This window comes from Lolium perenne, chromosome 7 (genome assembly GCF_019359855.2).
Source record: "Lolium perenne isolate Kyuss_39 chromosome 7, Kyuss_2.0, whole genome shotgun sequence".
In the NCBI taxonomy this organism is placed as follows: Eukaryota; Viridiplantae; Streptophyta; class Magnoliopsida; order Poales; family Poaceae; genus Lolium; species Lolium perenne.
Window position 1 is genome coordinate 190,305,682 of NC_067250.2, and position 72,089 is coordinate 190,377,770.

General features: G+C 43.3%; 2 protein-coding genes, 2 long non-coding RNA genes and 1 pseudogene across 14 annotated transcripts; 3 read left to right on the forward strand and 2 right to left on the reverse strand.

Moving 5' to 3' along the window:
* Nucleotides 1-16,226: 16,226 nt before the first annotated feature.
* On the forward strand, nucleotides 16,227-20,379 carry LOC127326215 (G-type lectin S-receptor-like serine/threonine-protein kinase B120). Its single transcript, XM_051353080.1, has 7 exons — nucleotides 16,227-17,622; nucleotides 18,532-18,633; nucleotides 18,749-18,930; nucleotides 19,007-19,214; nucleotides 19,308-19,545; nucleotides 19,644-19,794; nucleotides 19,876-20,379. Exons 1-7 carry the CDS (start codon nucleotides 16,308-16,310, stop codon nucleotides 20,176-20,178), a joined length of 2,499 nt encoding a protein of 832 aa, XP_051209040.1. The 5' UTR covers nucleotides 16,227-16,307; the 3' UTR covers nucleotides 20,179-20,379.
* Nucleotides 20,380-23,431: 3,052 nt separating this feature from the next.
* On the reverse strand, nucleotides 23,432-25,681 carry LOC139833794 (uncharacterized; annotated as a pseudogene).
* Nucleotides 25,682-28,742: 3,061 nt separating this feature from the next.
* LOC127326211 (uncharacterized) lies at nucleotides 28,743-31,316 on the forward strand. 6 transcript variants are annotated; one of them, XR_011748560.1, is made up of 5 exons: nucleotides 28,743-29,059; nucleotides 29,858-29,915; nucleotides 30,236-30,265; nucleotides 30,399-30,483; nucleotides 30,934-31,316. It is a non-coding gene; the product is annotated as an uncharacterized lncRNA (long non-coding RNA). The 6 variants fall into 6 exon arrangements; XR_007867688.2 differs by lacking the exon at nucleotides 29,858-29,915 and having other exon boundaries at nucleotides 30,236-30,325; nucleotides 30,407-30,483; XR_011748559.1 differs by lacking the exon at nucleotides 29,858-29,915 and having other exon boundaries at nucleotides 30,236-30,325; nucleotides 30,420-30,483.
* A 62-nt stretch (nucleotides 31,317-31,378) lies between these two features.
* On the reverse strand, nucleotides 31,379-33,302 carry LOC127326212 (uncharacterized). Of its 6 annotated transcripts, none has more exons than XR_007867695.2 (4): nucleotides 32,966-33,302; nucleotides 32,616-32,820; nucleotides 31,956-32,537; nucleotides 31,379-31,741 (listed from the first exon to the last, which is right to left on the reverse strand). It is a non-coding gene; the product is annotated as an uncharacterized lncRNA (long non-coding RNA). The 6 variants fall into 6 exon arrangements; XR_007867694.2 differs by having other exon boundaries at nucleotides 31,956-32,374; nucleotides 32,455-32,820; XR_011748558.1 differs by having other exon boundaries at nucleotides 31,956-32,086; nucleotides 32,247-32,820.
* A 34,758-nt stretch (nucleotides 33,303-68,060) lies between these two features.
* Nucleotides 68,061-68,411, forward strand: LOC139833795 (uncharacterized). The gene has a single exon (XM_071824141.1). The coding sequence runs from the start codon at nucleotides 68,061-68,063 to the stop codon at nucleotides 68,409-68,411; it is 351 nt and encodes a 116-aa protein (XP_071680242.1).
* Nucleotides 68,412-72,089: the final 3,678 nt, after the last annotated feature.

A 72,089-nucleotide genomic window follows, 5' to 3' on the forward strand; every position in this document is an offset into this window, starting at 1 on the left:
CTCATACTTTCCGGATACTTAATCCCACCTTTATAGCCACCCATTTACGCAGTGGTGTTTGGTGTAATCAAAGTACCTTTCCGGTATAAGTGATTTACATGATCTCGTGGTCATAAGGACTAGGTAACTATGTATCGAAAGCTTATAGCAAATAACTTAATGACGAGATCTTATGCTACGCTTAATTGGGTGTGTCCATTATATCATTCACACAATGACATAACCTTGTTATTAATAACATCCAATGTTCATGATTATGAAACTAATCATCCATTAATCAACAAGCTAGTTTAAGAGGCATACTAGGGACTTCTTGTTTGTCTACATATCACACATGTACTAATGTTTCGGTTAATACAATTCTAGCATGATATATAAACATTTATCATAAACATAAAGATATAAATAATAACCACTTTATTATTGCCTCTAGGGCATATCTCCTTCAGTACTGTTACCTATTCAAAGTCGAGTTCTGGCGGACTGTCAATTTGCCCTTTGATGAAAGCTTCCGGTGTTTCCACTTGAATAATATCAACATCAACATTATAGGAATCACCTGAGATATAATGCTTGAGTCTTTGTCCATTCACCACTTGCGTAGCATTGTCTTGGAGAGAGCTAATTTTGATTGCTCCTGAACGATACACCTCCTCGACAACATACGGTCCTTCCCATTTCGAGAGTAATTTCCCTGCAAAGAATCTGAGACGAGACCGATACAATAGGACTTTATCCCCAATATTAAATTCTCTTTTTATAATCCTTCTATCATGCCATTTTTTAACTTTCTCTTTAAAGAGTTTAGCATTTTCATAAGCTTCACTTCTCCATTCATCTAGAGAACTCAATTGCAACAACCTCTTATCACCGGCAAGTTTAGGATCTTTATTTAATTCTCTAACAGCCCAATAAGCTTTGTGCTCTAGTTCTAAAGGTAAATGACAAGCTTTCCCATAAACCATTTTATAAGGTGACATTCCCATGGGATTTTTGTAAGCAGTTCAATAAGCCCAAAGTGCATCCTTCAATTTACTAGCCCAATTCTTTCTAGTTTTATTAACGGTCTTTCCCAAAATAGATTTAATCTCTCTATTTGATAGTTCTACTTGACCACTAGTTTGAGGATGATAAGCGGAAGCAATTCTATGATTAATACCATACTTAGCAAGAGTTTTTCTAAAACCTCCATGAATAAAGTGAGAACCTCCATCAGTCATAATATATCTAGGCACTCCAAATCTAGGAAAAATAATATCTAAAAGCATTCTTAAAGAGGTCTCACCATCAGCACTTTTTGTAGGTATAGCTTCCACCCATTTAGTAACATAATCAACAGCAACAAGTATATGAGTGTTACCTTCTGAAGACGGAAAAGGTCCCATGAAGTCAAATCCCCAACAATCAAACGGTTCAATAACAAGAGTATAATTCATGGGCATTTCATTGCGTCTGGAGATATTACCAACCCTTTGGCATTCATCACAAGATAAAATAAACTTTCTCGCATCCTTGAAGAGAGTTGGCCAATAAAAACCTGATTGTAGAACCTTTTGCGCGGTTCTTTCTCCGGCGTGATGTCCTCCATAAGCACTACCATGACATTTACTCAATATCTCTTGTTGTTCATGTTCGGGAACACATCTTCGCATAATACCATCCACTCCTTCTTTATATAAGTGTGGATCATCCCAGAAATAATGCCTCAAGTCATAAAAGAATTTCCTCCTTTGCTGAGCTGAAAAGGTTGGAGGCAAGTACTTGGAAACAATAAAGTTAGCATAATCAGCATACCAAGGACTGTCTCGTGAGCTCACCTTTATTACAGCCAATTGTTCATTTGGAAAACTATCATTAACAGGAACAGGATCATAAGCAATATTTTCCAATCTAGACAAATTATCAGCAACAGGATTATCAGCACCTTTCCTATCTACAATATGTAAATCAAATTCTTGCAAAAGAAGTACCCATCTAATAAGCCTCGGCTTAGCATCTTTCTTTGTCATTAGGTATCTAATTGCAGCATGATCAGTATGAATAGTAACTTTTGAATCAACAATATAAGATCTAAATTTATCACAAGCAAAGACTACAGCTAATAATTCTTTTTCAGTTGTAGCATAATTTCTTTGAGCAGCATCAAGAGTTTTACTAGCATAATGAATAACATTCAGTTTTTTATCTACTCGCTGTCCAAGAACAAACGCCTACAGCAAAATCACTAGCATCACACATAATTTCAAATGGTAAGTTCCAATCAGGAGGTTCAACTATAGGAGCAGTTGTTAAGGCTTTCTTAAGAGTTTCAAAAGCTTCCTTACAATCATCATCAAAAACAAATGGTACATCTTTTTTAAGAAGATTAGTAAGAGGTTTTGAAATCTTGGAGAAATCTTCAATAAACCTCCTATAAAACCCAGCATGACCAAGAACACTACGAATACCTTTAACGTCCCTCGGATAGGGCATCTTCTCAATTGCTTCAACTTTAGCTCTATCAACTTCAATACCTCTCTCAGAAATTTTATGCCCCAATACAATTCCTTCATTAACCATAAAGTGGCATTTCTCCCAATTAAGAACAAGGTTAGTTTCTTCACATCTCTGCAAAACTTTATCAAGGTTTCGCAAGCAACTATCAAAAGAATTCCCATAGACGGAAAAATCATCCATGAATACCTCTACAATACTTTCACAAAAACCATGAAAAATAGCAGACATGCATCTTTGAAAAGTAGCAGGAGCATTACATAAACCAAAAGGCATACGTCTATAAGCATAAGTTCCATAGGGACAAGTAAAAGTGGTTTTCTCTTGATCTTTAGCTTTAACAGCAATTTGTGAAAACCTTAATAACCATCAAGAAAGCAAAAATGAGTATTTTTAGACAATCTTTCTAGCATTTGATCAATAAATGGTAAAGGGTAATGATCTTTCTTAGTAACTTTGTTAACTTTTCGAAAATCAATGCACATTCTATACCCTACAACTACTCTTTGAGGAATGAGCTCATCATTATCATTAGGCACAACAGTCATACCTCCTTTCTTGGGAACGCAATGCACAGGACTAACCCATCTACTATCAGCAATAGGATATATAATACCAGCTTCAAGAAGTCGTAATACCTCATTCCTTACCACTTCCTTCATCTTTGGAATTAGACGACGCTGATGCTCAACAACAGGCTTTGCATCATCTTCCATATTAATAGCATGTTGGCAAATAGAAGGAGAAATCCCTTTCAAATCATCAAGAGTGTAGCCAATAGCTCCTCGGTGCTTCTTCAATATTTCCAATAACCTTTCTTCCTCAATCCCTGAAAGCTTAGAACTAATAATAACAGGATATATTTTCTTATCATCAATATGAGCATATTTAAGATTATCAGGCAAAGGCCTTAAATCAAAAACAGGATCTTCCTTAGGTGGCGGTGTTGTACCCAAATCTTCCACCGGTAAATCATGCTTGAGAATAGGTTGGCGAAGAAAAATTTCCTCAAGCTCATCTCTTTCTTTCCTAAAAATTTCACTCTCGCTATCCTCCAAATGTTGCTGCAAAGGATTATTAGGAACAAGAACAATAAATGCACATTGCTCCATTTTAAAATCATTACTAGGCAAATCAGCTTTATAAGGAGTTTTGGTAAATTTAGAGAAGTTAAACTCATAAGATTCACCAGCAAATTTAGTCAAAATTTTCTCTTTCTTACAATCTATAATAGCTCCACAAGTATTTAGAAAAGGTCTACCAAAAATAATAGGACAATAATCACTAGCAGAACCAAGTACCAAAAAGTCAGCAGGATATTTAATCTTACCGCATAAAACTTCCACATCTCGAACAATACCAATTGGAGAAATAGTTTCTCTATTAGCCAGCTGAATAACCACATCAATATCTTCAAGTTCACAAGAATCAATTTCGTGCATAATCTCCGTGTAAAGCTCATACGGAATAGCACTAACACTTGCACCAATATCACATAATCCATAATAGCAATGATCACCAATTCTAACAGATAGCATAGGAACACTAGCTTGTTTGGGTTTATTAGGATGTGAAACAATATTAGAAGCATCTTCACAGAAAATAATATGACCATCCTCCACATTTTCAGTCACAAGATCTTTAATTATTGCAACAGCAGGTTCAACTTTTATTTGTTCTTCAGGTTCTACAGGTTTCTTTTCACTTTTATGAACCGCACTATTTATAACAGAGTACTCCTTCATTTTAGCAGGGAAAGGAGTTTTTTCAATATAAGCTTCAGGAATAACATGATCAGCAGTTTCAACTACAACGCATTTATTAATAGATGAATCAATTTTATCTTTATACGGTTCATGATACTTATCAAAATTCTTCTTAGGAAATTCATAATGAGAGGCAAAAGCTTTATAAAGATTTACAGCAACTTGAGAATCAAGACCATATGTAGCACTCATATTACGAAATTTATCAGTATCCATAAAAGCTTCAATGCATTTATAATCATAAATTATACCTGATTCTCTATCCTTGTCGTTCTCCCAACCTTCTATTTTCTTGGATCCGATCAAGAAGGTCCCTTTTAAACTCTTCTTTGTTGCGTGTAAATGATCCAGAACAAGAAGTATCCAGCAAGGTCTTGTCTTGAAAAGAAAGTCTTGCATAGAAATTATCAATAATAACATTACCAGGAAGCTCATGAATGGGGCATTTGAGCATTAAAGACTTCAATCTCCCCCAAGCTTGGGCAATACTCTCTCCATCATGAGGCCAAAAATTATATATGCGATTCCGATCCTTGTGAATTTCACTTGGAGGATAGAACTTAGAATAAAACCGGGGCACAATATCATTCTATTCAAGAGAATCCCCATTATCCAGTAATTTATACCAATGCGCCGCCTTACCGGACAGCGATAAAGAGAATAGTTTCTTCCTCACTTCATCCATAGCAATACCTGCACATTTGAATAACCCGCATAATTCATGCAAAAACAGTAAATGATCACCGGGGTGGACAGTTCCATCCCCTTCATAGCGGTTATCCATAACACGTTCAATAATTTTCATAGGTATTTTATATGGTATTACTTCCTCACCTGGCGCCTCATCCACTACCGTTGCAGTAGTAGTAGATTTCCCAAATAAAAATTGAAGAGAAGATCTCTCCATAATGACTTATAGCAGCAGTGTAAATAAAATCAGCACAACAGTAAAGGTTTTCCTTACCAATTCCACTTACCAATAGCGCTTCACTCCCCGGCAACGGCGCCAGAAAATAGTCTTGATGACCCACAAGTATAGGGGGTGTATCGTAGTATCTTCGATAAGTAAGAATGTCGATCCCAAGGAGGAGCAGAAGGTGTTGACAAGCAGTTTCGATGAAGGATTCACTGTAAATGCTCACAGACAAGTATTCAGGGGGTTTTGATGTAGCAGTTGAATAAAGTACGAGTAAGTAAAGTGCGAGAGTAACAATTGCAGCGAGTGGCCCAATCCTTTTTAGCACAAAGGACAAGCCGGTTTGTTTACTTATAATTACCAAACGTTCTCGAGGACACACGGGATTTTAGTCTAGTGCTTTCGCTACATACGGCTAAATAATCTTCATTGTTATGATAAGTGTTGTGTGGGTGAACCTATGCTAATGTACCGCCCTTCCTAGGACTAATACATACTTGTGATTATACCCCTTGCAAGCATCCGCAACTACAAGAAAGTAATTAAGAATAAATCTAACCACAGCCTTAAACTCTGAGATCCTGCGATCCCTCCTGCATCGATATACCAACGGGGGTTTAGGTTTCTGTCACTCCGGCAACCCCGCAATTAGCAAACGAATACAAGATGCATTCCCCTAGGCCCATAAATGGTGAAGTGTCATGTAGTCGACGTTCACATGACACCACTAGAAGAATAACACCACAACTTAAATATCACACCATTGAATATTACTCAACCATAGTTCACTACTAACATTTAGACTTCACCCATGTCCTCAAGAACTAAACGAACTACTCACGAGACATCATATGGAGCATGATCAGAGGTGATATGATGATAAATAACAATCTGAACATAAACTTGGTTCAATGGTTTCACTCAATAGCATCAACAACAAGTAGAGATCGATACCGGGAGAGTTTCCCCTATCAAACAATCAAGATCAAACCCAAATTGCTACGGCGGTGACGGTGTCCAGCGGTGATGACGGCGGTGATGATGGTGGAGATGATGATGATGGTGATGGCGATGATGTCCAGCTCGATGACGGTGACGATGGCGTCGATTTCCCCTCCCGGAGGGAATTTCCCCGGCGGATTCCTGCCCGCCGGAGAGCTCTTTTCTCTCTGGTGTTCTCCGCCCCGCAGAGGCGGCTGTAACTCTTCGCGAGGTACCCTCTGTGGCTTAGGTTTTCAAGACGAAGGATTTCGCGAAGAAAAGGAGGCGAAAGGGGTCGTGGGCCCCCCAGACCACATGGCGGCGCGGCCAGGGCATGGGCCGCGCCGCCCTAGGGTGTGGGCCCACCCTGGGTCCTCCTGGCCCCTCCTTCTGGCTTCCTTCGTCATCTTGAAAAATAGGATTTTTGGTATAATTTCCTCCCACAGTTGATCTTCCGAAATATTGCGTTCTGACGGTGCTTTTTCCAGCAGAATCCTGGCTCCGGTGCTTGATCCTCCAATAATGATGAAACATGCAAAATAGATGAAATAACATAAGTATTGTGTCCCAATATGAAATATATCAATGAATAACAGCAAGTTATGATATAAAATAGTGATGCAAATTGGACGTATCAGCTGCCCAGTGTATTATGGAGCATACGAACAACACCAAACACAGCAACACAGGAAACTCCGTTCTTCTTAGTTCATGGAGCAGAAGCAGTACTACCAATCGAGATAGAGCATAACTCTCCAAGAGTCGCAAAATATGATGAAGAGGTGTCGAGAAAAGTGCTAGAAGATGACGTCGATGCACTTGATGAAGCTAGAGATGAAGTATTGTCTCGGGTAACCAAATACCAACAGGACTTGAAGAATTACCACAGTCGACGTTTGCGGCCAAGATCCTTTCAGGTGGGAGACCTAGTTCTTCGGCTGACGCAAAAAAGTCATGAAAAACTTGAGTCACCATGGCTAGGCCCCTACATCGTCACGGAAGTAATCGGAGGAGGAGCATACAGGATAAAGGACAAGAAGACAGGGGTGGAGGAGCAAAACCCCTGGAACGTGGCGCAACTCAGGCGGTTCTACGCCTAGAGTCGAAATATAGTCCTTGTAAAAACTTCAATGTACTGAAACGCCCGCGAGTTTTCAGACGCACTCTTTTCCTTTTTCGGGGCACCGAGTGGGGCCGGGAAAGGTTTTTAATGAGGCGGGCTCGCGGTGCTGCAATATAATAAAGATAGTGTCAATATAAATTTTCTTTATCGACATGCTCAACGTCTTTGACCCGACGAATTTCAATATAGTTCCTCGAAAAAGAAAAGCTTTGCCTTGGTACTAAAATACCTCGCGAGTCAATAAAAATACAAAATAGTACTCAATAAAGAAGCTCGGGGGCTGATATTCGCCATAAATACATAAATGCCTTGGTTCAAAACCTCGCAATATACAAATACAGTAAATAGCCACCGAAACACTCGGGGGCTAGACAAATATAGAAATATGATGACTGTTTCACAATATAATCACAATCATGGGTTACAAAGAAGAGTTATCTACCAAAGGAAAATAATTAGTCATGATTCAGTATGTCATCAAGGGTAATTCTGTTTTCTTCAGGAGCAGCGCCAAGAAAATCAGCATAATGACCATCTGCAAAAAAGTCGGCATCCATCCGAAGAAGGTCTTCAATCATTTCTTCGGCTATAGGCGAAACCTTCGTGTTGATTCGGTCGACACCAACTCTTCGGCGCTTTACCTTCTCATGAACTTTCGCAACAACTTGGGTCAGGTCAAGATTTGAGTGGCAGATTTGAATCATGATAAGAGCAAATCTGGCGCCAGCTACCAGTTGAGCTCTGACAAAATCATGGATCCTGTGGGCATCCTTGAATTTCTCCATTAACTCGGGAAGAGTTTTTGGTTGAACGTTTCGAGGAAACATGGAGTTATAAACCATCGACAGGGTCCTGGTACAGAAGTCAAGGAAATCGTGAGTTTGAGAGGTGCGATCCTGAAATCTGACAATCTGGCGGGTCCTCTCCGGGGTAGCCCAAAACAGAGAACCATGATCAAGAGAAAGGTTAACAAGGAGATTCGTACTAGTATTTACCCTCTCTTCTTCGGCAACAGCATCAGTAAAGGAACCTATTAAAAGCAACGGAGTAGAAAACTTTAAGAGATGAAGCATGAAGACGAAAGATATTGAGGATGAAACAAGCATACCCGACATATCCGCACTGACTTCATTCATCAACTCGAGCATGAAATTTTCTCGAGTAGTCGCCTTTTCAGCCTCGGAAGCAGCGATCTCCTTAGCAGCCATGGCCTCGCGAGCTTGCTGAAGTGCAACTTTTTCGGCTTCAGATGACTTACGAGATTTTTCCATCATCACAAGTGTTTGCTTCTTTGCATACTGCAGTTGCTGTCGAAGTTCATCCAATTCTCGTGGCAAGGAATCTTCGACAGGTGTAGCATCAGCAAGAGTTCTCCTTGAGCGAGAAGAAGAAGGCGAAACATTGGAAGGAGCGGAAGATGGAGTATAGTTATCAAATACCAACTGAAATTTGATAAAACAACATCAATCAACAAGCAAAAGATAGAGTTTTCATTAATCTTTCGGGATAATTACAAAGGCCTTACAGTGGAGCTAATAAAGTACGTGTCGCCAAATAACTACTTTGGCGACAAGAGCAAAAGAAACAGAGAAAGAAAAACAAAGAGGCATGCAACTAGACCTCCGGCCTTGATGAGCTAGGAGTCGAAGCTGGTTTGATCCCGAGATAAGCCAAGATTTTCTTCGTGTTGGGCTTGGCTGCCTTAATCAGGGACCTCCATCTTGATTGCTCTATCTGCTCGGTGTCGCCAACTTTTGTCCAATCAACAGTCTGTTGGCTGTCAGCAACCAGAGCAACAGTGCTTTCGACAGCAATCTTCATGTTTTCCTGACGCATCTTTAGTCCAAGGTCTTCTGGTGAATTGAAAATCTTGGCAAGGGCAAGGAAAGTCGGGGGCTCCTCTTTCTTCGGGAAGAAGTAGGGGAACAGTGCCGACAATCCTGCATTCGCATTTGCCACGCCTTCACGAATTTCGGACCCATGAAGCTCCAGATAAGAAAGTGCGTCAAGGAGAGGGTCATTGACGGGATTCTCCAGATCAAAATCTTGGCCTGTTTGGGCTGCCACAGGAAACAAAACGTTGGTCAAGAAACAAGAAACAGCGGTTCTCATAAAAATAGAAGGGATCAATGGTATTACTGTGAGTGCGTCGACTTTGTGATTTCAGGCGCTTGAGGATCCCCTGTTCACGAGAAGCTTGTGCAGCTTTGTGCTCGTTTAAGGCAGATTCAGCATCCTCAAGTCTTTTCTGCAGTTCCTCGACACTAGCAGCTTTTGCTTTGGCTTCATCAGCCTCGGCTTTAGCTTCGCTAGCAACAAGTTCGGCTTTCTTGCGAGCCGCCTCACTTTGCTCAAGTTTTTGAGCAAGTGCGTCGGCACGTTTGTTGGCCTCTGCAAGTTTTTCTGTCGAGATATAAAAAAAAAAAGAAGAAAGATCAAAAATCGCGACAAGCAACAGGAGCAAAAAGTCAAGAAAAAACGGCCAGTATAAAAGTTGTTACCTTCGGCTCTGCTAGCATATTCACGGTACCCAATAAATTGGGATCCGATGCGGAGAAGCTCTTTGATCATGGGCTGTTAAAGAAGAACACAGCAAGAGAAACATCGGCATGAAAAAGAGAGTGAAGGCGTGAAAAAGCAAAATAGGGGAAATATAGATATCGACAAACTTACATCATCTAAGAGCAGAGTCGACGAGCTGCCCAATTGAGGGGCAGGTTCAACAATCGTTTCAATCCTTGTCCTTTTTGGTGAAGGAGCAAGGGGGCTTGTCAAGCGGAGTTGTGGTGACGACGTTTTGTTGAGGAGGCGAGGATTCTTCTCCTTCAACTAGCGTGTCTGAGGCAAGTACAGTATGTGACGTGCTTGTCCGAGGAGCCACGTCAACAGTTGGTACTTCTTCCTCGTCATCACTGTTAATCAAAAATCGGCAGCATAAAAAGCAAGACAAGATAAATATTTCGAGTACAAAAATAGGGAGAAATAAAGATGACTTACGAGCTGACGAGGGATTCAATATAAGGATCATAAGCTGCCTTCGGATGAGAAGGAACAACTTTTTCAGCCTTAGAAGTGCCAGAATCCTCGGCATCATTCCTTTTCCTTTTGTTCCTTGGGGAAACAGCGGGGAGGAAGGGATTGCGTCGACTCACGGCTTCGTATTCAATTTCTTTTTCATGGGAAGCCGCAGATTTGTGAGAACCTGCGACTTCACTTTCAGGAATAGAAGAACCTTGGGTGTCTTCGGCAACGATAGCCTGTTCTTCGACTTCTCCATCCTCAGGAAGAGGAGGAAGGGAAGCCATAGTAGGATGGTTCTGCAAGAAAATAGCGACAAAAGAAAAATTAGAGAGATACCAATACAATGAGATGCAGGGAAAGTTCGGAACAAGACAGAAACTCGAGAAGACAAAATACCTCGGGGAGAGGATTGGCGGAGCTGTATGGTTCCACGCGACAAGAGGAGGGAATAGGATCCTTCTTGGCCAGGCGGGAAACTCTTCGAATCAACTTCTCCAAGTCCTTTGCAGAAAGATCACTGGAGATTCTATTGGCGTCGTTTTCACCAGAATACGTCCAAAGGGGATTTTTGCGAGCCTGAAGAGGCTGCACTCTAATCCTAAGGAAGTAGGCAGTGATTTGAACACCAGACAGTTCTTTGCCTCGAGTATTTTGAAGCTGATGAATACGAGACATAAGTGCTTCTGTCGCCTTTTTCTCTTCTTCGGAAGCTTCGGCGTCCCAGGAACGGCGGCGCTGAATTTTGGCACTTCCGTCGAAAGGGACTATGTTGTGTTCCACAGAGTTGGCACTTTCTTCGTGTATGTAGAGCCACCTTTTGCGCCACCCTTGGACAGAATCAGGAAATTTGACGTCGAAATAATCAACGTCAGTTCGGACACAGATAACAACGCCGCCTATGTTATAAGTGGCGTTGTGAGAGCCATTGCGGCGGAGGCAGAAAATGCGTTTCCACAGAGCCCAGTTAGGAGGGATTCCAAGGAAGCATTCGCACAACGTGATAAAAATGGAAATGTGGAGGATGGAATTGGGGGTCAACTGATGCAGTTGAATCCCGTAAACAAAAAGAAGGCCGCGGAGGAAATCGTGAATTGGGGCAGAAAGGCCGCGGATGAGGTGATCAACGAAACTAACCCGGTACTCCATTGGAGGGTTTGGGTAGCTTTCTTCGCTGGGAAAGCGGATGGCGTCCTCTTTCTTCATCAGGCCAAGCCTCTTCAGCGTGTTGACGTCCTGGTTGGAGATTTTAGATCTCTCCCACTCAAGATCTTCGGCGGCCATCTTGGACTCTGGAGTGCTGTGGCGAGTGAGTCGCGTGCACGGTGGCATCAATGGCATTGGAAAAAGCAATGTTCGTGAGCGCGGAAGATCAGAGAGAGTTGGGCGCAGGGGAAGTTTTTGCAAAGAGGAACAGATGTGCGGCGCAAGCGAAGGAGTGAACGGAGGTTGAAGAAAGGTTTATATAAGAATCGGGCGAAGCAATGCACCGTTGGATGAAGAAATCGTGTGGTGAAAAAAGATCTTCTAGATAAAAGGGTAAAAATGTATTTTTACTGAGATAGGCGTTACCGTACGTGCGCCAGGAAAAGCGGAGGACGTGTGTCCCCCACTTGCACGACGTGTCAGCGTGGTGGAAACAATGGACCCATAAGGCAGAAAAATCACGACTATTAACAGAGATGAAGCAATTTTGATTAAGGGAAGCATGCCGACAAGAAAAATAAAAGAAGATTGGCGACAGGAGAAGTTATTAAATACTTCGGGAGCCTTTGATCAAATACAAGTTTTTGCCCAAATGCTCGGGGGCTACTTCGATAGAAAATAAGATTTCGAGTATGGCAGTATAGAAATTGCGGGAGCCTACAACCAAGCACAAGTCCTTGGCTGTAGCCTCGGGGGCTACTCCCATCGGGAGCGCTGTTCGCGCACCCGAGAGAAAAAAAAAAGAGAGATCATATTGGGAAATAATGACAATATAGCGACAAGGTGGACTAAAATGTTGAGCCTACAACCAAGCACAAGTTCTTGGCTGTAGCCTCGGGGGCTACTCCCATCGGGAACGCTGTTCGCGTGCCCGATGAAATTAAAAAAGAAAAGATAGAAAAGCAAGAGAGTATATTTCGAGTTATAATTAACTCTACATATACTCCCATCGGGAGAGCAATATAAGTCATATTTGACTCGATAAAATGTGCCATTCCAACAGCCGGAAAAGCACTCGACAATATATTCTCAGAACGCCAAAGTTGCGATCAATTTCTGAATGCCGCAAATTTGCGAAGGTAAGACCCCAGATCCGTTCTGCTGGGCGTGGCATCGCCGAAGACTGCGCTCATATTTTTATCCGTATCAACAGATACGAAGAAAAATCCTAACGGACGCGTTAGATACTCGATAAATTTGACTGGGACTCGACAGAATGGTAAGACCTTAAGCGGCACCTGTCGAAGTTTACACCAGTATCCCGAGATCATGTCCAGGGACGTGGTCTTGAAGTAGGTTTTTGCGGATTGCCACTAGAGCAGTTAACTAGTACCTGATCCGTCAGATGAACTAGCCCCAACTACCAGTATCCCTGTACAATATAGAATTTTATGTGAAGAAATATAAAAAAGTTAAAGCTCTCGAATAAAAATAAACAGTGGAGATTTTCCCTGACTCTACGATTCAAGCAAAATCTCGGGGGCTACTGACATAGGCATCCCAAATGGGCCTGCCGAAGATAGTACCCGGGGTTTACTGAAGGCCCAATACCCGAAGAATAAGAAGATTCGGGAGCCCAAGATATATTAAGAAAAGTTAAGAGTTGTAATAGGAAGTGTTATTTGTAAATCTGGCGGGATGAGTTAGAAACCATCCCGGACTCTGTAACTTGTACAAAACGAAACCCTCGGCTCCGCCTCCTATATAAAGGGGGAGTCGAGGGACGAAGAGGTAATCGAATCATTGTTACAAACCCTAATTCTCATAATCGTCGAGTACTTTTCGGCTGAAACCTTCGAGATCTACTTGCCCTCTACTTCCAACTAAACCCTAGCCTACAATCCATAGGCATTGACAAGTTGATACCTTGTCAATCACCTTGCTAAAATTAGTATTGTACGGACTATGCATATATATATAGTCGAGAAAATAGTTGCTAACCTTTTAGGATCAAAAAGAGGAGAAATCTTATCAAATAAAACCAAGTGGCATCCCTCTCATAAGCATTCCATCAAACACCTCTTGTGCACATGTAGAAAAAATGAGCTAGCATACACCTCCACCTTCACCACCAAGGAAAAAATGAGGTGGGGGGTGGCTGGCTGCTTCTATATATAGGCATGGCCCTTTTGTCGCGGGCCGTATTACGACCCGCGACAAAAGAGGTTACGGCCCGCGACAAAAGGGCGCGACAAAAGGCCCTGCCCGCTCCACATGGTTTCGGGGCGACGTGGCCAGGCCATTTGTCGCGGGTGCAGGCGCGCCCGCGACAAAAGGCTCCCACGGAAGCCCTGTTTTCCACTAGTGGCCCCCATGAAGTGCAAGTTCTTCATGTGGCTGGTTGTCCATAGGCGATGCCTCACTGCAGACAATCTCGAGCGCAGAAGTTGGCCACATAAGAGCAGGTCTAACAGACCCCTTAAAACACCCAAACCCGTATAATAACTGCTAGAATACGGGTTTGAGCTCTACCCGGCCGTCTAGCAGACCCCGTAAAAACGGTCCCCGCTTCGATTTTTGCTGTTTTCGATTACGGGGCGGGTCTTCGCCCCTTACTTGTACGGGGTGGGAGACCAAATACAGGGCCAACCCCCCACTCGTGGCGGGCTGAAATTTCAGAAAATCTAACCGTTTCGCGATTTGCCTCGCCGGAATCCGGCTAAATTCCGGCGAACTGCAGCCGGGGCGGGGCTGGGCGAGCGCCGCCGGGGCCGAGGCGAGGGCGGCCAGGCGGCGCGAGCACGGCCGGAGCGGGGCGGGGCTGGCCGAGCGAGGCGGGCGAGGGCGGCGCAGCCATGGCCGGCGGGGCGAGGGCGGCGCGGCCGGAGCGGGGCGGGGCGAGGCGAGCACGGCCGGGGCCGGGGCGAGGCGAGGCGAGGGCGGCCGAGCGGCGCGGCGGCGGGGCCGGGCGGGCGAGGGCGGCCAGGCGGCGTGGCCATGGCCGGAGCAGGGCGGGCGAGGGCGGCCGAGCGGGGCGAGGGCGGCCGGGGGCGCGCGGCCGAGGCGGCGCGGCCGGGGCCGGAGCGGGGCGAGGAGAGGGCGGCCGGGGGCGGGGCGGCCATGGCCGGGGCGGGGGAGCACGATGGCCTGGCTGGGAGTTGGCTAGAGGAAGAAGATGAAACGAGTTTTTTTTTCGATTCGGCATATTTTGGGAATATTCCATTTTACAGGGTGAGTTTACAGGTTCTGCTAGATTGGACGCGTTTTTGGCCGGTGAAAAACGAATACAGGACCCTCTACTCGCGTTTTAAGGGGCGAAAAAATACGGGGCCTGTTAGACATGCTCTAACCCTATATGTGCTCTATGTCAGACTGCCAATGAGGATTGCACGCATCTGTTCGTCTACTGTCATTTTACCCGGCGGGTGTGGCATCGGTTCCGTTCTTGGACTATAAGGCAGAATTCCCAATCCCGGGCGATGCCTTCCAGAACACGGAGACATGGTGGTTGACAGCGAGGAAATTGGCACCTAAGACGTTGCGACGTGACTTCGATACCGTGGCGATTTTGGTGCACTGGTTGATATGGAAAGAGCGAAATTCCCGGATCTTTCAGCAGGAATTCAACACGGTAGACATAGTGTTTGAGCGGATTGCGCATGGCGAGCAGCCGGCTGCGTAACCCTGCTTTAGAGTGGCCTGCCTGATGAGTGACAGTGGTTTTCGTTTTCCTCGAGCCCTCTCTGTGGGCTTGTCTTCTGTGATGTAAACACAGATGTATTTCTTGTACACCTTGTACAACTCTCTTTCTCTTAATAAAATTCGGCTGATGGCCCTTCGAACAGCTGAGAGGAGGTTTGGAGCAAACTCCCCAATCCTCTTACCTTGGAGCCACCCGTTGAGCCAAAAGTGTGCCGACTTCCCATTACCTAGTTGGGTTGTGGTCACCGCCTGGAAGATGGCCATCGCCGTTTGGGGGACTTTGAGGGCCTCTATGCGGCTGTGTGCCACCGATTTACAAATCCAGAAAGATCTCCCGGCAAGCACCACCTAAGCTGGTCCAGCTTCACTCCGCAAAGCAGTAAACCAAGCTTATTCGACTGTCTAGACTGACATGGCGACCTGGAGGGAGCGTACAAGTATGAACGAATGTACAGATTTAAGTTTTCAATGTTTTGCACAGGCACAACTGCAGCTGTAGGCAAACAGCACACAGCACACTCGTCTGAGCTCCACACTCTTCAGAATAAGCTGTTTTGTTTGAACAGGAAGCAAGGTAGGTTTCAGCGTTACAGCATGGGCGAAAACTGGTAGCGATGGCAGCATGTGTTCTCACATATGTTCAATGCCTTCTACTGTATTTTTTTTCCTTTGAGAAAAACAAAAACTTGGTGCATCCATGCATTGCCAGAGAGAAGGAAAAAAAAAGTTAATGTACATGCATAGAGATAGGCGAACCACCCACGTACCAATACCTCCTCGGCTTTGATTCAAGAGCCTTTCTACATCATCATCTTTCTGTTCTTGCTTCTTTGGCCAATTAGATTATCTCCTGTCCAAGCAACAAGCAGTCACACCTAAAAGAAAAGTAAAAGGCTATTCTCTTTGATGAGAATGGCTAGTCCATCGTAGTCTAGATGATGATATCCACGAGGACCACGACCCAACATTTTCAAGCTTCCTGGAAATATCTCTCCTTGACTAATTCTCCAACTATACCTGAAGCTTCAAGTCGGAAAAGGACCCCAAATAAATTGCTTGACTAACTCTTCCCCTCCCCAGAGTCTCGCTGTGCGTCGTCCAAGGCAACTCATCCACTTCTTTGCTTCCATATCGAAACCCAGTTCCATAGTTCGTTACAGCAATGGATTCCCTTCCTATACACACAATCGTCTCTCTCGTCTGTTGGTCATTTTGTTTATTGCCATTCTCTGCATCATCCGACAGCCGCCTTCTTCCAGGCAAGCCGCTTTCTGCTACCACCACAATCATCTCCGACGACGGCACTTTTGCCCTGGGATTCTTCTCCCGGTCCAACTCCAGCTCCGGCACAAAACATTACTATGTCGGCATATGGTACAACAACATACCCAAAGACAACGTTGTGTGGGTTGCCAACCGTGCCATGCCAATCACCGATCCTTCTTCTGCAACACTTGCCTTGACCAACGGATCCAATCTCGCCTTGTCAGACACCAACGGCTATCTTCTCTGGATGACAAACATCAGCACCAAAAGCAGTTCATCGCCAGAGGCAACTGGTGGAGAAGCCACGCTTGATAACAGTGGGAATTTTATCCTCCGGTCATCACAGGGCATCTTATGGCAAAGCTTCGATTACCCGACCGACGCTCTCCTTCCAGGCATGAAACTCAGAATCACCCACAAGACACATGTACTACAACGGCTCATCTCTTGGAGAAACCCCCAAGACCCATCACCGGGCAACTTCTGGTACGGTGCAGACCCTGATGAGTTTCTGCAGCGTTTTATATGGAATGGGTCAAGGCCATACCGGCGAAGTCCAGTATGGAATAACTATTTGGTAGTCGGGCAGTACATCGAGAGTATCAAGTCCACACTTTACTTCACACTGCAACGTATCGATGATGAGGTCTACATTTTCTTTGGACTACCAGTACCAACTGTCTCCTCAGTAGTGCTAGTGAAGATGGACTACTCAGGCAAGGTAAGGATAATGATCTGGAATATCAACATGTCCAAATGGACTGATCTGCAGTCAGAACCTAACCAGGAATGCAACAAATTTGGATACTGTGGTCCATTTGGTTACTGTGATAACACGCAGCCCATTGTGACGTGCAAGTGTCTCGATGGCTTTGAACCAAACAACAAGCAGGATTGGACGGCCAACAGGTTTTCGCAGGGATGCCACCGGATGGAAGCACTAAGATGTGGTCAAGGAGATGGCTTCTTAAATTTGTCAACCATGAAGGTTCCAGACAAGTTCTTGTATGTCAAGAATAGAAGTTTCAACGAATGCATAGCAGAATGTACCAGCAACTGCTCCTGTACGGCGTATGCCTACGCCAATATGGGCACCAAGGCTATCAATGGGGATGAAACAAGGTGCCTATTATGGATGGGAGATTTGATTGACACAGAGAAGCTCATTGGACAAGGGGAAAACCTCTATATTCGGGTTAACAGATTGAGTGGTATAGTCTACTATTTATGTTTCTCTGCTTCCCTTTGTAGATATTTTGCGGCTCCAGTGGAGTTCGCATATATCCTCCTTAGTGCTATCTACAATGTCAGAGTACAAACAGGGTTTAGAAAATTAGTGCCAGGCAAATATTAGAGGGCAACTAAATACTTGATAATAATGCCGTTATGACGGATCAGTTTGCGCACAAGCATATATGCTGCCTGTGGATACAATCTGGTTTATACGCAAAGACAGTAGCTTATCCAATTGGAAAGTGCAGATTAGCAGCCACTAGATGCACACTAGAATAATGAGCATGCAGGGGTTGGCAATAGTCCAGATCAAGCGTTACCGTTTTATAAAGTTAGTATGCAAATCACTTCAATCTGAATCATCATTCATAAAGGAACAAATTCTAATATATTTCAGACACCTGATGTGTTTGGAAACAAACGGTCAGCACAGTTCTTCCAAAGATAGTATATCCAATCTAAGTCAATATGCACGAAGCGAGACCGTCCTAATTCTAACACTTAAAAATTTGAGTCCTATGTATTTTATGTTTCTAGATGTTCCTTCATAAATTCCAAGTCAATATACAAAATTTCAGACATGTAGAAGGAAACCTTCATGTTCAGGCTTAAGTTGTCCAGACCATGTGTTTATATAGTATAAACAACTTGGGCATGTCAACCATACCATCCAGTTCAGAAAAACTTGTTCTGCAGGATTTTAAGTTTAAGTATGAAGCGATGTTTTGTGTATCAGAAATGCTACCATACTCGTGATGCAATTGTTTATGTGAGAGATAAATTGCCTGCCTGTTCAGACAATGTGTGTGTAACTCACCTTGTAATAAATTTGGCTTGTAAATTTAATTATAAGAATCACGATTGCTTTACATAGTGAATTTTGACAGATAAAAAGTGGAGTGGCAATGTACTGAAGATTGCATTGCCGGTCGTGTCAAGTTTACTGATAATCATATGTGTGTGCCTTGTTTGGATCTGCAAGAGCGGAGGTAAAAAATGGTTCCCTACTTTTCTCAATGTATTCTCCTTAGGCAATGATATTCCATATTTTCATGTGCTGTGTTCCTTTAATCCGTTTAAGAAATTTACTAATGTTCCTGATAGGCAAACGAAGAAACAAGGAAATTTGGAAGAAGATAATGTCAGGAACTTCAAGTACTGCAGCTGAACTTCGTGATGGAAACTTAAAGTATCCTTTCATTAGCTTCAGAGAGATTGTACTCGCAACAAACAATTTCTCTAATGCTAACATGATTGGACATGGAGGTTTTGGAAATGTTTACAAGGTAACGTGAATTCTTTTCTTATAGAACAACATACTTGTATTTCTATGTTGTTGATCTAAAGTACATAGTTGTCCAGGGGATATTAGGAGATGAAGAAATTGCTGTGAAAAGGCTTAGTAAGGGCTCTGGCCAGGGGGCACTGGAGTTCAGAAATGAAGTAATACTCATTGCGAAGTTGCAGCACCAAAACTTGGTTAGACTTCTCGGGTTCTGCATCCATGGAGATGAGAAACTATTGATATATGAATACTTAACTAACAAGAGTTTGGATGCCTTCCTTTTCGGTACGTTCGACTTACGCCTTGCCAAATTTTAGTAAGTAAAGAAATCAACCAGGATGACTGATGTTATGTCCCAGTTGATGTTATTGTTAGCAGATGCTACAAGAAAATCAATATTTGGCTGGCCAATAAGATTCGAAATAATCAAAGGGGTAGCTAGGGGGCTTCTTTATCTTCATCAAGATTCAAGGTTGAAGATAATTCACAGGGATCTCAAAGCAAGTAACATACTGCTAGATGCTGAAATGAGCCCTAAGATATCTGATTTTGGTATGGCGAGGATATTTGGTGTCAATCAGCAACAAGGAAACACCAACCGCGTTGTTGGCACATAGTAAGAGATATAATGCATTACTGAACTATATATATTATTCTTGTGCTTGAACAAAAAAATAAGTTTTGTGTCCATTAACTGGGAAGTGTTTGAAACAGCGGTTACATGTCGCCAGAATATGCTTTGGAAGGTGTGTTTTCTAGCAAGTCTGATGTATATAGCTTTGGAGTTTTACTTCTAGAGATTGTGAGTGGCTCAAAGATCAGCTCTATGCACCTAAAAGCGGAGTTCCCCAACATTATAGCCTATGTAAGTATTATGACATAACCTATTTTCTCTAAAGTATAATAAGTATATGCACCTTGAAACGGATAAATATGATGGATGCAGGCATGGAGCTTATGGAAGGATGGGACCACAAAGGATTTTGTTGACTCATCAATTGTGGAGAGCTATTCACTTAATGAAACTTCACGATGCATCCATATCGGACTCTTGTGTGTTCAGAACAGCCCAAATGCGCGGCCACTCATGTCATCAATCGTGTCCTTCCTGGAGAATGGAGATATATCACTTCCACATCCAAAACAGCCAATATATTTTGCAGAAGAGAACTATGAAACTGATGGAGCAGCACAGGATACTGTAAATTCTGCAAATAACATGAGCATTACAGTGCTAGAGGGACGCTAGTACCTAGGAGTATGTTTTCTGCATATGCCACCCAGTAGATTTACAACTGTATAGAGTAAAAGAAACCGGTATTTGATATGAAGAACAAGTAGCTCTGTTCTAATGTACACAATGTATTTAAACTCCTGTAGCTCCTGTAGCAAATGGGAGAAGTCTACATTTCTTATCAAAGACCCTTGTTAGTGGCGGAGCTTCATGTGAGTTGCACGAAAGGTTGGCATCAAGAGGTTTCAAATCAAGCACATACAAAAGTAGGGGCGTAATTAGTTGATCTCACTGTAATTTCTTGTGTTTAGAAATGCAGGGGAGGGGAGGCCCGTACATTGATCCCTTTCTTAATAATAAGAACCAAGTTCAAGTATCACGGATTCAATAAATCTAGACATATTTTAGCCTATATTTTGTCTATACCCATGACAAGTATTTAGGGCTGGAGGGAGTATATGCAATTTCAAACTAAACCAGCATCATCAGTCCAGAATAGTGAGTTTCAGACTGTTCACCTAGAAAACAATATATATGCAATCTTTACCTACAAAAAATGCATCCTGGCACACTGTTTCAGATTGCTAAAGCATACAACATAACCCAAGTGTATTTAGTCCAAAACAATACATTTCGTTGTAGCAGCAGCTCACCTCATCTCTGGTCCCTGGCGGCTGGTGTGGTTTCATCTGTCTTAGGGTTAGCTCTCCTCCAGCTCCCTCCTTTTATAGGTCAACACACACATGGGCTTGGGCCACTTGGGCCAGAAACATGTCCAGTGTTCAACACTCCCCCTCAAGATGGATGGTAGATATCTATCAATCTCATCTTGTTACATGCCAAGTTGCATTCCCTTGTTCCCAGTCCCTTTATCAAGCAATCAGCAATTTGCTTCCCAGAACTGACATGAGTAAGGCTGATAATCCCAGCATCAAGTTTCTCCTTAATGAAGAAACGATCAATTTCCACATGTTTTGTCCTATCATGTTGGACTGGATTATTTGCCATACTTATATCTGACTGATTGTCACACCAAGCTCTCAAGGGCCCCTTTCTGAGAAGTTTCAACTCGCTTAGGAGATGCTTCACCCAAAGCATCTCACACACCCCTTTAGATAAAGCTCTATATGTTTCTTGCTTCTCCATGACACCAGATTTCCTCCCACAAACACACAATAGCCGGACGTTGATCTTCTATCATCTCGACAACCATCCCAATCAGAGTCACTATAGTCATCCACCTCAAGGTGTCCACTCTTTGCAAACCACAACCCCTTTCCCGGAGTTCCCTTCAAGTATCTCAAGATTTTGTGCACTATATCAAGATGTCCACTCCTTGGTTCATGCATGTATCTGCTCACCACACCCACGGCATATGTAATATCAGGCTTGGTATGACACAAGTACCAGAGTCTCCCAACCAATTTCTGATAATTTTCCTTATTCACTAGCTCACCAGATTGTGCAGTCACTTGGTGATTTTGTTCAATTGGGGTAGGGGCTGCACGACATCCGATCATGCCCATGTCACTCAAGAGATCTAGGGTGTATTTTCGTTGACATAAAGATATTCCCTTCTTTGTCCGAGCCACTTCTATGCCAAGGAAATATTTTAGGTTGCCCAAATCTTTCACCTCAAACTCCATGCTCAGACACTCCTTCAATCTCTTTATTTCCTCTTGGTCATCTCCAGTGATGATAATGTCATCCACATAAACTGCAAGAATGGTGATCCTTCGCTCAGCGTGTCTATAGAACACCGTGTGGTCACCATTGCATTGACCATACTCCATACCACACGCAACTCGTCTAAACCTATCAAACCATACCCTTGGAGATTGCTTCAGACCATACATGGATTTCTTCAGCCTGCATACTTTTCCCTTGGTTTGCGAGGTACCAAAACCTGGTGGTATCTCCATGTACACTTCTTCCTGCAGGTCACCATGTAAGAAGGCATTCTTGACATCTAATTGATGCAACTTCCACCCAAAGTTAGCAGCACATGAAACCAATATTCTTACCGTGTTCATCTTCGCCACTGGAGCAAACGTCTCATCGTAGTCAATTCCATAAGTTTGACTAAACCCTCTAGCGACCAATCTGGCCTTATACCTTTTACCTTCCCTTCAGGATTCTGCTTCACAGTATAGATCCACTTACAACTCACTACCTTTTCCCTACTATCAGTGTGGTTAGCACCCATGTCGTGTTTTTCTTCAGTGCTTATCATCGCTTCACGCCACTTCGGATCTTGCTTTGCTGTCTTCCAATCGTTTGGAATTGTCACGATTTGTAGAGAGGCCACAAAAGCTCTATAGGAAGGAGACAAAGCCTCGTAAGAAACAAATTTGCTAATGTCATGTTCATCAGAAACAGTTTGTAGAGCATGCATTTCGCAAAGAGCTTTCCTTGCCACTTCACCCTTTTTGGCTGCTTCACGTGTCTCCTTTCGCAATGCAATTGGCAGATCTACTGTGTCAGATTAGCTGCTAGCACTACCTTGTTGCTCCCCCTGCACATCTGGCTGCTGTCCCACTGTGTCAGATGAGCTCACATCACTACCTTCCTGCTCCCCCTGCACATGTGGCCGCCGTTGAGTGTATACTTGGAGATTCTGCGACCACCGATCCCGAACAGGAACAGGAACCTGGGGAGAATCAAGTGGAATTGTACCCACTACAGGTTGGACCTGAACCTGCACATCACCATCAGGTTTAGTACCCACAGAACCCTTAGTGTGAGACACTACATTCTCCCCCTCATGACCATCTTGCAGATAGTGAAGTTGGTCAAGTTCTGCAAATAACAAGCTCAGATCAGTTTGCTCACCATAGAATGGCTCGGATTCCCTGAAGGTGACATCCATACTTACAAACATGCGTTTCGTAGAGGGACACCAACATTTATACCCCTGCTGACTAGAGGAATAACCAACAAAAACACACTTTACTGCTCGTGGGTCTAACTTCCCAATCGATGGTCTATGATCCCGAACAAAGCATGTACTGCCAAATAATTTCGGAGGGACAACAAATTTATTTTTGCAAACAACAACTCACATGGGGATTTTATACCGAGTATCCTGGAGGGTGTCCTGTTAATCAAAAATGTGGCTGTCATGACTGCTTCACTCCACGGGAACTTGGGCACATTCATTGTGTACATCAGCGAGTGAGCAACTTCCAAAACGTGTCTGTTTTTCCGCTCTGCCACACCGTTTTGAGGAGGGGTATCTAGGCAAGTCATTTGATGAAGAATACCTTGTTCAGACAAGAAGGCCCCCAAAGGTGGTGTTCAAATACTCCGGGCCATTGTCAGTCCTGAGCACCTGCACTTGTACCTGAAACTGATTCTTTACATATGCATGGAAGTTCTGAAAACAGTGAAACACCTCATCCTTTTGGCGCATCAAATAAACCTAAGTCATACGAGAATAGCAGTCAGTAAAGGTAACAAAGTACTTCATTCCATTCACTGACACCACTGGGGAAGTCCATACATCTGAATGAATAAGCATAAACGGAGATATGCTCCTAAGCCCCTTACTCACATATGAGGCTCTTGTATGTTTAGCATATTCGCAAGCATCACATGTTAACTTGCCCTTGCTTATTCCACACATAATATCAGGAAATATTCTACTCATCTTTTAGAAAGACACATGCCCCATCCTACAGTGATGGATCATAGCTTGTTTTTCCTTGTCCTCCATGGTTGCAGCATACACCAACTCTGGCTGCACCCCCTTTTCCACATACCAGAGCCCCTTACGCCTGGTGCCAGTCCCAACCATCTGCCTCGTCTCCTGCTCCTGAATCACGACACCAAACTTGTTAAGAGTCACACTACAGTCTATGTCATCAATGAGAGCACTCAGAGAGATTAAATTAACAGGAAACACTGGGACGTGTAAAACAGATGACAAAGATATGTTTGAAGTGCACTTTACTGTGCCCTCTCCAACAACAGGTTGTCTTGTACCATCAGCAGTTTGAATGGTACCTTTGTGAGTAGAAGGATGCTTAATGTAAGACTCAAACACACCGAATTTACCCGCAACATGCTTAGATGCGCCGGAGTCTAGAATCCATTCTGTATCATTCTCATTAGTAGCAAGAGATGCCTTTTCAAAATTACCTTCGTCCGTGGAGACCAAGTTAGCAAAGTTTCCATAGGCAGCACCGTCCACTTCTGCATCCTTTGACGTCCCATTGTCCACTTCAGTCGCCATGTGTGCACTCTGGCCAACGGAGTTTCCGGTGTGTCCTCCTGTACCTCTAGCAGTTTCACGTCCTGGGTATCCACCTCTGCCTCCTGCCATCCCGCTACTTCCCCCTCTGTTATATCCCCTGCCTCTACCACGAGTTGGGCAGTACAAGTTCAGGTGACCAGTCTCGCCACAAATGAAGCAGTCCCTGGTCTCTTTCCACTCTCGGCGCTCGGTCACGGTAAACGTTGGAGCTAACACAACTTTCTCATCTGATGGTTCCGGAGACAGCCGCACTCCTCTTGAGCCATTGCTGCAATGGCCTCGTCAAGAGTGGGCAAGGAGGTGTGGTGCAGCAGAGATGCCTTTCTGCCATCAAAGCACTTATTTAGCCCCTCCAAAAACTTAAGAACACGCCTGCGTGCTATCCACTTGTTCCCTGACTCGAGGGAGGCTGCATCATAAAGTTCAAGAGGGTCACAGTTATCCTGATCAGCCCATAAGGCTTGCAGCTCTGCCACATATGCCATCATTGTCATGTCCCCCTGGCGGAGATGGCGAATCTTCCCATCAATCTGAGCAATGAGCATGACATTGCCTTTTCCAGAGTACTGGGTGGACAAGGTCTTCCATATTTCAGCAGCTGTGGACAGCCCCTCCACGGAACGCCCAATGGAGGGCACCACTGAGTTCAACAACCACCCAATAAGCAGAGAGTTGACGGTTTTCCACTTCTTTCCCTCAGCACTAGTCTTGTCTCCTGGTTCTTTGACAGTCCCCAATAAGTACCCATCAAGATCTTTCTGATCCACAACCAACATTGCCCTCCAAGACCAACTCAGATAGTTGGTAACCCCCTCTAGCTTGATGTTTGTGGGTGACAGGTCAATTTTCTGAACCACTTCCTATCGAGGAACAATGGCCTTAGAGCCACCCCTTTTGAGAGAAACAACGTGAGCTGCTGAAGAGCCTCCGCAAGGCCTTTGGACTCACCCATCTGCACTCTCACCTTCACCCAGCAAAAACAACAAACAACTTCGGGGCAAGCTTACCAGCAACCTCCTTTCACCAGCAGCAGGCACACGCAACTTGAGAAACCACCACCCCTACTTCACTCCTTGACAAGCATGTGCACGCAGCAGCAAGAACCATAGTCCAGCTTGTCCTTCTCCTTCCCCTTGCACGCAGCACCACCTCGTCTCCTCTCCGCCGCGCAGAACCACTGATGTTCCCTGCCGGAACCGGCTTCCCTTCAGGCCCCACTATCGCCTTGCTCTGGTACCATGTTGTAGCAGCAGCTCACCTCATTTCTGGTCCCTGGCGGCTAGTGTGGTTTCATCTGTCTTAGGGTTAGCTCTCCTCCAGCTCCCTCCCTTTATAGGTCAGCACACACATGGGCTTGGGCCACTAACATGTCCAGTGTTCAACACATTTCCTCTAAGATAACAAGAGAAGAAGGATACCAATGACATGCAAAGCATTTGCCCACAGTAACTAGATTGACTGGGTTATCTGCCGCTTATTTATATGGTTAAGGTGTTTGCCATCCCTCCTGTCCCATGCCTTGTTAGGCAACACACTTGTTAGCAGAAAGTAGAAACTTTTGTGGACGAGTATAAACTTTTCGGTGGTTCTTCAGTGTTTCAAAAAGAAAGTAAAGACCAGAGAGCAACAAATTTAGAATAGAGAGCACAGAGGATCTGTCGATATGTGAAAAATACACCAATCACTAGGTAGTATCTCTCAGACATTTTAACGAACACCTTGTACACACACTTTTGTTAGAGAAAGACCTTGTACCGTACCTATCCTCTTCCGCGCATCCCCAAAGACACCTTGACTCGAGATTTCGTAACAAAGCGCGTGATTTCCATATCGGTAAGAATGGCTTCATTCACATATAAAGCACGCACCTTTGAAGCTCAAACCAATTCTCACTCCAGCGTGTCGACTAGGCGGCCTAGCTGTGAGCATAACATCGCATCTTAGCATCCTCGCTGACTCGCCGTCGACCTCCTCTAGCAATGCCGTGGGAAGGGAGGACTGGGGAAGGTGGAAGATTTCTGGTCTGTTTCCTTAAAAATACTATCTCTATCTCTATAAAATATTTGAGATAATACACACGAGATGGAGAAGATCTGCCTTCTTAAGAGCATCTCCACTCGGCGCCTAAATTCTTGCCCAGCCGGGGGCCTCAAAAATGTTTTTAGCCGGCGCAGCCCAATTTTGCATCTGGCGCCTCAGACCGAACCTAGTAGGAAGGAAGGCTAGCGGGGACGCCGGCGGCGGAAACGACACGAAAGTCGCGGAAAACACCTGCATGCTGTGGACATCGAGTCGCTTCAGCGGCGGTCAAAGGCTGCTTGCTTGCTCGCTTTCCGTATCGAGTCGGCGTTAATGCGCCTGCTCATCTCCATCGCCGCTTGCTCGTCTTCAGCGGCGGCGTTAATGCCCGCCAACGGGCTTCCTCCGCACTATATAAACCACCGCGCGCCTCCCTCGCCGCACATTCCACCTCTCGCCCTCTCCTCCTCCAAAACCTCCCCCGCATCATCCTCCAGCTCCCCTAGCCATGGACCACAAAGACCAAGAGAGAGCATGCGCCGCCGCCAATGGCTTGGCCACCGGTCCCTGCACGTCATCGAGGCACGCGCCCTATGGGACGCATGCTACCCCGTCCCGCCGGACATGCGCTGTCCGGGGGAGTGGGCGCTCAGCCGCGGCGGCTTGCCGATCCCGCCTATGCCGACGGGGCCTGAGCGGACGGTGGCCATCTACGACCATTTCTGGGATCACCTGACGACGGAGGAGAGGAACGACCCGCAGTGGTCGCCGGACAACGACGACGCGTTGACGGTCTTCTTCGTGCGGCAGTGCGCTGATCGCCTCGCTACCTATGACGGCAATGGCGACCCGCCAGCCAACCACAACATCAGTGGATGGCGACGGTGGTGGAGCGCGCCCGGGAGGATCCTCGCGTGGGTCCGCTACATCGCCAACGGGAACGACCCATCGCTGCAGATGCCGCCACGTCACTTGCAGCCGGCGGCGCCGCGAGGCAACGACAGCCAGTGGGAGGCGCGGTGCCAGTCCATCTCCTTGTCGCGCTCCTCCTCCTCTTCCTCGCGCGGGTCCTCGTCGAGGTATTCACCCTACAACACACCGTCGCCAAGGTTCCTGGCAATGGTGAAGGATGAGTCGGTGGAGGCTGCTCCTTCTCGCAGGCGCGACCATGGTGGGAGCGGCGGCGTCCTCGTCATATGCAAGCCATCTCCGCCACGCCAGCGTGAGTGGACGCCACTGCCGGAATACAAGGCGGCGGCGTCCATCGTCAAGGCGGACGACAGCCCGGAGGAGTTCCCTGGGCTATGCCAAGCCCAGCTAGAATCCTTCGCGGCGACGGACGAGTTTGTCGAGGCGTGGAGCGCAGCGGACCACTGACACGCTGAGGAGGAGCGCCGCCGTCGCCTCGGTCTCGTCATCAACCTCGACGACAACGAGGCTGGCCCGTCCAGCAGGCCGCGCGGGAGGCGCGGCGACGCCGGCCAGGGCTGCAACAGCTACCTCCCGCAGCCGAAGGAGGAGGAGCCCGACGACAACGAGGACTACGCGGCGGCAATGTACCGCCGCCTAGGGCTAGGGCGTGTCGCCCCATTTACTAGTTCTTTTAACCTATGTTTTTAAATTTATACAAATATCATCTAAATATGGCCAAACTATCAATAAATTTACCTTTTCTTCGAATTTTGTTATATTTTTAAATTTTAATTTTTTTTTGTATAGGGGCCCTGGCAGCCCCCTATTTTAGTTTTACCGCCGGCGCCCTCATATGGGCCCTAAAACGGCTATGCTGGAGCCCAGTGGAGATACTCTAAGTTCTCAGTTATGAAAAAGAAATCACACATATAACGTATTTCTAGCCATCCGTGCAATTTTTTAAAATGGGTTATCACACTAAAAGCTTGCAAGTTACACTACCTGTGTTGCAGAAGTAAATTTTGTGATTTACGGCAAATGGTCAAATTATTCTACACATAGACATAAGTTTCTACTCAATGGTCTATGTGAAAACAGATTTAATTTTTAAAATGAGAAATATGACTTTTTCTAAGTATGAAACAATGCTTCGTACATCATGTCCACTTGCCCAGATGGCCAATATCCGCCATACATTCATAAACAGACAAGTAATTAACATAGCAAAAATTGGCAAAAACAAAATGATTTAGAGCTCTTTTACGGTGATTGGCACGGAACTTTAGCTCCGTCTAATTGGATCTGGGTTCCGTCTAATGTAAATTTTCGTAGCCATTGATTAAATCGGTGCCTAACTTCTATAATACTTCAACAATTCTAAATGAACGTTTTGAAGGTCAACTTGTGAAATCATAGTCAAGAAAGAAATCAAGGAAAAAGGAAGATCATCAATCGTGCTTGATCTCCCAATTGCACACAGCACACGCAGCAGCCACTGCCTCTCCTCTCTCGCAGACGCCCGCCGCCGCCGCCCCTCCCTCCGTCGCAGACACGAGCCGCGGCCCCCTCTCCTCCATCGCAGCCGCCAGCCACCACGGCCAGCCCATCTCCTCCATCGCCGACGCGAGCCGCCGCCGCCGCCCCCTCCCTCCGTCGCAGCCGCCAGACGCCGCTGCTGCCCCCTCCCTCCGTCACAGCCGACAGCCAAGGGTAAGTGTAAAAAAAGATTGTATGTAGGTTGAATCTGATGAATTCGTGATGCATCGCAAGCCCATACATTTCAGTTCAAATAAGATCAATTCTGGTGTCAGAATTGCCTTACTATCACTACTTCAAGATCTTCTTACTATTAGGAGGACTTCTGTAACTAGAACACGTATGAACTTGGCAGTGCAAGTATCCACAATGCCCCATAGAACTGAGGACCTCTCCTGCTAGCCTAAATGTATTGAATTGCATGACATGACCTTCGTACGTGGCTGCTAAATTTAACCTAATTAGCAGTTCCGTTTTGCAGCTTAGAAATTGCTTGATAATCACTGCATGGTGCTAATGCTATTATCCATGTTAGTGTTTTTAGTTGGTAGTTTTAGCTCAGAACCGATGGAAATATGAATAAAATTTGGCAATTGAATCCAAGATCAAAAGGGGAATGCGGCTATTGTCAGGGAGGTAATTTTGCTGGAAGTTTAGTTGTTTATTGATCCTATTGTCATGGGTTGTCACCATTTATAATCAAAATTATAGGTACTGTATCAATTGGACATCATAGCTATCTTTACTCAGGTCAGGTGCATCATGATACTAGTATTAGCTAGATCTATGTAGACTAGGATTGGTTGTCATTAGTGACTTGTATTTCTATAATACTCCGTATTGCAACTTGTATTACGGAAGGAAAATTCTACCTTTTGGATCACGTTAAACCATTTCTCAGGAACATGCTTGATTTTTTCCCAGTATTCATGACCGACTGTTTGACAATCCTCCATGAACTCATCATTGCAGTGAGTAAGACTATAACTTCTTAAGATATTGGGACAGTGTTGGATATCATATAAATTCAGTGAGTATTTCGCTTGGGTTATTAGTCATGAGTTGTTTATGTAAACCATCTTTTTTCTCAAAATAGATAATTGCAGGAGTAATAGATATACATGAGAGAACCGGACTACAATACTTTAGAGACCATCCTTGCTTGTTACATTACTTTTTATCCAGTATATTGCTCTGTTTTTATCCTACTTTTTTTTACCCAGATATCCATTACTAGCAAATGTCATTCTCTCAATCTTTTTGGCTTTATCCTTGTACTGTGGTAAAATTTTTAATTGTTAGTTTGTATCAATATGGTGCATGGCATTAATTATTGTTTCTGTTGTGTAGGACAACAAGCTGCGAGAACCTCTATGACAGGTGCATTTCAAGTGTGATCCTCGCTATTATGTCTCAGATTTTTAATACTCAAAGTTTTTGGTACGCCATATAAAAGAAATTACTTGGCTGGAGCATGTTCTTGCTCACACAGATTTCAATTGTTGGATCTCAGTAGAGTAGGATTGTTGTGCAGGAGGCGCTTGGTTTGAATCGAAAGAATCAAGATTGTCACCGATTAGAGTGTGCTGAACAACCATGTATGCCACGATACAACTTCTAAATCCTCATGGATCATATTCTGTTTTACTAATGGTTAGAAAATAAGTAGATGCTTACTTAAAGGGCCGTGAGTTGCATGAGTGGGTCAACAGAGAATCTTCTTAAATTGGTTTCGTTATGGTGTTGTCACTTCTCATGTTTAGGATACTTGGCATTGTTAGTGTCTGTCTAATTGTGATATCTTACTAGAAACATCTAAGTAGAGAGAAGGGGATATAGCAGATGATTTGTGGCTGGGGAGATTTGGGAGTTCCGATAAAATGTTCAAGAAACATTACACTGCTAGAGTTATTATGAAATGGCTATTTCATTAAAGCATAACATGTCTCTAGCTATAGTACTGTAGAGTCATGTTCCAGAAGCAATAGTTTTATCACAGTTATTCTGCTATAATCGTGTGGCTTACAATTCCTATTATTTTTTTATAGTTGCAGTGTAAAGTCTGCCGTCCAAAGGGTTTTGGGGGCCTTGGCATTGCTGATCTTGCCACCCAAGGACGTACCCTTTTCTTTGGCTCCGCTGGCTGTGGTTGGCATGGGTGGACGAGACCAAGCCTTGGCAGGGACTGATGACTCCATCTGACCAGGAGACGGCGGCAATATTCAGAGCAGTAACCCGCCTTACGGTTGGAGATGGTATGAAGATTTCGCCAGTTTTGGTGCACAAGAGTCCCAAATTTGTATAATTGTTGTAATTTTGCGTTGATACAATAGTGAGTAGGTGATGTAGCTAACAGACTTTGGAGGCTTCAGATGTATGTAAAGCTGGTAAACTTTTCGTGTTGATGAATTGAAAACTTTTGAAATTTTCATTTGTCGATGGTACATTGTGTGTGCAAATTCATCGAGGGAAGAACATTTAAAGTTTGCAGCTCACAAAAGTCACAGGCTCTGAATTAACAAGCACAGCGGCAATTCAACTGAAGCAGTTAGCTTAAGCAGCCTCTCTGGCAAAACCTGATACAAGAAAAATGGTTGTTGAATCTATACTGTTACAATCTGTCAATACATTTCTTTCTTCCGCTATATCTGAAATTATCATGGTACAACACAGGAATTTGGTAGTGTTTCAAGCCCTAGCAAAAAAAATTACTACTTCTTGATCTTCTTATCGTTCCTGCCTCTCTTCCACTGCTCCCTATGCTAATCCGAGTAGTTCTTCACCAACATAGCACTTCCTTTTGCTTCGATACGTCGGGGCTTCCTTTCTGCGCCAGGGGTTTCTTGTCGTGTGGTACTTCAGCGTCGTCAACGTAAAATAATTGGGAGCAAGTTTCAGTACATATATGTTAGATCATATCTGATGTCTTACTGAATCAAATTAAAAGTAACCCTATCAAGGAGAACAGCATGAGAGCATACAGGCAGACTAGATTGATGATGGTTTAGCATTCCAATAAAATCAGATCAATAAAATAAACAATGACTAAGGACAAGGAAGAAAAACTCACCTGTAACCATCAATGCACAGAAGTAGTTGTGAAGGAGATCCAATATATATGTTCATCATCCCATTGTTCAGCACAAGCAAAGGTGAGGAATCAACACAGGAATCCAAAGGAATGTTCCAAAGTTATGAAGCCTGAGATCTACAATAAGAAAACAAGCAATTAGATAGGAGGACAGACAATACTTCTCCTTTTTATTCTTGAATTCTAGAATCTGCAGTTCCGGTATTTTATGACTAACATGTACTAAATTGTGAAATTTATAAGAACACATAATGAAAAAGCATTATTGACCTGTGCTACTGTGAAGATGTTATGACAAACATGTATACCGCCTTTCTTTTCTTGGAGCTCCATAACTTTTTTTTACTGAAGTGCTGCTTAAATGACAGGGTATCATGTTCGTACCCTTTCATCTCAGACTTCGAAGTATTTGGGAAAAGTTGTTGTAAGGTTCTTGTCAAGCATAATCAGAATACAAGAGTAAGAAGATAATTCATACCTCCTTTTTCTCTGGTTGTTTGTTTAATTCATTCAACTCTTTGCCCAAGCTATCATGCAACATCGTGTGTTCCTATTTTTTGGCTACTTCATCATCGATATATTCAGATTCAGTCATGCTTTAAAATGTAACCAAATAACTACAAGATGCTAAGAGATTACCTCCTACCGAGTCAATCATCGGGACATCAAATGGCCCCGTACTCAACCTTCGTTTGAATCTTCACCTTTGATATAGCAACTTCTAGTTTTAGGCTTCTATGAATTTATATGATATCCAACACTGCCCCAATCTCTTAGGAAGTTATAGTCTTGCTCACTGTAATGGTGAGTTCACGGAGGATTGTCAAACAGCCGGTCACGAATACTGGGGAAAAGATCAGGCATATTCCTGAGAAATGGTTTAACATGGTCCAAAAGGTAGAATAGTGCAAAATCGGCTTTCCCCAAAATTGCAGAATCACACGCGCTGCCCACATCAAATCGGAGAGATGGGGAGGGAGGGGGCTTACAGGGCCAGAGCGGCGGAGGAGGCAAGAGGCGATGCGGGACGCCATCTCGCCGTCAGCAGCGGCGGCGTGCAGGCTGTCGTGGGGATGTCCGGTAGTCAGGGGATCGCTGTGGAGAAGAGCTCAGACGACAAGCGCCTGAGAGGACGCCATATCGTCGTCGGCTGCAGCGACGACGGGCTGTCGGGCGGGCGGGGGCTCACCGGGAAGAAGAGCTCAGAGGTCGAACGCCTGAGAGGACGCCATTTCTCCATCAGCAGTAGCGGCGGCGGGCGGGCTGTCGGTCGGGCGGGGGATCGCCGGGGAGAAGTCAGACGACGTGGGGCTACTCGTTGCTCTTCTCCATGACATGACTTTAAGATTCGTGCATTCCCATCTGATAATTGGCCGCTTAAAAGAACACTCGTTTTTTATTACTTTCGTAAAATATATCAGAGGTTCCGGTCCTACATATTTTGGTTTCGGTCCCACACTTTTAGTTCCGTCAATTTGGTTCCATCTAATTACCACCGTTAGATCGGGCTGGATGGACGATTATTAAAAATGCCAACCACTGTAAAACTTGTAAATGATTTATTATAAGCATGTTCGACAGCCTCGTACGGTCTTACATTTCAAAACATAGAGAGGTCTTTTAACATATGTACTACTCCTACAAAAATCCGTACTCTTCAAAGGGCTACCCTTACCTCATTATGAAAACAAAGGTTCTAGCTAGACCGAAAATAAATATTGTTTAGACATAACACATTATTGCTAAATGCCTAAATGTGTAATTGAACACATCCTAGCTGCACCAAGGCTTAGGCTTACCAATAGCCCAAAATTCAATTTGTGGAATTTTCTTGAGTCAGCGTAAATTTTCTAGGATGGGGTAAAGTTTTTCTTTTCAGGTTTTTTTACAACAATTTCTTTTTTTGTTTGTTGAGCGGAGGAGGGCGAGCTTTTGTTGGCACAGCCCATGACCGGGCACCAGCCCACCTTCAGCTTAGGGTCAAGCCCAAGTCTGCTCTTCGTCCCCAAAACACAACTCCAAGCTTTCTCCGGCCATCGCAGAAGGGCAACCTACCCCTCGGGATGGCCTAGCCCCGAGCAGCATTGATCCATCGTAGAAGAAGGCCCCGCTCGTGGCCGCGCCCAGCTAGACAAGGCCCTCAGCTGGCGAACTCTACATCCACCACACCTCGTTGCCGTTTCTTGCCTCCTCCAAAAATCTGCTCGAGGCAATCCATTTATGCGTAGATTAGATTTGGTTCGCCATGGTTCCTCAGTCCATACGACTTCAGCGGAGTTGCTTCGAGTTAGGCAAGCAGTTGGCCCAGACTGTAACATCCCAAGAATTTTCAAAATAAAACAAATGAATTTCACTAGTTCCAAATTTTGGAACCAACAAAAACTTTTATTAATTAAGTAGGATACATATAGATCTTGTTTAAATCTTGTGTTTTGCCATGATGAGTGTTAGTATGCTTATGTGCTAAACCCTAAAACCCTAAAGTGATCAAGTGAAGATCACCAACCAAATAAAATAAAAGAGAAAGAAATCAAATAAGAAAAACCTTAAACCCTAATCTTCTCCAAAAATCATTTGGATCTATTTTTGAGAAACCCAAAATAAAATAAAAGACATATAGGGGCATATAGCCCTAATAGGTAAATTTTGAACTCTACCTTTTTTATTTATGCTAAATGGTGGTGAACCATTGTGAACCCCACAAAACCCAAAACCTCACCCCTCTTTTCACCACCCTAGTCAAAATGAAATAAAAGGATTTTAAATAAGAAAGAAGTATATGTGCCTATGGCTACTTTTACAAAACTTTACCCTAAGCTTTTCTACTCTGCTTAGAGGTTTGGAAAACCTTCACACACCTTATCCAAGGCTATTCAAACCAATTCCAAGTGGTTTCCAAAGAAATTAAAAAGAAACTAAAAATGCCATAGAGGCATATGAGAGAAAATAGCAAATTTGGGAAACTAAGAATATTGACCCTAGGACTTGTTGTGAATGGTTGGATCACTTCCATATACCATTTCAACACTCAACAACACCAAATGGGTCAAGCCAAGTCAAATTTAAAATGAAATGCAACTTATGCATAGAGGCATATGTGGCACATAGCCATAATACCCAATTTTTGCCCTATGACTTAAAACCTTGACCAAATGATGGGAAACCATCTCTCAACCTATTATAACCCTAAATTGACCCTAACCCATGTCCAAGTAAAGCAAGGTGAACCCTTTTCAAAAATAATAAAAATTGACACATCACCTCTTATGTGTTATGGCCATTTTTGCAAATCTTTGACCAAGACCTTTTGAAATGGATTCACTGGTTTGAAAATGTTTCTAAACCAATAAGAATCACATTAGAGTCAATCAAAGTCAATTCAAATGAAGAGAAATCACATAGTGAGAAAATCCCCAAATTTCACTCACATACACTTAGCCCAATTTGCAAATCTTCAACCAAGGCCACCATTGCTTGATCTCTTGCTTGTAGAATACTTATATATAATAAACAAACACATTTGCATCAAAGAAACAAGAATCAAATCAAAGGAAAATTCAAAACTCACATACATGTGATAATGGTCATATGACCCATTTATAAAATCTTCCCTACTTTACCCCCCTGCATTTGAATCTTCCTAAACCAAACTTGGTCAACTATGACCATGTCATCCAAGACCATGTCAAGGTCAACAACCTTCATGTTGACCATCCCTGCTGAAGTTGACTAGGTTGACCAGAATAGAATGGACAAGTGAGGACTTTGAAATAAAGAGAAGATGACACACTTTTTGAAATCTCACAAAACTTCACCAAAATGACCACCACCACCACCATTCTTTCTCTTTAATTATATGTTGGAGCTCCACCAAAAAGATTCTCAAAATTCAAAACTTTTTCTCATGCGGCCATTTATACAAACACTTGGCAGACATCATTTCAGAAATTGCACACACCCTTTTACACACTGGATTTTGGCCTAAACCACTTTAAACTTGTGATCATTAGCTAGTTCTAGGACCCCTGCATCCTCCCAGTACCTCCTTGATCGATTAAAGTAAGAGAGAGGGAGAAGAAAACCCTAAAACTATGCATGCCGTGGCCATGCCGGCCACCCTTGTGCACTCCTCTCCCTGGCCTCTCCCTCGTCGTTTCTTCATGTCTGCGAGCATCTCTGATGCATAAGGACCAAGCCTGTACCAATCACTCGATCACCACTGCACGGCATTGCCCAGAACGCCCGTGTCCAAACCTTGCCAGCGCACGCGGTGAGCGCGCCCCGACGACACTCTGGACGCCGCAGTACACGTCGTCGCCTGGAGCCTCTCGTCCTCCCCTCGCTTTGCCCTCTTGCACGCGCCATCCCTACACTACCAGCTAGCCCCTGGACAACCCTACTGGCATGCGGGAGAGCCCTAGCCGTCGCCATGATCGCACCTCTGCCGCGCCGGTACCGCAAGGACGGCGATGATACCGCACGCCCCTGTCCTCCCCTGGCCGTCCCTTCACGCGCGATAGCTTCTCCTAGCCGACGCCTACACGACGCCCCCATCGCCTTGCCCCTTCGCGTCCTGAATCGCCGGCGCCACCGTCGACCTCCACAGCACCCCACGGTCACCTCCCGTCCTATAAATAGAGACCACCTCGCCCTTCCTTTCCCACACCATTCCTGCTCCACTCCCTCTCCTCGATCTCCTCCACCTCTTCTCCAAGCCAATCACGCTCACCACCGCCGGAATTTGATCGGAATCCGCCGCCACAGTAGCTCATCACCGTCGTCAAATTAGTCCACCCCACGCCTCGCCGACGGTACCAGGAGTTTCCTCGTCCTCGACAACGACGCCCACACCAGCCAGAGCCCCGCGGGAACCTCCGTCGCGCCGCCGACCCCCTACCTCGCCGGCGCAGCAAGCCTCCTCCCCCGACGTGGACGACGATCCCCCACCGCCCGATTCAATTCTAATCCGACGGTCGACGTTGCCAGGTACCGATTCGGAGTTAAAGTGAGACTGACACGCAGGCCCCACCCTGTCAGTTGGCCCGCGGCGTGGTCAGCACTAGTGGGCCGGCCCAGTCTGTTTAGTCTGTTTAGCCCGTTTACTTTCCCGCCTAAAGCCCAGAATTCAAACTCGTTTATTTCTTTTGTGGTTTAAATTCAATACTGGTCTGTCCTATAAATTAAATAGTTCAAATTCTACAAACTCAAATTTAGCAAATCCAAATGTTCTGGAAAGCTTATGTTTTGCTCTAACTAACCCCACTGGATTCAACCCCATATCTTGGGTAGAATTTGAATAGCAAAATTAACAAAACAGAGACTTTTCAGTATTCAAATAAATCTTAAAAATCAACCACTTTGAATTTTGAAGTGAATCCAATTGCAATAATTCACTTTTAACAAACCCTATTTTACTATGTAAAAAGATGATAGGTGTTCTGTACATGATCATGGGCTAGAATCAAAATATTGGCTATGTAGTCAATACTAGCCCATTTAAAATATATCCAAATTTTAGAATTTAAACCAATGAGGTGTAGCACCTCATTTAAATCATTCTCACAAGTGATGAAGTAATGTGTAGACCTTTAAATGCTTAGGCTCATACTTGCCCACTTGTAGAATTTAAATCAACATAGTATTTAAATTGCACTAGTGATTTAAATCACATGAGATGATGAATCTCATTTAAACCCATTTTCTCAAATACTAAGTGTGAAGTGTTGACCTTGGTCAACATGGGATCATCCCTGGTTATTGAGAATATTAAATCACCTCAATAGTAGTTTTTAAATTAGTTACAACTATGTGTTAAATCATATGAGAGGTATTCCTCTCATTTAAATCTTGTTCTCAAGTAATTCAACATGAGGTAGTGACCATGGTCTAATAATCTCATATTGAATTATTTGGTGGCATTAAATCACTACCATGCTAGTATTAAATTGCATGAGGTAGAGAACCTCATTTAAAGCATTTTCTCAAATGATAAGTATGAAGAGGTTGACTTTGGTCAACCTAGGTCATATATTATTCATAAGAGAAATTAAATCTTAAGAAGAATTCAATGAGAGGAAATTATTTCTCCAAACCAAAGATAAACCCCATTTCCAATTTTCAATGAGAGGAAATTATTTTCCAAATTGTTAAAAAAGGAAACCCTAGAATAATTGTTGATAAATGTTAAGTAGGGATGCTAGATCCTTTGTGTGTGAGCCAATAAGGCTAATTAAGATTACTTAAGTGTTGTTTGGTGATTGTATCCTCGTATTCGTTTATAGACGCTAGTACCGGAGACTATCAAGAGGAAGAGGTCTTCTACCAAGAGGAAGAGCAAGAAAACTTTGATCACATCACCAATCAAGGCAAGCTAACACTCTTGCAAGGTTCCCTTGTGCAAAGCTCTACAAGAGCAAGGCACCATTACATTTTACTTTATGAACCTATCCCAAGTTTTTACCTTACAAGCTTTATTTGATTTTATTTATCCAAGTTACTTTTTTTTGATTTATGATTCACTTAGTGGAGTTATAGAGTAGTACAAGAGAATCACACTTAGCCTAGCAAGCTCCAAGATACTTAGCACCCTCATAACTAGTGGCTAGTGCTCAATATTGAAAGTGACTACTCTAGTTGGGAACTTGTGAATTGAAATGACTTTGAAAACCTTGGAATGATGAGTCATTCTATTGAGAGATTTTGAAGGTGAATATGACTGGTGAATGACTTGGTGAATTTTATCAAAAACACTGATGGTTGGGTTCGGATGCGATACCATTCCAATTTTACAAGTACCCCCACAATACCTGAATCTGGGTAAGGCTTAGCTGGAAACTTATGTATTTTAGTATGGGTTCCCTCTGAACAAGCGTCATAGGGGTTATGCTTGAGGCTGCCTCCGTACTGGTGAAGTGATGTGAAATGACGTGAAATGAGGTGAATGTCCGGCCCAAGCCCTGTGCAGTTCCCGGGTTGACTGCGGTTTTCACCGGGAGGCCAAGCTCATGGGGAGAGGTGCCTATACTAGAGTATGTAAATGAAAGGTTAGGATTGGTAGTTCGCGCATCGCGTACGATAAATCAGGGCCGATTACCTCGACGAACTATTGCAATTGTTGTGGCACAAGTGTACAACCTCTGCAGAGTAAACCTATTCGAATAGCCGCGTCCTCGGTTATGGACAGTTGGAAAGGCCATACTGTTCCGTCATCAGAACTTTTCTAAAAATATGAATGGGGCCTTGTGATTTGAATTGAAAGGTGACTTTGACTTTGAATCACAACTGAGTGGTGGGAATGACACTAATGTTCCCACTTGAGTTAGTTGAGCAAATGAAGGTTTTTGATTATTAAAGTGTTTACGAAATAAAACTGGCTTTATGCAAATGAAACTAGAGCTTAGAACCCCCTTACTATAGTTAATAGTATTTACCTTAGTATTAGTTTGCGAGTACTTTAAAGTACTCATGGCTGTGTCCCTGGCTATTCAAATGGCCAGACTATGAAGAGGAGTACCAGAACTCGGAAGAAGGACAGCAGGACGTCTACGACAACTAGGATCACTCCTGACATCAACAGTTGCCTGTGGAATAGATGGACTACTACTACGCTACTTTCGCTTCCGCTATGTGTTATGTAATGAATAAATAGAACTTCTATTATTGTAATGAGACTGGATCATGTGATCCTTTATTTGTAAGACGATTATGGTATGTAATGAATGATGTGTTGTGATATCAATCTATTATGTCTCGCAAAAACAATATTCCTGGGATTGCGATGAATGGCATAATAGGCATCTGGACTTAAAAATCCGGGTGTTGGCAAGTTGGTATCAGAGCCATTGTTGACCTTAGGAGACCCTAGTTAGAATGGACGTCTGCAAAACTTAGTTTCAAAACCAAAGAACTGAATAATTGTGAAAAACTTATTCTCACTCTTATCCTTGAGATCTGCTTCAAAATAAGAAAGTTATGCTCTATTTTCCCTTATACTAATACATAAAATTTTGACACACTTCTCTAACTTACTTATCCTAATTGCTCACAGATGAAGTACCAATGGGAGTGCTATCAGCTTGGTCACGGAGGAGAACTAAGGTTCGAAAAAGAGTTGAAGCAACTAGTGGACTATCTGGGACAACCGTATCCCGAGTTCTTCGGAATACCCCTCAAGGCTCAGTTAGGAGAACCACCTCGGTGGGACGTTTCTACTGATCTACGAAGGAAGCTTGATGCCCCGGTATGGGAAACCATCTGGTTTTCTGTAACGGGAAACACTTGGAAGGAAGGACTAGACAAAGCTATGCAAGAAGCAATGTTCCGTCTGTGTGGACAAAATGAGGACAAGATCAAGAGCACTCGTTTCATCTACTACCCAAGACATGACTCCATGGGAAGACCGATGACCATGCCCCCACCACAACCCAAGATGAACCCCTATGAAGCACCTCAAGACTTCAGGCAGTACAAAACCCGCAGGGATTTGGACAACGCCCTCGCCTCTCGCCAAGCACATCACCCGTGAAGATGAAGAATCCCCCCCCCTGAAGAGTAGTATCACCCCAGCACTATAGTAGGTGTGAGTTGTATCAGGATCCCCTTGTATCGTAGAGCGATGAATGGTTCTTCAAACCAACGGTGTGTTAGCTTTGTAAGGTATGATGCTTGGTATGAATGAAAAAGTGTTGTTGGTTTTACCCCCGCAACACTACTCAAGTTTTTTTTAATATTATGAACTTTTTAAACTTAACAAAACAAACCCTAGAAATTTCCCTCTCATCTTATCATCTACATCAATGTTTAGATGGCCCCACCAACCCGCAACGCCACCCAGGATACCATGATGCAACTGCTGCAGACGATGATAGCAGACCGAGAAGTCGAGAGAGCTGAACGCCAAGCCAACATTGCTGCACTGCAACAACTAGCTCAGAACAACCAAGGCCATGGAAACCACGATCACCCTGGATCGAAGCTGAAGAATTTTCAACACACCAACCCTCCGATGTTCAACAAGACTGAAGAGCCCCTCGATGCTGATGACTGGCTCCAGACCATGGAGAACAACCTCGAAGTTGCGGGAGTTGAAGCCGCAGAAAGGCATCGTTTGCCACCCACTATCTGTCAGGACCTGCCAGAGCCTGGTGGACAAGTGCCCGTGCAATGAATGCGGGACAGATGATGACATGGGAAGACTTCAAGCTGAAGTTTAGCAAATACCATGTGCCCCAAGGACTGATCAAGAAGATGAGAGACGAGTTCCGTGAACTCAAGCAAGGAAGAATGTCCGTGGTGGAATACCGCGACAGGTTTCTCACTCTGTCAAGGTACGCCCCGGATGAGACCGACACCAATTAGAAGAGAAAGGAAAGATTTCTGAACGGACTGCACGACGAGATGCAAACTGTGTTAGTGAACATTCCGTTCGCTGACTTAGAAGCCCTCGTAGACTCAGCCATACAGATGGAAGGAAAGCTGCATCAGGCCAATGAGAACCGCAAGCGCAGAATGATGAACCAGAATGGGCCCCACAATACCCAGAAGTACCGCAATAACTCCTCTGGAGGATTCAACCCAAGATACAACAAGCCCCCTGCTCAGAGTTATCGCCCCAACTACACCAACAACAACGGAGGACCCCCGAAGACCGGAGGCAACAACAACAACAACAACAACCACAACAACAACAACCACCCCAACAACAGCAACAACCATGGAAACAACAACAACACAAATACTGCCCCAAGGACTGGAAGCAATGCTACCCCCGTCATTCCCAAAGACAAGTCCACCGTCAACTGCTATGAGTGTGGAGTTGTGGGTCACTTCTCCAATGAGTGCCCCAAGAAGCTTGCCAGGATTGCCGCCAATACCGCAGCACCTGCTCAGCAACAGCGCCGCTTTGCCGGAAGAAGGAATCAGAACAACAACAACGGCCGTTTCTACCACATGACTGCCACTGAAGCTCAGGAAGCACCCCAGACCATTCCAAGTATGTCTTCCTGTTAATAAAATGCTCAATCTCTCTTAGGAACCTAACTTTTCTTAAAATCTCGGGACGAGATTTGTTTAAGGGGGAAGGGTTTGTAACATCCCAAGAATTTTCAAAATAAAACAAATGAATTTCACTAGTTCCAAATTTTGGAACCAACAAAAACTTTTATTAATTAAGTAGGATACATATAGATCTTGTTTAAATCTTGTGTTTTGCCATGATGAGTGTTAGTATGCTTATGTGCTAAACCCTAAAACCCTAAAGTGATCAAGTGAAGATCACCAACCAAATAAAATAAAAGAGAAAGAAATCAAATAAGAAAAACCTTAAACCCTAATCTTCTCCAAAAATCATTTGGATCTATTTTTGAGAAACCCAAAATAAAATAAAAGACATATAGGGCATATAGCCCTAATAGGTAAATTTTGAACTCTACCTTTTTTATTTATGCTAAATGGTGGTGAACCATTGTGAACCCCACAAAACCCAAAACCTCACCCCTCTTTTCACCACCCTAGTCAAAATGAAATAAAAGGATTTTAAATAAGAAAGAAGTATATGTGCCTATGGCTACTTTTACAAAACTTTACCCTAAGCTTTTCTACTCTGCTTAGAGGTTTGGAAAACCTTCACACACCTTATCCAAGGCTATTCAAACCAATTCCAAGTGGTTTCCAAAGAAATTAAAAAGAAACTAAAAATGCCATAGAGGCATATGAGAGAAAATAGCAAATTTGGGAAACTAAGAATATTGACCCTAGGACTTGTTGTGAATGGTTGTATCACTTCCATATACCATTTCAACACTCAACAACACCAAATGGGTCAAGCCAAGTCAAATTTAAAATGAAATGCAACTTATGCATAGAGGCATATGTGGCACATAGCCATAATACCCAATTTTTGCCCTATGACTTAAAACCTTGACCAAATGATGGGAAACCATCTCTCAACCTATTATAACCCTAAATTGACCCTAACCCATGTCCAAGTAAAGCAAGGTGAACCCTTTTCAAAAATAATAAAAATTGACACATCACCTCTTATGTGTTATGGCCATTTTTGCAAATCTTTGACCAAGACCTTTTGAAATGGATTCACTGGTTTGAAAATGTTTCTAAACCAATAAGAATCACATTAGAGTCAATCAAAGTCAATTCAAATGAAGAGAAATCACATAGTGAGAAAATCCCCAAATTTCACTCACATACACTTAGCCCAATTTGCAAATCTTCAACCAAGGCCACCATTGCTTGATCTCTTGCTTGTAGAATACTTATATATAATAAACAAACACATTTGCATCAAAGAAACAAGAATCAAATCAAAGGAAAATTCAAAACTCACATACATGTGATAATGGTCATATGACCCATTTATAAAATCTTCCCTACTTTACCCCCCTGCATTTGAATCTTCCTAAACCAAACTTGGTCAACTATGACCATGTCATCCAAGACCATGTCAAGGTCAACAACCTTCATGTTGACCATCCCTGCTGAAGTTGACTAGGTTGACCAGAATAGAATGGACAAGTGAGGACTTTGAAATAAAGAGAAGATGACACACTTTTTGAAATCTCACAAAACTTCACCAAAATGACCACCACCACCACCATTCTTTCTCTTTAATTATATGTTGGAGCTCCATGATGGCGTGTATTTCACACGTTCGTTGGGCAACCCCAAGAGGAAGGTATGATGCGCACAGCAGCAAGTTTTCCCTCAGAAAGAAACCAAGGTTTATCGAACCAGGAGGAGCCAAGAAGCACGTTGAAGGTTGATGGCAGCGGGATGTAGTGCGGCGCAACACCAGGGATTCCGGCGCCAACGTGGAACCTGCACAACACAACCAAAGTACTTTGCCCCAACGAAACAGTGAGGTTGTCAATCTCACCGGCTTGCTGTAACAAAGGATTAACCGTATTGTGTGGAAGATGATTGTTTGCAGAAAACAGTAGAACAAGTGCAAGAGATTGTATTTCAGTAAAGAGAATTGGACCGGGGTCCACAGTTCACTAGAGGTGTCTCTCCCATAAGACGAACAGCATGTTGGGTGAACAAATTACAGTTGGGCAATTGACAAATAAAGAGAGCATGACCATGCACATACATATCATGATGAGTATAGTGAGATTTAATTGGGCATTACGACAAAGTACATAGACCGCCATCCAACTGCATCTATGCCTAAAAAGTCCACCTTCAAAGTTATCATCCTAACCCCTTCCAAAGTATTAAGTTGCTAACAACAGACAATTGCATTAAGTATGGTGCGTAATGTAACTAGTGACTACATCCTTGAACATAGCACTAATGTTTTATCCCTAGTGGCAACAAGACAACACAACCTTAGAACTTTCATCACTGTCCCGGTGTCAATGCAGGCATGAACCCACTATCGAGCATAAGTACTCCCTCTTGGAGTTACAAGCATCTACTTGGCCAGAGCATCTACTAGTAACGGAGAGCATGCAAGATCATAAACAACACATAGCATAACTTTGATAATCAACATAACAAGTATTCTCTATTCATCGGATCCCAACAAACGCAACATATAGAATTACAGATAGATGATCTTGATCATGTTAGGCAGCTCACAAGATCCGACAATGATAGCACAATAGGGAGAAGACAACCATCTAGCTACTGCTATGGACCCATAGTCCAGGGGTAGACTACTCACACATCACACCGGAGGCGACCATGGCGGCGTAGAGTCCTCCGGGAGATGATTCCCCTCTCCGGCAGGGTGCCGGAGGCGATCTCCTGGATCCCCCGAGATGGGATCGGCGTTGGCGGCGTCTCTGGAAGGTTTTCCGTATCGTGGTTCTCGGTCCTGGGGGTTTCGTCACGGAGACTTGTTCTAGGCGGAAGGGCAGGTCAAGAGGCGGCACGGGGGCCCCACACCACAGGCCGGCGCGGCCAAGGGGGGGGGGCCGCGCCGCCCTATGGTGTGGCCCCTCCGTGGCCCCTCTTCGTCTCTCCTTCGGACTTCTGGAAGCTTCGTGGAAAAATAGGCCCCTGGGCTTTGATTTCGTCCAATTCCGAGAATATTTCCTTACTAGGATTTCTGAAACCAAAAACAGCAGAAAAACAAGCGGCACTTCGGCATCTTGTTAATAGGTTAGTTCCAGAAAATGCACGAATATGACATAAAATGTGCATAAAACATGTAGATAACATCAATAATGTGGCATGGAACATAAGAAATTATCGATACGTCGGAGACGTATCAGCATCCCCAAGCTTAGTTCTGCTCGTCCCGAGCAGGTAAAACGATAACACAGATAATTTCTGGAGTGACATGCCATCATAATCTTGATCATATTATTTGTAAAGCATATGTAGTGAATGCAGCGATCGAAACAATATATATGACATGAGTAAACAAGTGAATCATATAGCAAAGACTTTTCATGAATAGCACTTCAAGACAAGCATCAATAAGTCTTGCATAAGAGTTAACTCATAAAGCAATAATTCAAAGTAAAGGCATTGAAGCAACACAAAAGAAGATTAAGTTTCAGCGGTTGCTTTCAACTTGTAACATGTATATCTCATGGATATTGTCAACATAGAGTAATATAATCAGTGCAATAAGCAAGTATGTAGGAATCAATGCACAGTTCACACAAGTGTTTGCTTCTTGAGGTGGAGAGAGATAGGTGAACTGACTCAACATTGAAAGTAAAAGAATGGTCCTCCATAGAGGAAAAGCATCGATTGCTATATTTGTGCTAGAGCTTTGATTTTGAAAACATGAAACAATTTTGTCAACGGTAGTAATAAAGCATATGCATCATGTAAATTATATCTTATAAGTTGCAAGCCTCATGCATAGCGTACTAATAGTGCCCGCACCTTGTCCTAATTAGCTTGGACTACCGGATCATCACAATGCACTGTTTTTACCAAGTGTCACAAAGGGGTACCTCTATGCCGCCTGTACAAAGGTCTAAGGAGAAAGCTCGCATTGGATTTCTCGCTATTGATTATTCTTCAACTTAGACATCCATACCGGGACAACATAGACAACAGATAATGGACTCCTCTTTTATGCATAAGCATATAACAACAATTAATAATTTTCTCATTTGAGATTTGAGGATTGTTGTCCAAAACTGAAACTTCCACCATGGAGCATGGCTTTAGTTAGCGGCCCAATGTTCTTCTCTAACATATGCATGCTTAACCATATGGTGGTAGATCTCTCTTACTTCAGACAAGACGAACATGCATAGCAACTCACATGAAATTCAACAATGAATAGTTGATGGCGTCCCCAGAAACATGGTTATCGCACAACAAGCAACTTAATAAGAGATAAAGTGCATAATTACATATTCAATACCACAATAGTTTTTAAGCTATTTGTCCCATGAGCTATATATTGCAAAGGTGAATGATGGAATTTTAAAGGTAGCACTCAAGCAATTTACTTTGGAATGGCGGAAAATACCATGTAGTAGGTAGGTATGGTGGACACAAATGGCATAGTGGTTGGCTCAAGTATTTTGGATGCATGAGAAGTATTCCCTCTCGATACAAGGTTTAGGCTAGCAAGGCTTATTTGAAACAAACACAAGGATGAACCGGTGCAGCAAAACTCACATAAAAGACATATTGAAAACATTATAAGACTCTACACCGTCTTCCTTGTTGTTCAAACTCAATACTAGAAATTATCTAGACCTTAGAGAAACCAAATATGCAAACCAAATTTTAGCATGCTCTATGTATTTCTTCATTAATGGGTGCAAAGCATATGATGCAAGAGCTTAATCATGAGCACAACAATTGCCAAGTATCACATTACCCAAAACATTTATAGCAATTACTACATGTATCATTTTCCAATTCCAACCATATAACAATTTAACGAAGGAGAAACTTCGCCATGAATACTATGAGTAGAAACTAAGGACATACTTGTTCATATGCTACAGCGGAGCGTGTCTCTCTCCCATAAAGTGAATGCTAGGATCCATTTTATTCAAACAAAACAAAAAACAAAAACAAACCGACGCTCCAAGAAAAAGCACATAAGATGTGATGGAATAAAAATATAGTTTCAGGGGAGGAACCTGATAATGTTGTCGATGAAGAAGGGGATGCCTTGGGCATCCCCAAGCTTAGACGCTTGAGTCTTCTTGATATATGCAGGGGTGAACCACCGGGGCATCCCCAAGCTTAGAGCTTTCACTCTCCTTGATCATGTTGCATCATACTCCTCTCTTGATCCTTGAAAACTTCCTCCACACCAAACTCGAAACAACTCATTAGAGGGTTAGTGCACAATATAAATTGACATATTCAGAGGTGACACAATCATTCTTAACACTTCTGGACATTGCATAATGCTACTGGACATTAGTGGATCAAAGAAATTCATCCAACATAGCGAAAGAGGCAATGCGAAATAAAAGGCAGAATCTGTCAAAACAGAACAGTTCGTATTGACGAATTTTAAAATGGCACCAGACTTGCTCAGATGAAAATTCTCAAATTGAATGAAAGTTACGTACATATCTGAGGATCATTCACGTAAATTGGCTTAATTTTCTGAGTTACCTACAGGGAGGTGGACCCAGATTCGTGACAGCAAAGAAATCTGGAACTGTGCAGTAATCCAAATCTAGTACTTACTTTTCTATCAACGGCTTAACTTGGCACAACAAAACACAAAACTAAGATAAGGAGAGGTTGCTACAGTAGTAAACAACTTCCAAGACACAAAATAAAAACAAAGTACTGTAGGTAAAAACATGGGTTGTCTCCCATAAGCGCTTTTCTTTAACGCCTTTCAGCTAGGCGCAGAAAGTGTGTATCAAGTATTATCGAAGGATGAAGTGTCAACATTACCTTGGGCTTTACCCTTACCTTTCTTATTGTTTTTCTTTCCCTTTGGTTTAGGAAATATATGAGTTTCCCCCGGTATAGAGGTGAATTTCAGAGTGCCTTCTCCAACATCAATGACTGCTCCCAATAGTTTCAGCAGGGATCTTCCGAGTGTGAGTTTTCCTGTTTCAACAACAAGATAATCAATGGATATTGTTCTTCCAAGAATGGTTGTATGCACACCTGCGGCTATTCCTTTAGAAATTATAGTAGAGTTATCAATGAGAGTTATTTCTTCTCCTCCTTCCTCAACTCCCCAAAGTTTCAAAGATTTATAAATACTTTCAGGCATAAGGCAAAATTCATACATAATATCACAATAGGCATGGAGAGTTCGATCACCGATGACAATTTTAACAGCAGGATCCCACAATGAGAGTTTAGAGTTCACTAAAATTTGTTCAAGACGATTACGAACGTGGCAATAGTTATCATTCAAGCGAGATGTACTTATCTCGAGATTATTTAATCTACTATATATGCTAGTGAGGACTGAATCAAAGTTATTAGCAGAATCATGTGATGCAACCAACTTCTTTATGGCATTAAAAGCTTGATCCCCATTGCAATGAAGGAAATCTCCTCCCACTAAAGTATCCAAAGCATATCTATAGCGAACCATAAGACCAAAATAAAAATTACTAAGGAGCAAACTTAGAGTCATTCGAGGTTCAGTTTTACGATAAGAAGAAAAAATTCTAGACCAAGCATCCTTAAAACTCTCCTCATCCCCTTGTTTAAAAGTGAAGACTAATTCTTCAGGTGAAGAAGTAACAGGTTCAGAGCTAGACATGGTAACAAAAGTAACTAATTTTTTTTTTGTATTTTTAATATAGAGTGCAAGACAATAAAGCAAACTAGATAAAGTAAATGCAAGTAAACTAATTTTTTTGTGTTTTTGATATATCAAACAAGATAGCAAGTAAAGTAAAACTAGCAACTAATTTTTTTGTATTTTGATTTAGTGCAGCAAACAAAGTAGTAAATAAAACTAAGCAAGACAAAAACAAAGTAAAGAGATTGAGAAGTGGAGACTCCCCTTGCAGCGTGTCTTGATCTCCCTGGCAACGGCGCCAGAAAAAGAGCTTGATGGCGTGTATTTCACATGTTCGTTGGGCAACCCCAAGAGGAAGGTATGATGCGCACAGCAGCAAGTTTTCCCTCAGAAAGAAACCAAGGTTTATCGAACCAGGAGGAGCCAAGAAGCACGTTGAAGGTTGATGGCAGCGGGATGTAGTGCGGCGCAACACCAGGGATTCCGGCGCCAACGTGGAACCTGCACAACACAACCAAAGTACTTTGCCCCAACGAAACAGTGAGGTTGTCAATCTCACCGGCTTGCTGTAACAAAGGATTAACCGTATTGTGTGGAAGATGATTGTTTGCGTAAAACAGAGAACAAGATGTGCGATGATTGTATTTCAAGAAAGAGAATTGGACCGGGGTCCACAGTTCACTAGAGGTGTCTCTCCCATAAGACGAACAGCATGTTGGGTGAACAAATTACAGTTGGGCAATTGACAAATAAAGAGAGCATGACCATGCACATACATATCATGATGAGTATAGTGAGATTTAATTGGGCATTACGACAAAGTACATAGACCGCCATCCAACTGCATCTATGCCTAAGAAGTCCACCTTCAGGTTATCATCCGAACCCCTTCCAGTATTAAGTTGCTAACAACAGACAATTGCATTAAGTATGGTGCGTAATGTAACTAGTGACTACATCCTTGAACATAGCACTAATGTTTTATCCCTAGTGGCAACAGCACAACACAACCATAGAACTTTCCAACGTCCTTGTCCCAGGTGTCAATGCAGGCATGAACCCACTATCGAGCATAAGTACTCCCTCTTGGAGTTACAAGCATCTACTTGGCCAGAGCATCTACTAGTAACGGAGAGCATGCAAGATCATAAACAACACATAGCATAACTTTGATAATCAACATAACAAGTATTCTCTATTCATCGGATCCCAACAAACGCAACATATAGAATTACAGATAGATGATCTTGATCATGTTAGGCAGCTCACAAGATCCGACAATGATAGCACAATGGGGAGAAGACAACCATCTAGCTACTGCTATGGACCCATAGTCCAGGGGTAGACTACTCACACATCACACCGGAGGCGACCATGGCGGCGTAGAGTCCTCCGGGAGATGATTCCCCTCTCCGGCAGGGTGCCGGAGGCGATCTCCTGGATCCCCCGAGATGGGATCGGCGTTGGCGGCGTCTCTGGAAGGTTTTCCGTATCGTGGTTCTCGGTACTGGGGGTTTCGTCACGGAGACTTTTTATAGGCGGAAGGGCAGGTCAAGAGGCGGCACGGGGGCCCCACACCACAGGCCGGCGCGGCCAAGGGGGGGGCCGCGTCGCCCTATGGTGTGGCCCCTCCGTGGCCCCTCTTCGTCTCTCCTTCGGACTTCTGGAAGCTTCGTGGAAAAATAGGCCCCTGGGCTTTGATTTCGTCCAATTCCGAGAATATTTCCTTACTAGGATTTCTGAAACCAAAAACAGCAGAAAACAAGAATCGGCACTTCGGCATCTTGTTAATAGGTTAGTTCCAGAAAATGCACGAATATGACATAAAATGTGCATAAAACATGTAGATAACATCAATAATGTGGCATGGAACATAAGAAATTATCGATACGTCGGAGACGTATCACTCCACCAAAAAGATTCTCAAAATTCAAAACTTTTTCTCATGCGGCCATTTATACAAACACTTGGCAGGCATCATTTCAGAAATTGCACACACCCTTTTACACACTGGATTTTGGCCTAAACCACTTTAAACTTGTGATCATTAGCTAGTTCTAGGACCCCTGCATCCTCCCAGTACCTCCTTGATCGATTAAAGTAAGAGAGAGGGAGAAGAAAACCCTAAAACTATGCATGCCGTGGCCATGCCGGCCACCCTTGTGCACTCCTCTCCCTGGCCTCTCCCTCGTCGTTTCTTCATGTCTGCGAGCATCTCTGATGCATAAGGACCAAGCCTGTACCAATCACTCGATCACCACTGCACGGCATTGCCCAGAACGCCCGTGTCCAAACCTTGCCAGCGCACGCGGTGAGCGCGCCCCGACGACACTCTGGACGCCGCAGTACACGTTGTCGCCTGGAGCCTCTCGTCCTCCCCTCGCTTTGCCCTCTTGCACGCGCCATCCCTACACTACCAGCTAGCCCCTGGACAACCCTACTGGCACGCGGGAGAGCCCTAGCCGTCGCCATGATCGCACCTCTGCCGCGCCGGTACCGCAAGGACGGCGATGATACCGCACGCCCCTGTCCTCCCCTGGCCGTCCCTTCACGCGCGATAGCTTCTCCTAGCCGACGCCTACACGACGCCCCCATCGCCTTGCCCCTTCGCGTCCTGAATCGCCGGCGCCACCGTCGACCTCCACAGCACCCCACGGTCACCTCCCGTCCTATAAATAGAGACCACCTCGCCCTTCCTTTCCCACACCATTCCTGCTCCACTCCCTCTCCTCGATCTCCTCCACCTCTTCTCCAAGCCAATCACGCTCACCACCGCCGGAATTTGATCGGAATCCGCCGCCACAGTAGCTCATCACCGTCGTCAAATTAGTCCACCCCACGCCTCGCCGACGGTACCAGGAGTTTCCTCGTCCTCGACAACGACGCCCAGCACCCAGCAGAGCCCCGCGGGAACCTCCGTCGCGCCGCCGACCCCCTACCTCGCCGGCGCAGCAAGCCTCCTCCCCCGACGTGGACGACGATCCCCCACCGCCCGATTCAATTCTAATCCGACGGTCGACGTTGCCAGGTACCGATTCGGAGTTAAAGTGAGACTGACACGCAGGCCCCACCCTGTCAGTTGGCCCGCGGCGTGGTCAGCACTAGTGGGCCGGCCCAGTCTGTTTAGTCTGTTTAGCCCGTTTACTTTCCCGCCTAAAGCCCAGAATTCAAACTCGTTTATTTCTTTTGTGGTTTAAATTCAATACTGGTCTGTCCTATAAATTAAATAGTTCAAATTCTACAAACTCAAATTTAGCAAATCCAAATGTTCTGGAAAGCTTATGTTTTGCTCTAACTAACCCCACTGGATTCAACCCCATATCTTGGGTAGAATTTGAATAGCAAAATTAACAAAACAGAGACTTTTCAGTATTCAAATAAATCTTAAAAATCAACCACTTTGAATTTTGAAGTGAATCCAATTGCAATAATTCACTTTTAACAAACCCTATTTTACTATGTAAAAAGATGATAGGTGTTCTGTACATGATCATGGGCTAGAATCAAAATATTGGCTATGTAGTCAATACTAGCCCATTTAAAATATATCCAAATTTTAGAATTTAAACCAATGAGGTGTAGCACCTCATTTAAATCATTCTCACAAGTGATGAAGTAATGTGTAGACCTTTAAATGCTTAGGCTCATACTTGCCCACTTGTAGAATTTAAATCAACATAGTATTTAAATTGCACTAGTGATTTAAATCACATGAGATGATGAATCTCATTTAAACCCATTTTCTCAAATACTAAGTGTGAAGTGTTGACCTTGGTCAACATGGGATCATCCCTGGTTATTGAGAATATTAAATCACCTCAATAGTAGTTTTTAAATTAGTTACAACTATGTGTTAAATCATATGAGAGGTATTCCTCTCATTTAAATCTTGTTCTCAAGTAATTCAACATGAGGTAGTGACCATGGTCTAATAATCTCATATTGAATTATTTGGTGGCATTAAATCACTACCATGCTAGTATTAAATTGCATGAGGTAGAGAACCTCATTTAAAGCATTTTCTCAAATGATAAGTATGAAGAGGTTGACTTTGGTCAACCTAGGTCATATATTATTCATAAGAGAAATTAAATCTTAAGAAGAATTCAATGAGAGGAAATTATTTCTCCAAACCAAAGATAAACCCCATTTCCAATTTTCAATGAGAGGAAATTATTTTCCAAATTGTTAAAAAAGGAAACCCTAGAATAATTGTTGATAAATGTTAAGTAGGGATGCTAGATCCTTTGTGTGTGAGCCAATAAGGCTAATTAAGATTACTTAAGTGTTGTTTGGTGATTGTATCCTCGTATTCGTTTATAGACGCTAGTACCGGAGACTATCAAGAGGAAGAGGTCTTCTACCAAGAGGAAGAGCAAGAAAACTTTGATCACATCACCAATCAAGGCAAGCTAACACTCTTGCAAGGTTCCCTTGTGCAAAGCTCTACAAGAGCAAGGCACCATTACATTTTACTTTATGAACCTATCCCAAGTTTTTACCTTACAAGCTTTATTTGATTTTATTTATCCAAGTTACTTTTTTTTGATTTATGATTCACTTAGTGGAGTTATAGAGTAGTACAAGAGAATCACACTTAGCCTAGCAAGCTCCAAGATACTTAGCACCCTCATAACTAGTGGCTAGTGCTCAATATTGAAAGTGACTACTCTAGTTGGGAACTTGTGAATTGAAATGACTTTGAAAACCTTGGAATGATGAGTCATTCTATTGAGAGATTTTGAAGGTGAATATGACTGGTGAATGACTTGGTGAATTTTATCAAAAACACTGATGGTTGGGTTCGGATGCGATACCATTCCAATTTTACAAGTACCCCCACAATACCTGAATCTGGGTAAGGCTTAGCTGGAAACTTATGTATTTTAGTATGGGTTCCCTCTGAACAAGCGTCATAGGGGTTATGCTTGAGGCTGCCTCCGCATCTTGGTGAAGTGATGTGAAATGACGTGAAATGAGGTGAATGTCCGGCCCAAGCCCTGTGCAGTTCCCGGGTTGACTGCGGTTTTCACCGGGAGGCCAAGCTCATGGGGAGAGGTGCCTATACTAGAGTATGTAAATGAAAGGTTAGGATTGGTAGTTCGCGTACTGCGTACGATAAATCAGGGCCAGTTACCCCTGACGAACTATTGCAATTGTTGTGGCACAAGTGTACAACCTCTGCAGAGTAAACCTATTCGAATAGCCGCGTCCTCGGTTATGGACAGTTGGAAAGGCCATACTGTTCCGTCATCAGAACTTTTCTAAAAATATGAATGGTGACTTGTGATTTGAATTGAAAGGTGACTTTGACTTTGAATCACAACTGAGTGGTGGGAATGACACTAATGTTCCCACTTGAGTTAGTTGAGCAAATGAAGGTTTTTGATTATTAAAGTGTTTACGAAATAAAACTGGCTTTATGCAAATGAAACTAGAGCTTAGAACCCCCTTACTATAGTTAATAGTATTTACCTTAGTATTAGTTTGCGAGTACTTTAAAGTACTCATGGCTGTGTCCCTGGCTATTCAAATGGCCAGACTATGAAGAGGAGTACCAGAACTCGGAAGAAGGACAGCAGGACGTCTACGACAACTAGGATCACTCCTGACATCAACAATTGCCTGTGGAATAGATGGACTACTACTACGCTACTTTCGCTTCCGCTATGTGTTATGTAATGAATAAATAGAACTTCTATTATTGTAATGAGACTGGATCATGTGATCCTTTATTTGTAAGACGATTATGGTATGTAATGAATGATGTGTTGTGATATCAATCTATTATGTCTCGCAAAAACAATATTCCTGGGATTGCGATGAATGGCATAATAGGCATCTGGACTTAAAAATCCGGGTGTTGACACAGACATGGGTGGACAAAATGAGCATCCAGATGAACCAAGCGATGAGGATTTATTGAAGGTCGGCCGTCGAGGTATAATCCATTAATTATTCTCGTTAGCAGAATAAAATGACGAAACCGGCTTGGCATATTGGGGCTAAATTGTCTTCTAATAATGCAAAATGTGCAGTTCATACTGATTCGGTGTGGAGGATATTTGCTGGGGTCTGGGGATGATGAGGAAGTCTTTGAGGAGGAGAATAATGCCCCGGATGTGAATAGGCTAGCGTTGATGATAGCTGTAATCAGTGCCTTTAACGAGAAGAGTCCATAGCCTTCTGTTACTTCAGTTCCATCAGGGAAGAAGGCTAATCTGTATGCATGAACCATCTGAATGTTCTGATTTAGTTCTTGTTGGTATTATCATAGTTTCTTACATGCCTCTAGACTTAGTCTAGTATTAGCAGGTCCGGATGTTCTTACTACACCCTGTAATTCCTGTTTGTTCTCCCGAAAATTCTCATTCACCTATTCCAAATAAACCTACTCATACTATCTTTTAAAGGTTTTACCCAGTTAGTTTCAGCTATTAAATTGGTTTATCCGTTACTTTATTGCATATTAAAATGATAGTATGAATCCTCATTTTTCAAGAACTTCTGTTTAAAGGTGCATATAATTCATTTGAGTCACTCATCTAACTTTTTGTTTTTGTTTTAGCAGTCATGTTAAGGCTTTACTTGAGTTATCTGATCCAGTCATGATCCCAAGTTCCCAACTTGAGATAAAATGTGGCATGGGGGTTTACTCATTTTCCTGGAAATGAAAATGAATAATATTTGGCTTTATGTTTTCCTTCTTCATTTCCTTACTAATAAACAAGTTTCAAATATTTCTTATATTATGGTTAGGTACTTCGAATTAGGTGCCTCCTACTCCTAATCTCCTATGGGTAGTACTTTTTCCAGCACCGACGCAGTATGGCCACAGGATGGTGTGCATGGAAGATGACCAAGAGGAGTATTTGTAATAGGAGACGTTCTAAGGTTTGCAATGGAAGGTTTCTTATCTCTATGACGTGTGTGCCTCAGGCTTCAGGTTGATGAATGGGCACGTGCTGCTGCATTGCAGGTCAAACACTGTAAGTACTGAATACATTTTCCAACCGGGCTTCCACCCCTTTCCATTGCATTAACGGAAATATAAGGTTCTGAGAATTACAACGAAAAAGAAGAAGGGGGTGGGGGAGGGGGGGGGGGTAGGAGAAAGGAAGCGAGTTGGGGGCAGTATCAGGAAACCCACTATAAACATTCGCCATCGAATGCCTACTATGGGACGAAAACCTGATACCACCAACTAGGGTTTAGAATCACAGATTTTCACAGTTTCTAGGAGGAACTACCAGCAAACCAGGGGACAAAACACAAAATGAAAACAGCTACATTTTCTGGCTGAAGGTGAGAAGAAGCGGAGCGGTCTAGTCTTCAGCACATCATGTCCTTGTAATCATCGGCATAGAGTTTGGACCAGCAGCATTAGTTCGGCCAGCGAAGATGGAAGAAGCAGTGAGCATCAGCTTTGCGGCGCCATCAGCCAGACAACCCTTGTCACTGCCCTCTTGAAGACCTTCCCAGTACAACAGCAAAGATATAGAGAAGAAGGAAATCTCACTTGGTGATCTCAAGATATGTTTCTCAAAGGTAACTTTGTTTCTAATGTTCTAGATAGCCCAAAAGATAGAAGTAATAAGGATCACATAGAACTACTCGATGTGAGGAATATAGGAGTCAAATCAAGCAATAGCCTGCCATAAATTATTGGGCACACAATGGGCACCCATTGTAGTACCAAGAACACCCCAAACCACTTTCGAAGTACTGCAAGTGAAAAAAAGATGGTCACATGTTTCAACCTGGTTACAAAAGGAACATAAGGGAGACCCTGCCCAATTCCTTTTTCTCATGTTCTCCCTGGTTAGGATAGCATCTTGACAAAGCTTCCACATGAAAGTCTTATTTTTCAGAGGCATTTTTGCTTTCTATATCCAACTATTACTAGAGCCAGCAAGGTTTTTTTCAAGCATTTTGTAGAAAGATTTGGTGGAGAACATAGAGTTTTTATTAAGGGACCAGGAAATCTCAACATTTTCATTAGATAACGGCAGCATACCAATTTTTTCAATAATGGAATTCCATTGAACAAGCAACTCCCCACGAAGTTGTCTGCGGAAAGGAATAGCTAAGTTTGCATCAATGAAGGTTTTAATAGAGCAATCCTGGAGTTGACAGAGGTCATATAGAGTAGGGAAATGCTCGCAATAGGGTCGGTTATCCAGCAAAGGATCTTTCCAAAGTCTATTAATTTCCCCATTCCCCAAATTCATTTTTCTGCCAGCAAAATAAGTACTCCCTCCGTTCTTTTTTAATTGACTCAATTTTAGTATAAAGTTGTACTAAATTTGAGTCAATCAAAAGAGAACGGAGGGAGTATCTTTTAACTTTAAGGAGTGCTTTCCAGCAAGGGGAGTCATTGAATCTAGCTACAACAGTAGCCACTGTTTTTGTCCTCAAGTATTTAGCTTTAACAATATCTTGCCAGAGGCCATTCTCAGTCTCGAGCTTCCACCACCACTTACAAAGGAGGCTAACATTTTGTTTTCTCAAGTCCTTAACACCTAGACCACCTTTGCATTTAGATCTACAAACCCTACACCATTTCACCATATAGTATCCTCTTTTATGCTTCTTACCATGCCAAAAGAAACGACGTCTATGTTTATCCAAACGTTCAATGAAGATTTTGTTTAACAAGAACATAGCCATGATATAAGAAGGACGATTAGACAAGCAGGAATCAACAAGAGTAAGTCTTCCACACGAAGAGGAAGCACCACCTTTCGAGGCATCTAGTTTTTTCACAAACTTTTCATCAATGAACTGAAGGTCAGAATTCTTTAGGCATCTGAAGGAGACAGGCATACCCAAGTATTTCATAGGCAAGGTGCCAACCTGGCACCCAAACATAGAAGAATATTCATTTGCAACCTCATTGTCACCACCAATGAGGAAAAATTCACTTTTTTGAAAGTTTATTTTTAACCCAGACATGAGCTCGAAAAGGTACATGAGAAGCTTTAAGTTTAGCAAAGTCATGTGAGATACTGAGGATAGTATCATCTGTGTATTGCGTAATGGCCACACCATTTTCAATCAGATCGGGGGCAAGCCCGACTACCAAGCCATTAGACTGAGCCTTAACGACCATCTTGGTCAAGCATTGGACAACCGAGTTGAAAAGAAAAGGAGAAAGGGGGTCTCCGCCTTTAGCACTTTGAAAATAGGGACCCATCACGTTATTTATTTTAACCGAAACAGTACCATTGTTAAGAATTTGTTCGATCTTACTTCACCAAAAATCACCAAACCCCATGGCCCGTTGACAGCTTAGAAGGAAATTCCAATTAACCTCATCGAAAGCTTTTTCGAAGTCAAGCTTGAAAATGATACCAATATGATTCTTAACATGTGTGTGATGCATTATTTCATGAAGAGACATAATGCCATCCACAATGTTTCTTTTTTTCATAAAAGCATTTTGATTGATACTAATGATCTTGTCAAGGAAAGGTTCAACTCTACTTGTCAAAACTTTAGTCAGGAGCTTGTAAATGCATCTTAGGAGACAAATGGGCCTGTATTGTCTGATTTGATTAGCATCAGAAATTTTTGGAAGCAAGGTGATAATGCCATAGTTGAGTCTGTGCACGTCAAGGTTTCCAGCATAGAAAGCATAGAATAAGTGCATAAAATCTTCCTTAACAATCTCCCAACAATGCTAGTAAAATTTTATAGGAATGTTATCAGGGCCAGGGGCGTTGTTTTTCTTCATCGAAAAAAGAGCTTCTTTGACTTCTTCCATGGTAAAATGTTTACTTAACACTTCATTATCCCCGTCATCTAGTTTCTCATGTCGACCCCAAGCATCATGATCGATTGGGAAAATGTTGCCAGGAGCTGGGCCAAACAAATTTTTATAATAGGAGGTGGCATGTTCAATGAGTTTATCAGTCACTTCTATATTAATCCCATTATCATTTAAAGAGAACATAGTATTCTTCCTTTTTTGACCATTTTCCACACGATGGAAATAGCTGGTGTTCAAATCACCTTCCAGGAGCCATTTTTCATGAGCCTTCTGGTACAAAAGTAACTCCTCATCAGCATATATTTTCATAAGCTCAACTGAAATCTCAGTTTTCCTAATGCTCAGGTTAGTGGGCAACTCATTTGCTTCTTCCAAGGTTTCAATAGAGGCAAGCTCTTCTTTAATCTCCATTTTCCTTTTTCTAGTATGACCGTAAAGATTTGAGCCCCAACCCTTAAAGAATTTTTTAAAACGTTTCAACTTAATGTTGAAAATATCGATAGGATCAGTGTTATAAACAGGTTTATTCCAAATATCAGCGACAGAGGGAAGGAACTCCTCATTTTGGAACCAGGAAATGTCAAATCTAAAGTCTCTCGACTTAGCAGTATTATTGGGCAAAGAGCCAGAGTCTAGCAATAAGGCATTATGATCCGACAAATTTCTAACCAGCTTCCTTACAGAAACTAAGGGGAATAAATCTTCCCAATCAGGAGACATGAGAATTCTGTCAAGTTTTTCAAGGGTAGGGGTAGCATGCTTATTGGACCAGGTATATTTACCACCATGCATGAAGATCTGTCTGAGCCCCAGGGTATGAATCATCGAATTGAACAAGTCAGAGGAATGAGAGTTGATAAAATTGGTATTGTTCTCCCCACTATATCACAGAATTTTGAAATCACCTCTCACAATAAAAGGCATAAACAAACCATGAAAAAAGGAGGCAAGTTCAGTTAAAAACTAAGTTTTATTTTCCTCATGAGCCGCCCCATAAACAACTATTAGGGCCCAGTTACATTTCTTATTTTTATCCCAGAGAATAAATTGTAACATGTATTTTCTAGATTTGAAAGCGCTCACATCTAGGGAGTCATTTTTAATTCCACATAGGATGCCACCAGATTTTCCTCTAGAAGGGATCCATTTCCAAAAGTAATTATTCATAGGGTCCAAGGTCCTGAAAAAACTCATTTTATAGTCTTTTTTATAGTCTTTTTTCATTGTTTCCTGAATGCCAATGAAATCAAGGGAGTAAGCATGCATCATATCCTTAATACAAGCAAGTACACCTTTTTTCCCCACACTCCCACTGTTCCAAAAAGCCCCTTTCATTTGTAACGAGAAGTTTTGACTCTGTTTCTGTTTCTGATAATCGGAGCATGTGCAGATCTGTTATCAGGTGAACAAGAGCTCTTTTTTTTTGACTTCTGGTATTAGGCCTCGAAATAACCACCACAGATTTTTTCCTAGCAGATTTGCGTTTTTTACTCTCAACAACAGTAAAAGGTTCCTCATTATCCGAGGTCTCTACCCAATCCAAAGAAAGAGGAGTAGCTTCCCCGGTATTGTTCTCAATGAAAAGAGTAGAAGCAGAGGTCTTAACATTATCATTTTTACTAGAAATGTCATTTCTAGCAGTTTCTAAATCTCTAAGAATACCGAACGCCGCAAAATCATTATCAGGAATTCTAACCCCCATCTTACAGGCTCTAAGCATCAGTTCATTATTTGAAAGAGCGGAGAAAGAGTTACTACAGGAGGGATTAGAAGGAGCATCAGTACCTTCCAGGCTCCTTTTCTTGGCGACATTGGACACCTATTCCATGATATTCTCATTGGCATGAGGTTGGATCCTAGCGCTGAACCTTGTGAAAACAGCGTCTGGACAGTGAAGTCACCATCATTGTTATCTTCAGGAGGAGTTTCAGGCGACTGGACCATATAAGCAGGAGAACCATCCAGGGAGAGTTTTCACCATCAGAGACTTCAGTGATAGACGGCAGGGGAGGCCAAGCATCAGCAGGAAGCTTTTGAGTAAAAGGGAGACACTGAGACTGGGAGAGGAGACATGCTCATTTTGGAGAATAGGACAGGGGACTGATACGTCTCTGACGTATCGATAATTTCTTATGTTCCATGCCACATTATTGATGTTATCTACATGTTTTATGCACACTTTATGTCATATTCGTGCATTTTCTGGAACTAACCTATTAACAAGATGCCGAAGTGCCGATTCTTTGTTTTTTTGCTGTTTTGGTTTCAGAAATCCTAGTAAAGAAATATTCTCGGAATCGGACGAAATCAACGCCAAAGATCTTAGAATCCCGGAAGCATCCGTAACACACGAGAGAGGCTGAGGGGGCCACAGGGCCCCCAGATGATAGGGTGGCGCGGCCCACCCCCTGGCCACGCGGCCCTATGGTGTCGTCGCCCCTTCGACCTTCTGACGCCGCCTCTTCGCCTATATAAAGGTCCCAGACCTAAAACCTCGATACGAAAAAGCCACGGTATGAGAAACCTTCCAGAGCCGCCGCCATCGCGAAGCCAAGATCTGGGGGACAGGAGTCTCTTTTCTGGCACGCCGCCGGGACGGGGAAGTGCCCCCGGAAGGCTCCTCCATCGACACCACCACCATCTTCATCAACGCTGCTGTCTCCCATGAGGAGGGAGTAGTTCTCCATCGAGGCTCGGGGCTGTACCGGTAGCTATGTGGTTAATCTCTCTCCTATGTACTTCAATACAATGATCTCATGAGCTGCTTAACATGATTGAGATTCATATGAGCTTTGTATCGCTACTAGTTGTGTGCTACTCATGTGATGTTATTAAAGTAATCTATTCCTCCTGCATGGTGTAAAGGTGACTAGTGTGTGCACCATGTGGTTCTTGTCGTAGGCTATGATCATGATCTCTTGTAGATTGTGGAGTTAATTATCATTATGATAGTATTGATGTGATCTATTCCTCCTTCATAGTGTAATGTGGGCAGTGTGTGCACTATGTTAGTTCTTGGTTTATTTTGCAATGATCTATTATGCTCTAAGGTTATTTAAATATGAACATTATTGTGGAGCTTGTTAACTCCGGCATTGAGGGTTCGTGTAATCCTACGCAATGTGTTCATCATCCAACAAAAGAGTGTATGTAGAACATATGAGAAAGAGTTATTTATTATGCGATCAATGTTGAGAGTGTCCACTAGTGAAAGTATGATCCCTAGGCCTTGTTCCTAAATACTGCTATCGCTGCTTGTTTACTGTTTTACTGTGTTACTACTGCTGCAATACTACCACCATCAACTACACGCCAGCAAGCTATTTTCTGGCACCGTTGCTACTGCTCATATATATTCATACCACCTGTATTTCACTATCTCTTCGCCGAACTAGTGCACCTATTAGGTGTGTTGGGGACACAAGAGACTTCTTGCTTTGTGGTTGCAGGGTTGCATGAGAGGGATATCTTTGACCTCTTCCTCCCTGAGTTCGATAAACCTTGGGTGATCCACTTAAGGGAAAACTTGCTGCTGTTCTACAAACCTCTGCTCTTGGAGGCCCAACACGTCTGTGAAAGGAGGGGGAACGTAGACATCAAGCTATTTTCTGGCGCCGTTGCCGGGGAGGAAAGGTAAAAGGTACTCACACTCCGGACCTCGGCTACCAAGCTATTTTCCGCTGTCGTAAGTACTCGAAGCTATTTCCTTTAGATCCTGCAATTGCAACTTTTTGTTTCTTGTTTACACTAGTTTGGCATAATGGACAAGAATGAGCTTCTTATTCTATTTCCTGATTTAAAACATGGATTGTTTGATGCGAAAATTAAAAAACCTATGGAATCTTATTTGCATGCTGGTAGTAATATTAGTATGAACGCTTTGAACACCAATGTTGATAATAATATAGAAAGTTCTAAGCTTGGGGAAGCTGGCTTTGATGAGCATGATCTTTTTAGTCCCGCAAGCATTGAGGAAAAAATTTACTTTGATGATACTTTGCCTCCTATTTATGATGATTATAATGATATTGGTCTTTTAGTGCCGCCTACTATGGAGAGTAATTTTTATGATGATAATACTATGCCTCCAACACTTGATGAGAATAATAATGATAGCTACTTTGTTGAATTTGCTCCCGCTATTACTAATAAAATTGATTATGCCTATGTGGAGAGTAATAATTTTATGCATGAGACTCATGATAAGAATGCTTTATGTGATAGTTATATTGTTGAGTTTGCTCATGATGCTACTGAAAGTTATTATGAGAGAGGAAAATATGGTTGTAGAAATTTTCATGTTACTAAAATGCCTCTCTATGTGCTGAAATTTTTGAAGCTACACTGGTTTTATCTTCCTATGCTTGTTACCTTGCTCTTCATGAACTTGTTTATTTACAAGATTCCTATGCATAGGAAGCATGTTAGACTTAAATGTGTTTTGAATTTGCCTCTTGATGCTCTCTTTTGCTTCAAATACTATTTCTTGCGAGTGCATCATTAAAACTGCTGAGCCCATCTTAATGGCTATAAAGAAAGAACTTCTTGGGAGATAACCCATGTGTTATTTTGCTACAGTAATTTGTTTTTATTTTGTGTCTTGGAAGTTGTTTACTACTGTAGCAACCTCTCATTATCTTAGTTTTGTGTTTTGTTGTGCCAAGTGAAGCCTCTAATCGAAGGTTGATACTAGATTTGGATTTCTGCGCAGAAACAGATTTCTATCTGTCACGAATCTGGGATTTTCTCTCTGTAGAAAAATCAGAAAAATATGCCAATTTACGTGCGTGTTCCCCAGATATGTACGCAACTTTCATTAGTTTTGAGTTTTCTGATCTGAGCAACGGAAGTATTTATTAGAAATTCGTCTTTACGGACTGTTCTGTTTTGACAGATTCTGCCTTTTATTTCGCATTGCTTCTTTTGCTATGTGGGATGGATTTCTTTGTTCCATTAAACTCCAGTAGCTTTGAGCAATGTCCAGAAGTGTTAAGAATGATTGTGTCACCTCTGAACATGTGAGTTTTTGATTATGTACTAACCCCTCTAATGAAGTTTATGAGAAGTTTGGTGTGAAGGAAGTTTTCAAGGGTCAAGAGAGGAGGATGATATACTACGATCAAGAAGAGTGAAAAGTCTAAGCTTGGGGATGCCCCGGTGGTTCACCCCTGCATATATCAAGAAGACTCAAGCGTCTAAGCTTGGGGATGCCCAAGGCATCCCCTTCTTCATCGACAAATTATCAGGTTCCTTCTCTTGAAACTATATTTTTATTCGGTCACATCTTATGTGCTTTACTTGGAGCGTCTGTATGTTTTTATTTTTGTTTGTGTTTGAATAAATTGGATTACATCATGCTTGTGTGGGAGAGAGACACGCTCCGCTGTTGCATATGAACACATGTGTTCTTAGCTTTTAGTATTCATGGCGAAGTTTCTTCTTCGTTAAATTGTTATATGGTTGGAATTGGAAAATGATACATGTAGTAATTGCTATAATGTCTTGGATAATGTGATACTTGGCAATTGTTGTGCTCATGTTTAAGCTCTTGCATCATATGCTTTGCACCCATTAATGAAGAAATACATAGAGCATGCTAAAATTTGGTTTGCATATTTGGTCTCTCTAAGGTCTAGATAATTTCTAGTATTGAGTTTGAACAACAAGGAAGACGGTGTAGAGTCTTATAATGTTTTCAATATGTCTTTTATGTGAGTTTTGCTGTACTAGTTCATACTTGTGTTTGCTTCAAACAACCTTGCTAGCCTAAACCTTGTATCGAGAGGGAATACTTCTCATGCATCCAAATCCTTGAGCCAAACAACACTATGCCATTTGTGTCCACCATACCTACCTACTACATGGTATTTCCTGCCATTCCAAAGTAAATTGCTTGAGTGCTACCTTTAAACAATTCAAAATTTATCACCTCTGATTTGTGTCAATGTTTTATAGCTCATGAGGAAGTATGTGGTGTTTATCTTTCAATCTTGTTGGGCAACTTTCACCAATGGACTAGTGGCTTCATCCGCTTATCCAATAATTTTGCAAAAAGAGCTAGCAATGGGATTCCCAGTCCCAAATTAATTAACAAAAATAGACACTCCTCCATGGTATGTGATTGTTGGACGGCACCCGAAGGATTCGGTTAGCCATGGCTTGTGTAAGCAAAGGTTGGGAGGAGTGTCATCATAATAAAACTAAAATAAAAAGGCACTCCTTCATGGTATGAGATTGTTGGCAGGCACCCGAGGATTCGGTTAGCCATGGTTTGTGAAAGAAAGGTTGGAAGGAGTGCCACCCAAAAATAAAATAAAATGGGAGCCGCTCTTTGAAGGTTTGTCTGGCAAGGGGGTTAGAGTACCCGCTACCATTCGTTGACAACAACATACACCTCTCAAAACTTTATTTTTATGCTCTCTTTATGTTTTCAAAATCAAAGCTCTAGCACAAATATAGCAATCGATGCTTTCCTCTTTGAAGGACCATTCTTTTACTTTTATTGTTGAGTCAGTTCACCTATTTCTCTCCACCTCAAGAAGCAAACACTTGTGTGAACTTTGCATTGATTCTTACATATTTGCATATTGCATTTGTTATATTGCTTTGCATTGATAATTATCCATGAGATATACATGTTATAAGTTGAAAGCAACCGCTGAAACTTCATCTTCCTTTGTGTTGCTTCAATGCTTTTACTATAAATTATTGCTTTATGAGTTAACTCTTATGCAAGACTTATTGATGCTTGTCTTGAAGTACTACTCATGAAAAGTCTTTGCTATATGTTTGATCGCTGCATTCACTACATATGCTTTACAAATAGTATGATCAAGGTTATGATGGCATGTCACTCCAGAAATTATCTTTGTTATCGTTTTACCTGCTCGGGACGAGCAGAACTAAGCTTGGGGATGCTGATACGTCTCCGACGTATCGATAATTTCTTATGTTCCATGCCACATTATTGATGTTATCTACATGTTTTATGCACACTTTATGTCATATTCGTGCATTTTCTGGAACTAACCTATTAACAAGATGCCGAAGTGCCAGTTGCTGTTTTCTGCTGTTTTTGGTTTCAGAAATCCTAGTAAAGAAATATTCTCGGAATCGGACAAAATCAACGCCGAAGATCTTAGAATCCCCGGAAGCATCCAGAACACACGAGAGAGGCCAGAGGGGGGCCACAGGGCCCCCAGATGATAGGGTGGCGCGGCCCACCCCACGGCCGCGCTGACCCTATGGTGTCGTCGCCCCTTCGACCTTCTGACGCCGCCTCTTCGCCTATATAAAGGTCCCAGACCTAAAACCTCGATACGAAAAAGCCACGGTACGAGAAACCTTCCAGAGCCGCCGCCATCGCGAAGCCAAGATCTGGGGGACAGGAGTCTCTGTTCCGGCACGCCGCTGGGACGGGGAAGTGCCCCCGGAAGGCTCCTCCATCGACACCACCGCCATCTTCATCAACGCTGCTGTCTCCCATGAGGAGGGAGTAGTTCTCCATTGAGGCTCGGGGCTGTACCGGTAGCTATGTGGTTAATCTCTCTCCTATGTACTTCAATACAATGATCTCATGAGCTGCTTAACATGATTGAGATTCATATGAGCTTTGTATCGCTACTAGTTGTGTGCTACTCATATGATGTTATTAAAGTAATCTATTCCTCCTGCATGGTGTAAAGGTGACTAGTGTGTGCACCATGTGGTTCTTGTCGTAGGCTATGATCATGATCTCTTGTAGATTGTGGAGTTAATTATCATTATGATAGTATTGATGTGATCTATTCCTCCTTCATAGTGTAATGTGGGCAGTGTGTGCACTATGTTAGTTCTTGGTTTATTTTGCAATGATCTATTATGCTCTAAGGTTATTTAAATATGAACATTATTGTGGAGCTTGTTAACTCCGGCATTGAGGGTTCGTGTAATCCTACGCAATGTGTTCATCATCCAACAAAAGAGTGTATGTAGCACATATGAGAAAGAGTTATTTATTATGCGATCAATGTTGAGAGTGTCCACTAGTGAAAGTATGATCCCTAGGCCTTGTTCCTAAATACTGCTATCGCTGCTTGTTTACTGTTTTACTGTGTTACTACTGCTGCAATACTACCACCATCAACTACACGCCAACAAGCTATTTTCTGGCACCGTTGCTACAGCTCATATATATTCATACCACCTGTATTTCACTATCTCTTCGCCGAACTAGTGCACCTATTAGGTGTGTTGGGGACACAAGAGACTTCTTGTTTTGTGGTTGCAGGGTTGCATGAGAGGGATATCTTTGACCTCTTCCTCCCTGAGTTCGATAAACCTTGGGTGATCCACTTAAGGGAAAACTTGCTGCTGTTCTACAAACCTCTGCTCTTGGAGGCCCAACACTGTCTACAGGAAAGGAGGGGGAACGTAGACATCAGGGACCAGCCAGCTGTTCAGAGGACTTGGAGGATCGGCCATCATAGCAGCCTCATGTTCCTTAGTCATTGTTTCAATCAGAAGATCGCGATCTTCAACACTTTCTTCATCAGAATCTCGCTCCTCAGTATAGGTATCTTCAGTTACCGCAACGACATTCTCAGAAATGATATCACAAGTTCTCCCATGCCTTACAGAGTCGGTTTGACTGCCTCCACCTTGAATTTCTGAGGATTCTTCAGTATCTGTGCGCCTCTGCTCAAATCTAGCTCTCTTAGGGGATGGAGCACCAGAGCTTGCGCCAACTGTGATAGTAGTGTTGTTCTTAGGAAGGCCACCAACAATGATCTTGTCAATCTCATAGAAGAAGTCGTAGAAATTGTCTCCAAGGCAACCTTCAGCAGAATCAGGGATCAGCTCCACATCCCGACAGCCAATCAAGACCCTAACATACTCAGGCTTATGAAGAATAGCAGCATCCAAGTCCAGGGAGACACCGACCAGGGAACCAGCATAGAAGGCAGTTTCTTCAATTCTTTTGTCCAAAGGGATATTGCTAATTTTCACTCAGGCTTTTTGAAGAACAGCCTTAGCACCCACAGACGTTGTCCAGGCAGAGAGTCGTATAGTAGCTTCAACAATCTTAAGGCGCATCGATGAACCATAATATACAGCTCTCTCCACCTCCCTTGGCGTGGGGAATCTCATGATGAATTGACTGGGACCAATAGTTCTTGCACTGCATCTCCAACTTTCACCAAAAGCAATGTTGAATTCGTGTTCAATCTCCCTATGAGTAGCACATCCCTCAATCACAGTGATCACCACACTACTAGCCCTTTCCTTGTTTTGCTTAGCAGTACTTTTGTTAGGCATGAAGAAGAAACCACGACCAGAAACCGTATCCTGTTCTTGTGTCAGCACTCTTTCTCATTTCTGGCATGTGCATCTTCTTGGCTTCTTGATTTGCACCTTGTCAACTCTTCTCTATTCTGTTAGAGCCCAGCAGATCTACTGCATCAGTAAGATTGCGGCATGCTGCAACGTATGTCGGCCAATCTCCCTCAGCAGCCTTGGTGCCCATAAATTGGAGCATACCAGCCTCGCGCTGCGCACGCGCTAGCTCTGGTTCAGCCGCGTCGACGATGGCAGGGCTTGGAGTGGCCTTGACCTGCAGTTCACGAGTGACAAATGTGCATTCTTCTTCACATCCACCACCATGACAGTGGGTAACGGCCAGCGTGCCCTGTTCTGGGAAGACCGCTGGATCAACGGACGTTCTGCGACTGAGATTACACCTCTCCTACATAGCTGTATCCCAAAGCGACACCGCAAGACCAGAAAGGTTGAGGACGGCCTGCAGGCAAACCGCTGGGCATCAGACATACACAACATAATTGACATCCCGGAGATAGGCCAATACCTGTTGCTCACGGCGCTCACCGCAGAGCCGGATAACCTGCACTGGAAGTGGAATGGGAGCGGCACCTACTCTGCGCACTCTGCCTGCTTGGCAAACTTGCATGGCTCCGTCGCTTGCAATGCCTGGAAGCTCACCTGGAAGTGCTAGGCGCAGCTGCGCGTGCGCTTCTTCTACTGGCTGGCCAACCTCGACCGCTGCTGGGTGGTTGATCGCCCCAAGTTGCCCGCTGTGTGACCAAGGGCTGGAGACGATCCATCACCTGCTCCTGGAATGCCCGTTCTCCCGGCAGGTGTGGCATGAGGTTTTCTCTTGGTTGCCTCTCAGTTGCAGGCTGCCTGACAATGACACTGCACTGACTGACTGACTGGTGGCACACGGGCACACGGCCAGGCAGAGCACTCTGAAGCCAATGCACAAAGGTCTAACGTCTGCCACCTTGCTCATCCATTGGATGATCTGGAAGAACTGCAATGATTGGGTCTTCGAGGATGCCCGCCCCTCATCAACACCTTGGTCGCCAGTATCAGAGATGAGGCTGCCCTATGGGCAAAACCCGTAGTCCTAGGAGGAGCCATCTTACCGCAGGCTGGGGATGTCCACTGATTTTCTGTTTTTTGTCCTGTAAACTTTAACTGCCTCATAGGAGGATTGTACCAAACTCTTATCTTTCAAATGGAATGAACTGTAAGTCTTTCGTGCTTTCTCGAAAAAAGCAGCTTGTGCTGCCATTGCACTGGCTGCTAATTTCTCTTTTAGCTACTTTTTTCAGCCTCCGAGGCTGCTGTTACACTGCCTGCTAATTTCTCTTTTAGCTCTATAGTACTGTTTGCAGCCTCCAATGTTCTTGTTACACGTCCTACTTCTTCCCTAAGCAAGGTAAACCTAAAACCAAAACATTACAAATAAATATGGACCAGTATGCGGCCTAAGGCGACGTGGGTTGCCCGATCTCACGAATTGACCGAGGGAAAGGCGGGGGAGAGGAAGAACACGAAGAACACGGCGATGAACACGATGAACACACGCAAACACGCACCAACCCGATACAATTCCGGTTTACTCCCGATAGCCCGAACCACTATCCCGATAGAATCTCTCAAGGGAGAGACACACGGTAGAATCCCCGAGAGGAAGATCGGTATACGATTGGTGGAATCACACGAGTGAGAGACCGGTGGTAGAATCACAAGTGTGAGAGACTAATCATATAAGGAGTGCCTTGTACAATAGATTTGGATAATCTAAGGAGGGGGTTACCCTAATCCCAAAGGGATGGTGGAGGCATGAGCCTAATTCTCTCAAGTTCAACTCTACCTAATGAAGGGGGAGGTGGGAGCCTATATATAGGGAGCCACTAAGGAGGGGTAGTTTAAGCATACAAAGAGCATAGTGGGATGGTTCAGCTTATGGGCTTCGTAGCGGGGGCGGTAGTGCCGGCGTAGACAGGGCGGCAGTGCCGTCTTCCTTCGGCATCGAGCGGGGAGGCAGTGCCGACCATTCCGGGGCGGTACTGCCGGCCTTCCTGGACGTATCTCCTTCTTCCGTCTCCTCTTCCATGCTTCCGTGACGTCGGACTTCAGCGTAGTTCTTGATGATGACCATGATGAAGCGTAGACCGTAGGTCGGGCTACATCATCTCCCCCCACTTGAAAAAGAGTCGACCTCGACGATGAGTCTTCATGAATGTGTAGAGGAGGTAGATGACACCAACGCTTCAGTGTCCCTTCACTTGTCAAGAGCCCTATCAATAGCACAAGAAAAGCAAAGGAGCAATCAAAGCGTAGCCAAAGTTCAATGGATTTAGGAAGAGGGCGCAAGTAGAAGGAGGTCACCTTATCAAAGTGTCGGTGTGCTCTCATTGAGAGGTCTTATGTAGTGGAAGTGTGCGGGCAAAACCTTTCATTGGAGCTCACTTGTATCATGCTCTCAAGAGCTCTTTTTGTCAACTCGTGCTCAATCGAGGTTGACATTGGAGTTTGGGTACCTACACACATGTTAGACAACAAGAACGTGTGTGCATGGTATATGAACACATCATCCATCATGATGTTCCATTTCTTTTGCACATCACCATTAGCGTTAAGCCAAGCATCATAATAGATATGGTGACTATGCGGAGTAAACATGGGAACATGATCAACATGGATATATGCAAAGTCTCCAAAATTTGAGAGAGCTATGGGGGCAATCTCGTTCACAAGCATATTAACATCATTGCAAACCAAGCATTGGAAAGAGCAAGTATTCAACATTTTGGTTGCACTAATGGGAGAATATTGCAAGCATGTAGCACAAAACATGTTCAAAATTTTATCATTGTTGTCGACCAACCTAGGGAAAGAGAATTGTTCGGCAAGGTTGTCACAACACAATCATTATTATCAACATTGTGAGCAATACATGGGAAAGAGAAAGTGTTCGACATATTGCAAGCAATGGGAGAGAAAGTGAAACTCTCATAGCATGGCATGGTCATGTTATCACAAGCAATCAAGTCCACATGATCAACAATGTTGGCACAAGTATCACAAGGGAGAGTGAAAGAAGCATATGACATAGCAATTGTATCATCAAGATCATGCATGCACTCATAAGTCATCATGTCCACTAGTGGGATCATGGCATCATCAACACCCATATAGGTACCTTTGTATTCCCGCTCATATGAGGTAGGTGTTGTGGAAGTGGTAGGCTCGATGTGGCCTCCATGTTCATCTTCAATCAAGCATGGTGTGATATCATCATCTTCATGCACCATGTACATCTTCTCCATGATCGGCGTCTCGTCATCCATGGTACCTAATGAGACACAAGATAACACACTAGAGGTAGAGGGTAAGTTGTTAGCACTTGAAATGGCCTCACATGACCTATCAACTACCACTCTCATCTCACTTGGTGTATCGCTCATGTTCTCGAAGTGGAGGCACTAAAGCTCACATATGATGGAATCGCTCATCTCACATATAGTGGAGTCGCTCATCTCACATATAGTGGAGTCCCTCATCTCCATGGCAATGGCGTCGTCGATGTCCGAGAAACCTAGCAAAGAGGAAGACAACACAAGAGGAGTAGAGGTTAAGTTGTTAGAAATCGAAACATCCTCACTCGACTCATGGTGTGTATCACTCTTGCTCTCAAGGTGTTTGAAGTAGGATTTGCACTCGGCTTTGTCTTGGAGGGTCATTTTGGCCTCTCGAGCATCTAGCTCGGCGAAGTATGCTCTCATCTCGGCTTGCTCTTGTGGGGTCATCATGTATATATCTCACTAGGAAGGTGTATATGTATGTGGTGGAAGGAAAGCTACACAAGTATCTCACCTATCAAGAAAGTATCGAAAAATGGTTCAAGTCAAGAGCAAAGTCAAAATTGTACCGGGGTTACTCACACACACACTCAAAGCACACGCAAAAGGCTAGGAACTCTATATGTGGTGGGTAAGGAGTGGATAGCAAACGAAAAAGATCAACGGAAAAGTCTATTGTCAAATGTGGGTAAGATCCAAAGTCAAATGTCAAGAGTGGTGATCTATGTCAAGAAAACACGGAAACACACACAACGGAGAACAATGGGGTTAGCGCGACCAAGGAAGTGAGCAAGTGACAAAGATGGTCCTAACGAAGACTATATGCTCGATGTCACGCCAACACAAGAGAGACCGTAGCTTGGTTGCACAAGAAAGAAGCAACAAGATTTGCACAAATGCCACTCTTCCCTTTTCTCTCTTAGTGCTCACAAGCTTTGCACTTCTCGGTATCGGTGGACACACACTCTTTTCTATTTTTTTTTCTTTTTTTTCACTCTTTTTTTTCACTCTTTTTTTAT

Bases quoted from the DNA above. Each gene is read 5' to 3' on its own strand.
- LOC127326215 (XM_051353080.1), top strand. From the start codon at position 16,308: ATGGATTCCCTTCCTATACACACAATCGTCTCTCTCGTCTGTTGGTCA. The intron at 18,634-18,748 runs GTAAAAAATGGT...TGTTCCTGATAG, and splicing joins TTGGATCTGCAAGAGCGGAG to GCAAACGAAGAAACAAGGAA. The intron at 19,215-19,307 runs GTACGTTCGACT...TATTGTTAGCAG, and splicing joins TTTGGATGCCTTCCTTTTCG to ATGCTACAAGAAAATCAATA.
- LOC139833795 (XM_071824141.1), top strand. From the start codon at position 68,061: ATGACAGTGGGTAACGGCCAGCGTGCCCTGTTCTGGGAAGACCGCTGG.